Raw genomic sequence first — 56,938 nt, 5'->3', positions numbered from 1 at the left:
AGATGGATCAGCCAGGTGGCATCATTGATGGACTCAAGTGTGGCAGCGGTAGTGAAGTTGGCCCAGGATCGGACATTGTTTCGTTCTGCTGTGCATGGGGTCGCTATGAGTCGGTTCCGTCTCGATGGCACCTGACAGCAACAACAACAACAGTAAATAATTGATCCCACCAAATGACGTGAAGTTAAAAACATCAGTTTGCATAGATTACACTGCTAGTAACTAACGGTTATCATCTTGTTAACAGCACCTGTTACAATATGGAATCCTGGTGTGTCACCACAAGATAATACACCAGACGGCAAGATCACTTTGAACTGCAAGGTCAGTGGTTGAAACTGACCGTCCTTTCGGAAACCCTACACAGACAGGGTCGCTATGAGTCGGAACCAACTCGATGGCACTTAACAACAACAACAGGTTACAATATAACAATTATTTCCTAATGAATTAAAAGAAAATATCATTAAAATTAAGTTCAGTGAGCTAAATTATTTTATTGAATTTTATATTCTTATTTGAGCATTGCATCAATGTGGAGGCACGGTGTACTTCATAGATATGTGATAATGGTGCTCAGAATAGTGAGATTCACAAATGTGATTCTCTTTTTTATTTGTAGAAAAGGCAGCTTTTCTTTCAGAAGTATAATATTCCGATATAAGGTCATCAAGGCAAATAACATTTTCTCTAGTGTCCAGTTCCCTTGTTCCCCAAACACATTCATTTGTACTCCTAACCTGGGATATGGATCCAACTGAAGTTACATGAGATTACCCCCCACCTCTCCTCTGATTCAGATGAATCCTAGGTAATCTAAGTGAGCTCAGGACTTTATTGTCGAACTGTACAGAGAGGAAGATCCAAAATGCTCTCTAAGTAGAGCAAAATCCTGGGCGTTTTATTAGTCAAGACCAGCTAATTTAAACTCTCATCTGTTTCCTTTATTAGCCTTCCCTGATTTTTTTTTAAGCAGATTATACAGTTTAAATTCTATTCATCCATGGAAAATATAGTGTTGAGCGTGTTCAGAATATATACATCAGCTAATTGTTTTCAAACAAGAATGAGTAGAGCTCTGTATCACCATGACTCTGAGACCAGAAGAACTAGATGGTGCCCAGCTAACACTACCAACTGCTCTGAAAGGAATCACATTAGAAGAGTACAAAAAATATGGAACAAAACTCAAATTTATTTTTAAAAAAACAAACAAACCTGGGCTTACTAGTCAGAAAGAGTCTGGAAGAAACTGAGGCTATCGCCCTCAACAATCTTGCAGGGTCTGGACTGGAACTCATCATTGTGGCCCAGTTTTCAGCCAAGCAGTAGATAGGAATGTAGGGTGGACAATAACACTAGTAAGGTATGCTCACCATTGAATGGTCAATCATTCCAGAACAAAGCAGCAACAATTACCTAAGGACAAAGTTGAGAAGGGATGGGAAGGAGGGTAGAATGGAAATAGGAACCACAGGGAGGAAGTGGGATAAGTGTTGTTGCAGGGAGGGGATTGCAATCATTGAGATGAAACAAAGTGTATTGTTCATTGAATATAAAATTGTTGATAGTTTCTGTAAACTTCACTCAATTCAGAATAAAAAGCTTTAAAAAAAAAAAGATGGTTAAAATAGAAAAAATTTAGGTTATATGTATTTTACCACAATAATTTTTCTTTTAAAAAATAAAAAAGTTGACTACAGAAGTAATTAAAAAAAAAAAAAGGTATGTGTAAAGCCTCTTTAAGCTACCATATTTTAAAGTGTTTCTGGCTTATCACCCTCCAATAAGCAGTAACAAAAGCATAACACAGCGATTATTAGTTTACTGTTGCTGCTATAACAAATCACCACAGATTTAGTGGCTTAAAACAAATTATCTTACAGTTCTAAAGGTTAAAAGCTTGAAGTGAGTTTTACTGAGCTAACTAACACCAGAGTGTAAGCTGAAGCTCTAGAGGAAAATCTGTTTGTTTGCTTTTTCTAGTTTCTGTAGGAGTCCTGGTGTGGTGCTGTAGGGTAAGTAGTGGACTGCAATTTGAATCACAAGGTTAGCGGTTCAAACCACCAGCTGCTGTTCAGGAACCCTATGCAGGGTCGCTATGAGTCAGAATTGACTAGATGGCACTTAACAACAATAAAAACAAATAGTTGGCGTACCTTATTTTCCTTGGTTGATGGTCCCTTCCTTTATCCTCAATTCAGCAGCTTTGCATCTTCAAATCTCTCTGCTTTGGTTATCAGATCCCCTGCTGATTCTCTGAAACCTTGTAGCCCTCATCTAAGAGCCCCTGTGATTGCATCATGTCCACCCAGACAATTCAGGATAATCTCCCTATCACAAGATCCTTAACTTAATCATTAGCTATGGTGTTTCTTTTACCATACATGGTAAAATACACAGGTTCTGGGGATCAAGATGTGGCCACTTTAGGAAACCATTATTCAGCTTATCACAGGTAATTACTTCATTCTTTTCCTGGTACCCTCAGTCTTAGCTCTCTATGGATATCATAAATTCTGTATAATCTGCATTCTGCTTATGGGAAATTTCTAGTACCTATTAAAAGCTCATAGCTGGACAATTCTTCTGGACAATTGGGGTACTCCAGAATTTATTTTCAACAGGTACTAAGAATAAAAATGTTAAAGTGAAATAGATATGCACTGTGATAAATATAGCCAAGCTCTTGTAAAATGTTATTGTTAAGTGCCATTGTGTCCATTCTGACTCATAAGGACCCTATGTAGGGTTTCATAGCATCAGCTGTTGGATTTGAACTGGTGCCCTTGTGATTAGTCATTCAATGCCATACCAGGTTAGTGCAAAACATGACCCAGTTTCAACACCTAACTACGTGTCCTAAGGAAATATGACTTAAATTTCATAATCTCTTCCTCTTTGTGCCTGAAATAAGAGTTTCCCAAATTATCCCTCACTACTTCTCACCAGCCTCCTATTTGGAATATGAAAGAAGTTTAGGAGGAGTCTGGGAGGCTGGTTCCAGAAGCTTACTGATGTGATCTAGTCAATAAGGCCTCCATTCCAGCATTAAAAGTTTAGCATTTGGCATCTCTGTTGAGAGCAATGACTCCCATTTTTAAAGGTTTTAAGTGAAGATGGCAGATTAGGCACGGGCTATGTGGACCTTCAGTAGCAAAGATTAGAAAAGTGGACGAGACGTATACAGAGGAACATCTTGGAACTCTGAGCTTCAGATAAAAAGATAAATCAGTGGATTGAGTACTTGTCAGGAGAAAGATTTGGACAAATGAGGCAAGAAAGGATATGACATCTTATTTGGGGTGGCAAACTACACTGGCCACAGTCATTTTGAGTGGGTGAGAAGGGATTAAGAGATAAGAAAACATGCACATTGCAGAGGAATGCATGTGACAAAACAGACAACTGCAGCCATAAAGCCCAATCACAGCCATACACTTCTCAGCCCGACCAATTGGGCAAGTGTCAATACTAGCTTCCATACAACAGATCAAAGACAATAACCAATGTCAGCTAAAGTCATCCTGAATTGAACTATGCAAACAACAAACAGAGAATGGTATACAAGCTCATCTCTTGATCATACCCACAAGAAGGTAGTTGGTGAGTGCCTAAAAATATACCAACATCCATCAATTTAATACAAAAACAACACCACAATCTCAAAAGCAACAATTTGTGTTCACATGATAGATTAGCTTAAACAAATGACCAAGAGACAGAGCTAAAAAATGTTGTAGAGAAAAAAGAGGTATTGAAACTGCCTGGAAAACAGTTCTGGAGAATGATGTTTAGGTACTTCCATATTATTCACAGAAAGGTCAAGGAAAATCAGGAAGAATTCAAAAAGAACTACAGGAACATTCAAACCAAACAGATAAAGGATTGGAGACAATAAAAAACCTGCAAACAGAAATCCAGAAGATTAATACTAAGATATCAGAAATGGACAATACACAGAAATGGCAAAGGAGTAGATTTAAATCAAAGCAAGCCAGAATAAATGAGCTAGAAGAAAAATCTCTCAATACTAATAAGCTAGAAGAACAATAGAAAACAGAATGAAAAAATCTGAAGAAAGCTTAAGGTTCAAATGGGACAACATAAAGAGGAATAACCTACTGGTGATCAGAATTCCAGAACAGGAAGAAACAAAGAAAAGCATAGAAAAGATAGTCAAGATTTTCTGTAAGAAAGTTTCCCTCACATCATGAAATATGAGAAGATAAGTATTCAAGAAGCTGAACAAACACCATGCAGGATAGACCCCAACAGAAAATCAACAAGAAATATTGTAATCAAACTCTCCAAATTCAAAGACAAGGAAAGAATCCTGAAAGCTCAGGGAAAAAAATAAAACGTTACCTACAAAAGAAAACCAATAAGAATAAGCTCTGATTTCTCAGCAGAAACTATGCAGGCAAGAAGGCAGTTGGGAGACATATATAAAACACTGAAAGAAAAAAAAAAAACTGCCAACCAATAATTATATGTCCAGCAAAGCTGTCCCTCAAATATGACGGCAAAATTAGAACATTTCCGGATAAACAGAAACTAAAGAAATTTGTAAAAACCAAGCGAACTCAACAAAAAAAATATTCAAGGGAATTTATCAGGCTGAGAACCAAAACAACAGACAGCAACCAGAGACTGACATACACTGCAACACCACCTAGAATTCAGTCCAGATATGGAAGTGTCCAGAGTAGAACAAAAATACAGTACTGAAAATTGGAAATCAGAGATGTCAGTCTATCATCATCACAACAAAAAAGTGAAGGGAGGTAAAAAGATAGGTGACAAGAAAAAGCACCAGAAAAAAAAAAAACTCAACACAGGAAATGTGTGAAACAAGGAAACCAACAGCACCACAAAAAAGAAAAGAAAACACACACACACACACACACACACACACACACACACAGAAAAATGACTGCAATCAATTCATATTTATCTATAATTACACTGAATGTCAATGAATTCAATGCACCAGTCAAATGCTCCCAATGAAAGAGTCTCAAAGTACATAAATGCTAATAGAATTGGAGGGGAAAAAATATGATAACAGTGGGAGATTTTACTGTACCACTTTTGAAAAAGGACAGAACAACCAGAAAGAAACTCAACAAAAATACACAGAGGAATGAAACAACATAATCCATCAGCTTGACATCATAGATTTGTACAGAGCACTCAACAAAACGATACATATTCTTTTCCAGTGCACAGGGAACAGACCATGTGTTAGGCCACAAAGCATGTCACAATAAATTTTAAAAACATCAAAATACTACAAACTGTCTTCTCACATCACAATGCTATGAAATTACAAATCAACAATAAGAAGATTAAGGAAACAAAATCAAAACATGGAAACTGTATAACATACTGCTTAAGAGCTACTAGGTGATAGAACAAATAAAAAAAGAAATTTTTAAAAATCCTTGAAGCAAATGAATGAAAATACAACATGCCAAAACCTTTAGGACATAAAAAATGAAGTGCTGCAAGGACAATTCATAGCGTGAATGTACACATTCAAACAGAAGAAAGAACCAAAATCAACACATTAACACAACATCTACAACAATTAGAAAAAGACCAGAAAAGTAAGTCTAAACTCACCAGAAGAAAAGGAATAATAAGAGTAGAGCAGAAATACATGAATTATAAAATAGAAAGCAATAGCAACAATCAACAAACCATTGGTAATCTAACGAAATGAGGGAGAAGTTGCAAATAACACTCATAAGAAACAACATGGGTGACGTCACAACAGAACCAATGGAAATAAAAAGGATAATAATAGAATACTATGAAGGGTTGTGCTCCAACAAATTTGAAAATGTAGAAGAAATGGATTCATTTTTAGAAAATAGCCTAACTAAACTAACATAGAATGAAGTTTAAAACTTGAACAGACCTATAGCAAAAGAAGAAATTGAGCAGGTCATTTAAAAACTCCCAACAAAAAAGTATCCAGGTCCAGTTGCTGAATTTTAACAAACATTCAGAGAAAAGCTGACACCAAATTTACTAAAACTATTCCAGAATATATAAAAAAAGATGGAATACCTCCAAATACATCTTATGAAGTGAGCAAAACCCTCACACCAAAACCAGACAATGAGATCAATAAAAAGAAAAATTTAGACCAATACCCCTCATGAATATAGATGCAAAAATCCTCAACAAAATTCTAGCCAATAGAATTTAACAACACATCAAATAATAATAATAATAATGACTAAATGGAATTCATTTCAGGTATGTAATGGTGGTTCAATATTTGAAAGACATTCAGCATAATTCAGCATTTAAATTTTAGAAAAGGAAAAGAATCACATAATTATATAGAGTGATGCAGAAAAGGTATTGACAAAAAAATCAACTCTGGATTAAAAAAAATACTCATAAAAGCATGAATTGGAAGGAAATTGCTCAACATAATTAAGAGCATATATACAAATACAACAGCCAGAATTTCTCTCAGTGGAGAGAAACTGAAAGCATTCCCTTTGCAAACAGGAACTATCACCACTCCTATTAAATATTGTGTTGGAAATCTTAGCCAGAGCTATAAGGCAAGGTAGAGAAATTAAAGGCATGCAAATGGAAAAAGAAGTAAACCTCTCTCTATTTGCAGATGATATGATCCTATACATAGAAAACCTATAAAGACTCATCAAGAAAATTATTGGTACTCATTGAAAGATTCATCAGAGTGGCAGGGTATATGATCAATTTACACAAATCAGTTGGATTTCTCTATAAGAATAAAGACTGTTCTTGAAAAGGAAATTAAGAAAACAATTCTATTTAAAATAGCCACCCAAAAGATGAAATACTTAGGAAAAAAATTTAACTAGAGAAACAAAAGAACTATACAAAGAAACAATAAAACACTACTACAGAAAACATGAATTGGGCTGCTAATTTCATGGTCAGCAGTTAAAAACTACCAGCTGTTCTGCATGAGAAAGATGAGGCTTTCTGCTCCCATAAATATGTACAGCCTCAGAAACCCTATATAGGGTTGCTATGAGTCAGAACTGAATCCACAGCACAACAACAACAACAGAAACTCAAATGAGATTCACAAAAATGGAAGAATATACCATGCTCATGGATAAGAAGACTTAATAGAGTGAAAATGTCAATACTACCCAAAGCAATCTACAGATATAATGCAATCCCAATCCAGATTCCAGCATCATTCTTTATGAACTTTATCTGGAAAGAGATCTCAAATAAGCAAAGCAGTGTTTAAGAAAAACAAAATTAGAGGTCTCTCACTCCCTGATCTAAAAAATGACTACACAATCACTGCAGTCAAAACAGCCTGATACTGGTACAATGAAAGATACATGAATTAATAGAACCAGAATTGAGAATCTAGAAGTAAATCCATCCACATACAGTCAACTGATCTTTGACAAGGGCCAAAACACATTAAATGGGGGAAAAGACCAGTGTCTTCAACAAATGGTGCTGGCAAAACTGTAAATTGATTTGCAGAAGAATGAAACACGACCCATATTTCATACTATATACAAAACCAAACTCAGCATGGATTAAAGACTTAAATGTAAAACCTACAACTATAAAGATCATTGTTGAAAAACTAGGGACAAACTTAGGGGCTTTAGTACGATGGCAAACATTACAAAAAACACACAAGAAGTAAAAGACAAATAGATAACTTCCTAAAAATTGGATAAAATAAAATAAAAATTGGATTTCATTAAAAGAGTAAAAAGGGAGCCTACAGGGTTGCTATGGGTCAGAATCGACTTGATGGCACTTAATAACAACAGACTAAGAAAAAATTTTTGCAATGACATATCAGACAAGGGACTAGTATCTAAAATTTATAGAAAATTACAACACTTCTACAAGAAAAAGACAGATCCAATTAAAAAATGGGCACAGAACATGAACAGATACTTCACCAAGGAAGACATCTAAACAGAAAACAGATATATGAAGAACTCATGATCGTTAGCTATTGTTGTTGTTAAGTGCCGTTGAGTCTGTTCTGAACTATAGTGACCTGTATAGGGTTTCTGAGGAGCAATTAGTGAATTTGAACCACTGACCTTGCAGTTCAAACTGATCTTGTGGTCAAAGGCTTATCCTACAGTGCCATATGAGGATTCTAATAGATTCAAATCAAAACAATAATCAGATATCATCCCACATCAATATTAACAGCGAAATTCAAAAAACCAGAAAACACCAAATGCTGGGTAGAGTGTGGAGACACTTAGATCCTTCTACATTTCTGGAGGGGACTGTGAAGTGGTTCAACCCCTCTGGAGAACAGTGTTACAATTCCTTAGAAAGCTGGAAATAGAAATACCTTATGACCCAGCAATCCCTCTACTTGATATACATCCACAAGAACTACGATGGTGCCAGGAGTATGAGGGAAGGGAGAGTAGTTCACTGTCTAGAGGGAAGCCACTTGGTGATGGGAAGAGCAATATACAAGAAGGGGAAGAGCAATATACAAGAAGAGGAAGGTTGGCAGAAGAATGATGAATACAGGTGGAGACAAAGAGAGGTATACAAGTGCTAAAGGGAATAGAGGTAAATGGTGGTATGTATGTATATACAGTGTTTTGTTCTGTTGTGCATAGGGTTGCTATGACTCAGTATCAATGCGATGGCATCTAATAACAACAATATATATATATATACAACCTTAGAGCAATATTGTTCTGCAGGTAGATACATGAACAGAGATACATGCCAAATGGGTATGCAAGGAAAAGTGTAATATATATATGGATATATATCCCACAGATATACAGGTGTTTGAAAGAGGATATTGGCACAAAAATTTTTTACCTTTCCTGCAAACACAACTGTGAATATCGTGGAGTATGTAGCAGGCAAAATGATGAAAACTTCTTAGATATTATCAAACATTAAGGCAATGAGTAACTGAGCTAGAGGGCTCAGGACCACAGTCTCAGGGGATACCATAGTCAGTTGGCATAACATAGTCCATAAAGACAATGTTCTAGATCCTGCTTTTGTGAGTAGGATCTGTGATAGTAAAAGCTCATGAGTGGCCTTCTACAGATATTGGTCTCTCTATGTGCAGAAGAAAGAAGAGTGATTAAAACAGAAGATGCTTGTACTCGATTAGTTCAGCATACTAATGGAACATTTGAATATTACTCTCCATGACTCTGAGACCAGAAGAACTAGATGGTGTCCATTTACCACTACCAACTGCTCTGAAAAGGGTCACATTAGAAGGTTCCAGATAGAGTGCCAGAATATGTGGAACAAAACTCAAAATTATTTGAAAAAGAAAAAACAAACAAGATTGGGCTTACTGGTCAGAAAGAGACTGGAGGAAACTAAGACTATGGACCTTGACCACCCTTCAGATCTGGAAAGTAACTCACCCTGTGGCTCAACTTTCAGACAGGCAGTAGAGAGGTACATAGGTAAGGTCTGCTCACTATGAATGATGGGACGGTTAATGGTTCAAAATCAGAGGGACAACATGTACCTAAGAACAGTGATAGGAAAGAATAGTAATATGGGTAAAATAGAGATCGGAGCCACAGGAAGGAATCAGGATAACTATTGTTCCATGGAGGGGATTACAATCATTGAGATAAAACAAATTGTATTATTTGTTAATGTAAAGCTGATGATCTTGTCTGTCAACCTTTACTCAGTTCACAAGAAAATTTTTTTTTTTTTTTTTTTTTAATTCATGGTCTATCAGCCTCCTCTGATACTCACCACTGTTCAGTTTCCATAACAAGAATTCCATACGGAATATTGACACCGACTAATTCTACTATGGAGTCCCTTTGTTGTTGTTGCTGTTTACTGCCATAGAGTCGATTCCAACTCATAGCGACCCTGTGTTCAAACTGACCTTGCGGTCCAGTGTTTATCCTACAGCGCCACACCAGGAATCTATGGAGTCCCTAGGTGATGCAAAACGTCAGCAAGCTCAGCTGCTAACTGAAAGATTTGAGCGTCAAATCAAGCTCAGTGACACCTCAAAAGAAAGGCCCAGAGATCTACTTCCTAAAATCACCTCTTGAAAACCCTGTGGAGCTCACAGTGCTCTTCTTACACACATGAGGCCCCATGAGTCATTACTGTCTCATCAGTAACTGGTGGCCAGGTCCTGTAAGCATGTAAATTTGCAAAGATTTCTTGCAGAAATCTATTGCAGCAACATCACATATTTTATAACCATGTATCTGATAAAAAAAAACATTGCTTTTAATTTGCTTTTTAGGAAATAATCTAGCAAACTAACATTTTGTTACTTGTTAGTATAAAAAAATCAAAATATATTAATGGCTAATCTTTTCCTCTATGATGTTGCTGATTATTCTTTGAGATGCTTTGATGCTTCCTTGATTGTGTAGACTCTATCAAACCTTTTATTTTGAGGGAAAATCTTGTTTAGACTTATAACTGGTAAGTTTGAACCTCCAACCTTGCAGTTCAAACTGAGTCAAGTCTAGAGCCTCAAAAAGTTGGCAACATCAATTTACTCAGGAGGGTAGCTGAACTACTAAAATAAAAATTGTTCATGCCACAATTTCCATTTTTTAGGCATCAATTGATAGGTACCTTTAATTAACTTAATTCATCTAAGATGAAATTTGAAATTATATACTATTAAACATATAACCACTGAAACTAATAAAAGTTATTTTTATTATGCATCTACAGTTCTTGTCAAGAGTGGGGCTGTGATGTCTATGAAAACTTACATTTTGAAAAGTCCTCTATTTGAGAAAGGAAAGAGATCTAAGATGTCGTATGATGCACAGTACTGTTCATCGAGTCCAAATGTGAAACCTCACGGCCTGCAGTCTATAAACTGAAAAGTTATCTGAGTTGTCTGCAATAGAAACTGAGGACTTTGAAGACTGTTTTAAGGTTCAGCCAAAGTTGTTTTGTTTTGGGTTGCGTCTAAGCTCATGAGTTCGCTAACAATACAATTCCCTAAACAAGATAGTAGGATTTCTTAAATGTTTACTTCTAGTCCCACATTCTGAACTCCACATTCTAGTTTTTCCCTAGCTATAATTCTCAAGTATGGTTTCTTTCTTTCTTTCCTCACACCCATCTCTTTCAGCTTAGTGGTGACTATCTTGAGGTGCTTAACAACAACAATTTTAACGCTATCTGAAACAACAATTTAAGATAGCCAAGTTAAAACCGTTTAGTGTAATGATTGCCATAGCATTGTGCCACATTTAAAAATAATTGAAATTTTTGATAAAGGAAACGAGAGTAAATTGCTACAATTTGATGAATTTGACTTATATTCATGGAGGTAGTGACTGGCTTACAAAGTTTAAAGGGGGAGTTTAGTTTAAAAGTGGGGGAGTTGGAAGAAAGAGTCCCCATTGAATAGTTTTCATCTTGTCTAGATGGGTCTGGTTAAAAGAGATTGGGATAAGATTCTTATGATTCAATATGAGTAGCTGTTATCATGACTAATTGCGACTGTCACAATTGTAAAGATAGAAGTTTTACAACAAAAATGGAGAAGTAATCTTACAGTCCAGAAACAAAGGACCCTATGATCTTCATGGGAGAAGGGCACAAACAGAATGTGAGACCTTATCCAGAGAAGCAGTAACACCAGAGATGGAGGAAGATATGGAGACATGGAGAGAGGGTGCAGCTGAGGAAGCTAGATTCATGGGAAGACAGAGACTAAGAGCTGGTAGCCAGGAGGCAGACATGCAGAATGTGCCCTTTGGTGGCTGAAATTATTATATGTGCCTGAGTGTTTTGTTTTTTTTTTAAAAAAAGCTAAAGTGAATAGAAAGAAATACTATTAACTGATGGTACATGGAGGGGATTATAATAATTGTAATGAAACAACGTGTGTGATTTGTTGAATGTAAAACTGATGATTTGCTCTGTAAACTTTCACTCAATCCATAATAAAAACCTTAAAAAATAATAATAATAATAACTGAGCAGTTTTTAGTACCTCTGCCCCTCAAAACTTTTCAGTCTCTATTGCTTAGGTCCTAAGAACAGTCCTGGTGTGGCGCTGTAGGTTAAGCACTGGACTGCTAACCACATGATTGGTGGTTCAAACCTACCAAAAGTTCCTCAGAAACCTTATGAAGGATCACATTGAGTTTGAACTGCCTCAATGTCACTTAACAGAAAGAGGAACAGTCATCATTTTTAAGTCTATAAAGTCCGTGATGTCTGTAATTCCTTTCTTAGTACCCTTTTCTCTGCTAGAAAAGCCACTCTCATACGATCTTATCTCTTTCTTGTAATATCTTGCTAAAGGCAACCACCAATAGCCAACACACACTATAATTTGGCTTCCAACTAATTCCCTGAGTCTCTTAGATTCATGGTCTACCTTCCAAATTCTTTCTGAATTTTCCTACAGTTTTTACTAGCTATTTTAACAAAGCACTCTAAGTATCTCCCATTATCCAGTCGTAGAGTCTGCTTCCCTGATGTCTACCCTGACCACTGATTCTATATCACATACTTTAGTTTCTGTGTGAAGTACTTAGTTTCTCTTTCCAAGCATCAAGGTTTGTGTTTATGTGGTACTTGTTACAGCTGTTTGCCAAATATTCCCAGCTTCCTTCCTTCTTGGCACAGAGTACCTCCTTGTCCTTTTTAAAGAAACAAATGACCGTATTTAACTTGATTTGGTCTTTGAGATGTACATAGAAGTGATATATCACATGTGTATGAAAACTTAAAAGGCACTGTAAGATTTTTCCCATGGACCCTTCCACCTGTCATCATGACTATGAAAGCATATGTGAAGACAAAGATTTTATTTGCCTGGATCCCTGAATAGCCATGATGAGTATAATCTCACTGGCCTACCATGAACAAGAAATGTTTATTTGTTATACTTGGAAATTAAGACACTGGATTCATTTGTTATTATTGTTGTTGTTGTTGTCAGGTGCCATCGAATCGGAACTGACTCATAGCGACCCCACGCACAGCAGAACGAAACAATGTTCGATCCTGGGCCAACCTCACTACCACTGCCACACTTGAGTCCATCAATGATGCCACCTGGCTGATCCATCTCGTTGGGGGTCTTCCTCTTTTTCTCTGACCCTCCACCCTACCCAGCATGACATCCTTCTCCAACGATTGTTTCCTCCGGGCAATATGTCCAAAGTCCGGACAATATGTCCAAAGTTATTATAGTACAAGCATAAATTAAAAAGTATTGCTACTAGTTCATACATGCACCTGTTTATTCCAAATAAAGTGTATTTAATCACATATTTGGAGTCCTGGTGTGGTACTGTAGGATAAGCACTGGACTGCTAACCACATGTTTTTGGTTCAAACTCAGCAGCCACTTCTCAAAAAACCTACCTCGAGTTGCTGTGAATTGGAGCTGACCCTATGGCACCTAAGAGCAGCCACAATAATTATGACCTGGGATCAGTGAGTGGCTGCAGACAAGTTCTCTCAAAAATACTCTTGTCTACTTGTCTTCCTCTCATTGTTCTGGTTGTTGTTAAGTGCCGTGAGATCAACTTGAACTTATAGCAACCCTGTATAGGTTTGCCAAGGAGCAGCTGGTGGATTTGAAATGTCCATCTTGTGGGTTGCAGTCCAATGTTGACCCTACAGCGCCATTGTTTCCTTTTCTTAGTCTTTTTGTTGTTGTTGTTGTTGTTAGGTGCCATTGAGTTGGTTCAGACTCATAGTGACCATGTGTAGAGCTTCCAAGGTGAGGCAGGTGAATTTGAACCACTGACCTTGCCATTCAAACCGACCTTGTGGTCCATTGCTTTATCCTACAGTGCCACACCAGGACTCTTAATTTCATTGTTGTTGCTGTTGTTGCTAAGTGCTGTTGAGTCACTTCCAACCCATAGTGACCCTGCATAAGGTTTCTGAGAAGCGACTGGTGAGCTTGAACTGCCAACTTTGCAGTTCAAATGGCTTTGCAGTCTGGTGCATTTACAGTGCCACACCAGGACTCCCTAATTTCATTAGGGTGCCTGTATAAAAGGAACTGAAAAGTGTGTGAAGATCGGCTAGCTCAAAGAACTGATCCTTCCATCAGCCTTTTAAGAAACATCGAAGCTAAGGAAGATGATTTTTATGTAATGAATCATAACCAGGGACTAGTCTTGGGTTTACCAATATGATCCAAAGGTCAAGGTCCAGTCAAAACAAAGGCTTCCAAGGGGATTGGTTAGGCCAATTAAAATCAAAGGTAAGAGGTCAGCTCAGGAAGTTATGGATACTTCTTTTTGGGGATTCTGGAAGTGTAATCTTGATGGGTTTTCTTTCAAAGAACACAGACGATCATAGGGGCTTACTTTGAGGAAGTTTTAAGACAATTGAAAACTGCACTGCTAAGGAAAAGGCCAGGAAAGTTGTGCGGAGGAATTTTGTTCTCTAATGGCAGTGCAGCTGCTCATTCTTTCATGGTAGTAAGAGCTTCCTATGAGAATTCCCTGGGGAAACCTTACCCCTTCCACTCTAAAACCCTAATCCTGCTCTTTCAGACATCTTTTTATTACCCAACTCAATGAGAATTTCAGAGGAACGCAATTTGAGTCCCTCAAGGATGTCAAAATTACCTTTTTGATGTTGAAATTGAAAAGCACAGAATTCTTCAGGAAAGAGTTAGAGAGATGGAAACAATGCCTTCAGAAGTCTATAGGTGAAAGACCTGTTAAGAAACATTATTTTCACATTTTGATATTTTTGTTTAAAAAAGGTTTCTTCTATGACTTTTGCCCTGACAGGTACAGTCAAGGTATGGCAAATGTTACAATAAATAACCCAAAAACTTCAGTGATCTAACAGAAGAGAACTTCATTTCTCTTCTATTAGACAGCACAATTGGTATTTGGCAGGCAGTTTTTCATGTGATGTTTCAGGGATCCAGACTTCTTGCATCTTATTGTTCCACCATCTTGTTGTTGTTGTTGAGTGTTGTTGAGTTGGTTCAACTCATAGCAACCCTGTATGGGGTTTCTGAGGAGTGGCTGGTTGGTTTTAACTGCCAACCTGTGGTTCAAACTGATCTTGTGGTCCAGTGCTTATTCTACAGCAACACACTAGGCCATCTTGTAGGACTATGTAATTCTATTTTAAATCACTTGAATCTGGTTGATAGACAGGGAAAGAATGAAATCTTCTGTAGATTTTTACAGCAATTTCTTACTGAAAGGGAGGGTAGGAAATTTCCACACAAATTGTTCCATGACATTTGTGACGTTTATAAAGAGAATGTGGCAGCATTCTCTTTATATTCTGTTTGTTCCACTTCCAGTCCTTTAGTTTCTCTGTACCCTTATTTTCTTATCTTTGTTTTTGAGTAATTGTGGACCTTTACATCTCATACAGATGGCTTTAAAGTAGAGAATCAATCTTATGGGTAAGAAGCTTTAATTTGTGGGGAGAGGCAAGATTCCAAAAGAACGTGTGTACTGAAAGATATTATATTGTGACCATCTTTAGAAACACAATTGGCTATAGTGAAGTATAAGCAAAAAACAATTGTATGCTTTTACCAAAAAAGAAAATAGAATCAAACTAGTTACCATAGATTTGACTTGGACTTCTGGCAATCCCACTTTTGTCAGACTAGACCCATGCTCCTTTGATTTTTTGGAAGATGATCAGGTCTTTCTTCAGATGCCTTTGGATGGAGTTGAACCATCAGACTTCATTTACTAGCCACGCATTTAATATCTGTACCACCAAGGAACTCCTGTAGTTTTCCCTGGTGAACCTTTTCGAATGTCCAATGTATCACAAAATTTCAGTCAAATCCCACACGAGGGATTTGTATCAACCTGTATTTAGTGCCTATGTCTGCAAGAGGTGAACTCAAGTATAGTTATGTGACCTGAACAGTAGTGATATATGGCACTTCAATATGAATTCAAGGTTCATTATATAATTGTTATCCTTGGTTGTCATCCTTTCTGATTGACTGGTTTCTTCTGAGTTTTGGCTTCATCCTCTACATCCTCTTAAGTCCAGAAGGAAATAAAGTTGCTTCCTGATAATTCCATTAAGTGTTATTACCACTGATTGGCCTGTTGGAGGTTGAGTCCATCTTAAACCAGTTACTGGCACTTGAGCTTTTTCAACACCATAAATGGTTATGATGCACATACAAAGGAGCTCTGGTAGCCAAGTGGTTATGACTCAGACTGCTAACCTCAGGGTCTAGCTAGTTCGAAACTACCAGCTGTTTTGCAGGAGAAAGATGAGGCTTTCTGCTCCTATAAAGACTCACAGCCTCAAAAAACCCTGTGCAGGTCGCTATAAGTCAGAACAGACTCTATGGCACATAACCACCACCACCATACGCATACACATTTCCAGATGGAATAATAGGAATGAAACAGACTACATGTGAGGGAAGAGACGATGGAGATGCTCAATATCATCAGCCAAAATAAGATTACCGGCCATCTGCGAAACAGACCATCAATTGTTCATATGCAAGTTCAGGCTCAAGCTGAAGAAATTAAAACAAGTCCATGAGAGCCACGATATGACCTTGAGTATATAGGCTTTCTGCTCCCATAAAGATTTACAGCCTCAGAAACCCTGTACAGTATCACTTTGAGTCAGAACCATCTCCACGGCACATAACTACCACCACCACCACCATATCCCACCTAAACTTGGAGATAATCTAAAAAACAGATTTGATGCATTAGACATTAACAACTGAAAAACCAAAAGAGATGGTGATGATATTAAGAACATCATGCATGAAGAAAGCAAAAAGGTCATTTTAAGGACAGGAAAGAAAGAAACCAGAAGAAAATCTGAAACTTGCTTTTGAACACAGAGTAGCTACAGCCAATGGAAGAAAGGAGATGAACAGAAAATTTCAAAGGACAACTTGATAAGACGAAGTAAAGTATTAAGAAAAAATGTGCTAAGACTTGGAGTTAGAGATCCCAAAAGGAAGAACACATTTGGCATTTCTGAAGCTAAATGAACTTAAGAACAAATTAAGCCTTGGATTGCAATATTGAAAGATTCTATGGGCAAAAAAACTGAACGTTGCAGAAAGAAGATGAAGGAAAACTGCAAGGTAAATCACTGTGCCAAAAAGAATCGGTTCGTGTTCAACCATTTCAAGAGATAGCATATGATCATGAACCAATGGTATTGGAGGAAGAAGTTCAAGATGCACTAAAGACATTAGTGGAAACCAAGACATCAGGAATGTACAGAATACAGATTGAGATGTTTTAACAAACTGATGCAGCAATGAACACACTCACTAGTCTATGCCACAAAAGTTACGTGACCAATTGACTGGAAAAGATTCTTATTTGCTCCTATTCCAAAGAAAGGTGACACAACAAAATATGGAAATTATTGAACAATCATTGATATCACATTCAAGTAAAAATTTCCCGAAGAGAATTAAAAAATGGTTGTGGCAGTGCATCGATAGAGAGCTGCCAAAAATTCAAGCTGAATTCAGAAGAGGACGTGGAATGAGGGATATCAATGCAGAGGTCACATGGATATTGGCTGAAAGTAGAGAATACCAGAAAGATGTTTGCTTGTGCTTTATTGACTATGTAAAGGCATTTGACCATGGGTCATAACAAACTGTGGATAACATTGTGAAGAATGAATTGTCCAGAACACTATTGTCCTCATGAGGAATCAGTACATAGATCAAGAGGCAGTTGTTAGAACAGAACAAGGGGATATTGCAGAGGTTAAAATCAGGAAAGGTGTGTGTAAGGGTTGTATCCTTTCACCATACTTATTCAATCTGTATGCTGAGTAAATAAGCTAAGAAGCAGGATTATATGGAAAAAACAAACAAACATGGCATCCAGTTTGGTAGAAGGCTCATTAACAATCTGCAATATGCAGGTGAAGCAACCATGCTTGCTGAAAGTGAAGCGGACTTGAATCACTTGCTCATGAAGATCAAAGAATATAGCCTTTAGTAGGGATTGCAACTCAATGTAAAGAAAATGAAAATTCTCACAACTGGTTCAATAAACATCATGATAAAGGAGAAAAGATTGAAGCTGTCAAGAATCTCATTTTATTTGAATTGACAGTCAATGCTCATGGAAGCAGCCATTAAGAAATCAAATGAGGATGTTCTGCATTAGGCAAACCTGCGGCAAAGGACCTTTTCACAGTTTTAAAGAGCCAAGATGTCAATGAAGACTAAGGTGAGCTTGAACCAAACTGTAGTATTTCCAATCACATAATATGCATCCAATGAGGGCGCTCTGGTAGCTTAGTGGGTTAACCACTGGGCTGCTAACTGCAAGGTCAACAATTTGTATCTACCAGCCATTCTGAGGAATAAAGATGATACTTTTTGTTCCTATAAAGATTTACAACCTCAAGAAACCCTATACAAGGTCACTATAAGTCAGAACCAACTCCTCATCACATAACCATCACCACCATGTACATATGAAAGTTGGGCAACGACTATGGAAGACAAGAGAAGAAATAACACATTTGATTTGTAGTGTTGGTGAATATTTAAAATACCATGGATCGCCAAAAAATAAACCCAAACAAATTTCTGAAGAAGTACAGCCAGAATGCTCCTTAGTAGAAAGGATGGAGAGACTTTGTCTCATATACTTCGGCCATGTTAGCAGGAGGGACTAGTCCTTTTGAAAGGACATCAAACTTTGCAAAGTGGAGGGTCATTGAAAAAGAAGAAGACACTCAACAATATGGAATAACACAGTGGTTGCAAAAATGGGCTCAATCATAAAAAATAATTGTGATGATGGTGTTTCGTTCTGTTGTAAATAGGATCACTGTGAGTTGGAACCACGCCATTGCACCTAACAAGAACAACAAAGGCTACTATGGTATAGATAATTTCACCAAAACTAAAACTATATAAAAATAAAATTGAAGATATTTTTAGTCCTTTGGAACCAAAAAGCTGGCAATTCTAACCCACCCAGCAGCTCCACAGGAGAAAGACCTGGCGATCTGCTAATGGTTACAGCCTTCAAGAGTTTATGGGATAGTTCTACTGTCACATGGGATGCAGTGAGTTGAAAAGGACTTGATGGCCCCTAACAACAAAATCAAGTAATAATAAAATGATGTTTACAGAGGTAAGCTTATTTTACACATAATGACTAAAATAATTTTCCACTATGTAATAGAGTTGTGGTGTGGCACTGTAGGATAAGGACTGGACTGCTAAAAACAAGGTCAGTGGTTCAAAATCACCAGTGGCTCCTTGAAAACCCTACACAGGGTCGGAACCCCTTCCACAGCGCTTCACAACAACATATAATTTTTAAGGAGCCCTGGTGACGCTGTAGGAAAAGCACTGGACTACAAACTACAAGGTCCAAAATTCAAAACCACCTGCAGCTTCAGGAGATAGCTGAGACTTTCTGCTGAGCTAAAGATTTACAGCATCAAACTGCATACAGGGTCCTATGAATTGGAATTTACTGGATGGCAGTAGGTTTTTGTCTCATGTCATCTTTACATACAATAACCCTTGTGCATAAACAATATTTCCACTTAGAGAAGGCAGAATGTTTGGGGATAGTATAGGAGTCCTGGTGTGGCGCTGTGGGTTAAATGCGCTGAACTGCAAAGTCGGTTTGAACCGCAAGGTAGGTGGTTCAAACTCACCAGGCGCTCTTTGAAAACCCTATACAGGGCCACTTTGAGTCGAAACTGACTATGGCACTTCACAGCAACAACAGTGCCAGGGAAGGGCCCCTAGAACTGTACTTCAAATTCCTCTCTACCAAGTCAGTAATATTTTAACGCCTATTGTTACTGTTTCTTACCAGCGTTGAGATCTGAGAAAATAAAAATAGTAAGCGAAATTTTAATCGGGGAGAAAGTGGTAAGTCAGAGACGATGGGGAGGGAGAGGAATCTGAGAAGCTGAACGCAGGTCCCTAAAGAAAGCACACAGGGTAGCGGGTGACTATGCATTTAATGGTGTTAACAACACAACGTGTAGAAGAGCTCAGAACTGAAGTTGATCTACTTGACCACGTTATTTTTCATATCCCCGCAGAGTATTAGTTTCAAAAAATATTTCTGGATGATGACTGGGAGGAAGCATCAAGGTAAAGGTCGGGATACCCTGAGCAACCGAAGACGGTCACTGAGCCAAAAGAAATAGATTTCTCCACTGATGCACAGACCCAGAAGCTTTGCCCCCACTAAGGCAAGCCGGGACCAGTCAGAGCTACGCCCCTCCCAGCAACCTGCTTAGCGCCTTGCGTCACTTCCGGCTCAGTGCGATTCGCATCCGGGTGAGGATTAGCCTCTTGCTCTCCGAGCCTGTGACTGGTGGAGGTGCCGCGCTGTCTGTGTTATCTCCTCCTGACGAAACGGAACTGCAGTCTACCGGCAAGGAGCCACCACTGTCCCAGGCAGAGAAGGACCAGAAAGAGACCTGGTAGTGAGTGGCGGCTGGACTGGGCCACGCTGGTTCTGGCTGTAGACTCTGCTTCTCCGCCTGCTGCTGTTTCTGGGAACCGGGTGCCAGCGCTGAAGGGCCCCTAGGGGACAGTGATCCCCTTCCCCGGCTCCCCTACCCGCCCTGCCGGGGAGGGCGGAAGATGCCGGTGAAGAAGAAGAGAAAATCCCCCGGGGTGGCAGCGGCAGTAGCGGAAGACGGAGGCCTCAAGAAGTGTAAAATCTCCAGGTACCACCTCCCCCAACCACTCAAGCTTTCCTCCTTCCTCCTTCGCTGGAGAGCAGCAGAAGGAGGCGGGCCAGACCTTTGCGGCGCGGGCGTCAAGAAGTGAGGCCCCTCTGATCCACCTAGGTGGTAGGTGCAGAGCACTGCAAGGCTCCTCTCTCGACCTCGTGTTCGCGCATGTGTGCGCCCCGCCGCTCACGGGGGGGACTGGAAGAGTCGCCCCACTTTCGAGTCTGCAAGCCCGGGAGGGTGAGACATGGGGATGCGGACTTGAATTGTCATTTCTCCTAACCCCTACTCCTTCTTCCCTCCACATCTTCCCAGCTCTTCTAGGGTTTCTTTACATATCATGTAAGGAAAAGAGCACAGCTTGAGGAATCTTGACAACTGCCCTGTGCTATAATTGGCTTCTACATTTAGTATTTGGAGTAGTCCAATCCGGACGATTCCAACAAGAGCCTTTTACATTGTAAGTCCCAGTCTGTGAAGGTATCAGTGCCTTCACCTGTGCCAAGCCCCTCTGTATGGAGCTGGAAAGACGGCATATTCTTTGTTTTGTAGCATTCCGGATGCTGTTAGCTTTCAATATAAATATTAATAATCATCTGAAAGCTATTGTGCTCTGTATCCTCCTGGAGATAAAGAAAACAAAGCAACTGTATCCCGTTGCAGCATATCATTGAGGCTTCACAGCAACGTTGTATGCTGCGCAAAATAAAGTCATTGCAATTTAGGTGTGAGAAGTGATTTCTTTTATTAATTTCCTTAGCAGCTTTATCAGTGGTTGACACAATATGACAGCTTCAGATGTTGCCCTTAAATGAAAGAATTGTAAGGAGGAAAGAATGATAAAGCTCTCCTTAAAAGAGAGATCTATTAAGATGTAAGGTAGATGGTTTGTTTACTCAGCATCTTCCCTTTTGTAATTGGTTGAATTTTTTCTTTCATTACTGTTTTTGCAATGGAATTTAAGAGTATGTCTAGGACTATTAATGTGAAAGGTGATGCTTTTTTCTTATATTTCTTAACTGCGCATTGGGATTTGACATAATTTCTCTGTTAGTTCATACTTTTATGAAGCATACTCTTAACATTTGATTATCTTAAACGTATAATGTATTCAGATTATTTACAAATTTCATTTTCAAATACTGAAATTGGGGTAATTTTGCATAGTAACAAGATGCAACCAGTTGCAATTGTACATCGCTGATAGGATGAGATATTGGGCATTTATTTGACTGGAAAAAAGTGAATATATTAAAACATTTTAAATTAATGCATTAAAATAGCTGAACTGTCAAAGTATGTCCTAAAAATAAACAGACTGGAATTGAATAGCATTGACCCAATTATTTGAACTATTAACTTTAAAGAGTTTTTTTTACTTAAAAACAGTCTGTAAACACTAATTATATTCTTAGGTCCTAAATAATTTTTTGTTTAAAAAAATCTGTATACGTTTGGTAGATAATATCTATCTAAAGTTGAAATACTTATTTGTTAATTATCAAAATAGTCTTTGTAAGATTTTGTTTTCAAAATGTTTGGAGGTTATCTGTTGTATACCAAAATAATTTCCAGGCAAATCAGTTTCAGGAAATGTTTATACTTTCTCAACTGTCAGTCCTGCATTGAGACCATTTGTCTCTGAAATTTGATGAAGTAATGTCAGTTGATGGTTTGGGAATTTAATTGTGGGAAAAGTAGCATTTGGGTTTGTTAGCCAGAAACTTGTATGTTTATAGTCTGTTGTCTTTAATTGTAAACATCTTCAAATACACCTCCTTTTTGGTCTATAATGCTAGCTCTTTAAAAAAAACAAAAAACAAACTTTGTTTAGTTTGAACTGAGGTGGTTTTGGAGCCCTGGTTTGGTGCTGTGGGTTAATGCACTGGATTGCAAAGTCAGTTTGAAACTCAAGATGACAGTTCAAGTTCACTAGCCGCTCCTTGGAAACCCTGTATAGGGCCGCTATGGGTTGGGATGAGCTCGATGGCACTTAACAACAACATGCTGAATTTAGTTTTTCACTAAGAATTGAGGCCTAATAAAAATCTTAGACATTTGTGTGTTTTCTAAGTTATTGCAGATCCCAACCTCCTGCTAGACTAATAAGTGGAGAAGAACATTTTTCAAGCAAGAAGTGCCTGGCTTGGTTTTATGAGTATGCAGGTAATGAATTTAATGTGTAAAGATATCAGTCATATGCTTTTTAAAAGTTTTTTTTTTTAGTTCATTTAACAGTTTATTACAGGTCTGGTATGTATTAATGGTATGTGCTGAGTTTTCAGGGTCTAGACTGAGAGCTGTAGGTAGGCTAAGAATTTGATGTCTTTTCAAGCTGATATTTCATTAACTATATAATCAATATATACAAGGATAAGTCAAATAGTATTGCTACTAGGGTTCCAGTTCATACGTGCAGAAGTTTATTACAACCAAAATGTGTTTAAGTATGTTTCTGTTATCTATAGATATCTGCAGACAAGTTCTTTCAATAATACACTTGTATTAGTCTCATTAGAGTACCTTCGGAAACAGGTAAAATCAAAACAGTGGCTTCTGAAGGGATCTGCTGGTCTAGTTCAATTCAAGACCAAGGGGTCAGCTCAGAAGGTTATGGTGATGAATTTTTGGGATCCCAAAGAATCCGTTAGTAGATTTTTTTAAGGACATAGGATGATTACATGGGCTTATTAAGTTTTTAAGAAAATGGAAACTGAATTAGTGAGACAAAGGACAGGAGAGTTGTATAGAGGAATTTATTTATTTTTTTTTTTCCCATCATGACACCACCTGCTTATTCTTCAAGGTGGTAAGCCTGTCCTATGAGAATTTCATTAGGAAACCTTACCATATCCACCCTAAAGCCCTGATCTTGCCCCATCATACTTTTTTCTTTTTTTCATTTTTAAAGTTTTTATTGTGAACTGAGTGAAGTTTTACAGAGCAGATCATCAGTTTTACATTCAACAAATCATATCCTTCATCACAATGATTGCAGTCACCTCCTTGGAACATCAGTTATTGCTCTTCCTCCCTGTGATTTATATTTCCATTCCTCCTTTCCCAACTCTTCTTAGGTTAATGTGGTCCCGTCCCCCACCACCACCTTTTTTTAAGTTTTTATTGTGAATTATGTGTTAGTTTACATGGGTGAACGTTATTTTACATTTATCCTATCGTACTTTGTTTCACTGCGATGTTCACAGTTTTCTTCATACATCATCAAACAATCAAAGGCTATACTCCACATGGCTGCCCCCCGGCCACCAGCACATGACCCCTCTCCCTCCCTGAGTCCAGAGTCCCTAGCCACTCCTGTCCATGTCATCATCTCTGCCTCCATCCCTAGTGTCACTGCCTCTCCAGACACGGTCTTGCACTTCGCTTTTCTCCCTTCATGGTTCCAGGGATCTCCAATCCTGGACTGTAAAATCAGCTGCTCCACTCCTTTTGTTACCAGATATTTACATTTACATTTACCTTTCCAACACTCACTATCAGACCTGATAGCAATCATTCCCTATTGAACCAGAGGAGTCCTTTTCCCCTCACCTTTTATTAACCGCATCCAGACAGGTTGGAAACAATTCAGTGGAGGTTCTACCTTTCCCTGTATCCTCTGGAGCTAGGTTCCCTATTGAAAGCTTGTAAGCCAGTCACTTCTAGCCTTTGTAGTCCCCCCATTTTGGGTAGCCAACGTCTTAAGTTCTCCTCCCTGTCGACCCTGTTTCACACTTCTTTTTGTTCCATAGCTAAAAGAACAATTAAAAGGAGCATGATTTTGACTTCTTGAGGATGTCAAAACTGCCATTTTGATGTGTAAGTAACAAGAGTGCAGAATTCTTTAAGAAAAGGTTAGAGGGATGGGAACACTAACTTCATAATGTATCAACCTAGATGGAGGATATATCATGACACAGTAGCTTCATATTTTTATATTTTTGTTTGATAAAAATTTCTGTGTTTTTGTAGCAATAGTGTTTGACTTGAAGCAGAGGCGAAGCTCGATTACTATTAATAAAGTTGGGAAACAAAGAGGTTAACTGATTTGTTTATATCCAGTCACTAAAGTAGAGTCAGCGTTTTGGAAACCCAAATCCCTAAATGAAATCCATTACCATTGAGTCAATTTTGGTTTATAGTGACCCGATAAAGACAGAGTAGAAGTGCCCCTAGAGTTTCCAAGGGTATATAAATATATACCAAAGCAAGCAGATTGCCACATCTTTCTCCTGTGGGGCTATTGGTGAATTTGAACCACCCACCGTTCAATTGGCAGCTGAGTGCTTTAATCACTGTGCCACCAGGGCTCTTGGAAAACGCTAAGTTGGTAATTAAACATTTTCTACTTTATAGTTTTTACTTTTTTCTATTCAATGTTATGTTTTTTTTCTGAACTAGAAATTAACATTTTCTGAAACTTTTTGGGAGACAATTAGTAAAAGATTTAAAACTCAAATAAGTCATTGCACAAGATATTCACCTTTTTAATGTTGCCATTCAGCTCTACTCAAAATACATAAATAAGAAAGTAAACAACCTGACTTTAATACAGTGTGATAATTCTATTTTAGTAGGGAGATACAATATAAAAGTTCATGGAGGGAATATCTACCATAGCCTTGGAAGTGTCAGGGAATGCTTCCTGGTAGCACTAACTTGACTATAAGAGGTGGAAAAAGCTGTAGGTCCAAAGTAGTGGTACAGCTTAGCGGTAGAAATCAATACCAGGAATAAGGCTGAAGAGTTAAGCAAATATAATAAAAAGAATATTTGTTTCTCATTTGCTACCAACTTTTTCCACAAGCACATTTGACATTTTTTTGATCCCTTGGAATGGTTTTGGTCCTTACGGAGTTGATGCCTTTAAAGCCACCTCCATTCCTTTTCCTTGTTTCCTTTCTCTTATGTGCCTCCCTGATTATGTTTGCTTTGTTTTGATCACTATCGTTTTCAGAGTCTTCGTTGAAAAACAGTGTATGTCCTCATTGCCTTATACTTAGTGACGTATACACTGTACTTGAAGTCCACTTTAAGCTAAATCCATGGAGAGTAAGACTGTTTGGGGAAGACAGTGACTTTACTTTGGGTATCAGTCAAGTAATCTTAAAAATACAAACTAAAAATTATTAGTAAGAAAACAAATATTCTTTGTAGGGGAAAAATGCTATAGTGGCATCCCAAGGCCACCACTAACCCAATCTAAATTAAGATAATTTACTTTTTTATTGACCTCTATTTAAAGTGCTGACCCTGTTATTCAAAGTATAAGTTTCACTGGTGTGTGTGATATAGATTCAGAAGATCACGTATTTCAGTTCACTTTAGTTCACTTGTAGAGGTTACTAAGTACCATAAAAGTAATTAGTAAAATTTTTTGGTTTCAATCTACTTGTATTACCTTGCCTCAGACTTTTCTGGGTAGCATAAGGTTAGTTTCTAAAAGATTAGCAAGTAAAAATTATAAAATAATTTATTTCCTGCATTTTTTTTTTTTTAATAGCCAATATGATATTTGCTTCTGTTATTTCAGGAATTGTGCTAATTGTATCAGTTTTTCTTTTGGTCATTCTAGTAGGTAGATGGTGTTGTCCCCTTTTTATAGATGAGAAAACTGTACTTAAGGTCATGATTTGTTCAATAAATATTTATCAGGTACTTGTGTGTCTCTTTATGAGTCGCAGCTGACTCAGTGGCATTTAACAACACCTTATGTGTCTGACACTGTGTTCTAGGGATTTGCAGATCTTGTTGAAAAAGTAAAACAAGACCTCTACCCATGGGGAACTTGCCCTTTAGGATGGACAACAGTCAACAATAGTTAAATAGGCAAGATAATTATAGACTGTAGAGATTGGGTTCAGGGATGGAGAGTAATGGAATATTGGGGATGTGATGGACTTTCAGTAGAATGGCTAGTGAAAACTCCTTAGTGGAGATGACTTTTGGCAGGGACCTGATTGACAGAGAAGAATCACTTGTTTGCCACATAAGCAGTAACTATTCCAGCTTAAAATGGGAATGTCCCTTATTAAAATGGAAATAATAAATGTGCCATGTAAAACTCAGTACCTGGCATATTTGCTGCTGTTATTGTTAGGTGCTGTTGAGTGGGTTCTGATTCATAGTCACCCTACATACACCATTGCCTGGCATATAGTCAGAATTAAATAAATGTTAGCTATTATTTTTGAAAGAATAATAGCATTATAACGTCTGATTGACTAGTGTGTTTTTATAACACTGTTCCCCAAATTAACAACTGTTTTATGTAGCTTATGCTGAAGGGACTGTGTGACTGATGGAGCACCTGCCTTCCCTCCCCCAGCATCTGCTATAACTAACATGGATTTAGGCCTTGAAAATATAGCTAGGAACATTTCTTTATGGTTATAATTTAAAAAAATTAAATCAGGAAATTTAAAAGGACACTTTTAAGTTCTATAAGAAATTATACTTCGAATTACATAGTCCTACTTTGTTGTTAAGTGCTGTCAAGTCGATTCCTACTCATAGTGACCCTATACAGGGTTTACAAGGAGCAGCTAGCTGGTGAGCTTGAACCACCGACCTGGCAGTTCACATGACTTTGCAGTATGATGCGTTAGCCCACAGCGCCAAACCAGGACTCCTATAATACTTCTTTAAGTCCTGGCATGGTGCTGTGGGATAAACACTGGACTGCTAACTGCAAGGTTGGTGGTTCAAACTTACTAGCTGCTCCTTAGGAACCCTATTTATAGCATCACTGTTAGATAGAATCTACTTGGAACCTATGCGGTGTCACTTAATAACAACTATAGTATTTGGAGTCCTGGTGTGATGCTATAGGATTAGTACTGAACTATGAACTGCAACATTGGCAATTCAAACCCACCAACTAGACTTAACGATAACATATGTTCTATGTTTGTATATAATGTAATTTGACTTGATTCTAATAAAAGTTTGATTATTAAGTAAAATGGATTCTTCCCAGTTTCTAAGGGTGGGGACTAAATTTTATAATTGTTACTGATGTTTCTTGACATCGTTCTTCAGCTAACTAGTAACAAGTCTGCTTTCTCATTGCAATTTAGACAGACATTTAGAACATATTCCTATCTTGTGTTGAAGACAATTTTGTTTTCCTCTAATAAACTTTTTTATTTGATGTTTTTTTTTTCCCCATGCAAGCCACATTTCAAAATAGAGATAAATAACAAAAATACTTATTTTTTTGTAAGTTTTTATCATGCTCATAAAAAAAATCATCTGAATATATTAGGAAGTGTAAGTCTCTGGTAATTATCATCCTCTTCACCTTTTAGACGGTATTTTCAAAAGGCCAGAATGGTAAATACATGTCTGTCATTTCATATTGTTGTAAAGCTTGTTTTAGTATTACACAGCCACAGAACAGACTTGGCACTAATGTAATTATTGTATTTGGGGAGTCTGATAAAACTGTAAAAGTAACAGAATTGCTGTATTGAGTTAAATTTACAGGTACTATGGGAGTAACGGAGTCCTAGTGTGGCGTTGAAGAGTCAGCATTGAATTTTGTAACAAAAGGTTGGAAGTTCAAACCCACCATCGACTTCTCAGAAACCCTGTACAGGGTTGCTATGATTCAAAACTGACTCAACGGTACTTAACAACAATAAAAACAAGGGAGTAAAATAAGTTTGCTAATTTGGGGCAGATAACCAGCTGAGTTGTCGTAGGCTCTGTAAGATAAGCACTGGACTACTAACCTCAAGATCAGTTGTGCAAACCCACCAGCCCCTCCTGAAATCCTATACAGGGTCTCTATGAGTTGGAATTGACTTGACAGAACTTAACAACAGCAGCGTCCAGTTGAGAGATTAAACTTTTTTACCAAATAGTGGTAACTAAAATCTTAATGTCTAATATAAAACAATGATGGCAAGAAAAATAAATATCTCATTTTGTAAATGAAATGTAGTAATGTCCTTTTCATTGTTTTCTTTACTATGTATATCTTTTTCAGAATTAAATCATATTTGAGAATATTTCAAAATGATAATTACCTACTTTAATAAGTAAATATTCTCCCCCTGATTATCTTAATATTATGAAAGAATGAGAAGGTACAAACTTAAGTTTAGTTTCTACATTTCCAAGAACCTTATTCAAAGTTGTTCTTGTTGTTGTTGTTAAGTGCCTTCGAGTTGGTTCCGACCCATAGTGACCCTGCACAGGGTTTCCGAGGCTGTAAATCTTTACGGGAGCAGAACGCCTCATCTTTCTCCCACTGAGCGGCTGGTAGTTTCGAACTGCTGGCCTTAAGGTTCGCGACCTGGTTTGTAACCACTACGCTACCAGAGTAGACTCAGTAATTTTTTTTTTCTAATAGGCAGATACAAGTTATTATAAACTGGATATTGGTATTAATGGAATGTTTTACTCTTTTTTAAATTTGTATAATTTCATGTGGTACTGTGAATTTGTATTCCAAGAAAACTTCAAAATCTACAAGTTTTAAGTACTGAAGCAAATATTAATTTTTTCAAAGTTATTTCAAAAATTCAAATCCAGTTACCTACAGAAAGTTGTGGCGCTATAGGATAAACACTGAAATGTTAATCACAATGTCAGTGGTGCAAACCCACCAGCCATTCCTTGGAAACCATAGAAAGGGTTGCTATGCGTTAGAATTGATTTTATGGCACTTAACATAAATTGTTTGGTTTATTCACAGATGGCTTATGTTTTATGTTGATGCTAAATTATAACAATAAAATAAACTATTTTTGTCTTTGAAGGTCCTGATGAAGTTGTAGGGCCAGAAGGAATGGAAAAGTTTTGCGAAGACATTGGTGTTGAACCTGAAAATGTATGTTTTATTTCTTAAGTAGAATGGAGTACAGGTGGGGTAGAGCATATTTCTGTGTATTTCCAAAAATTGAGACACGTAAGTCTTGTATAAAGCATTTTTTTCCCCATGTTTTAATATTGTGACTATGCATTTTCGGGTATATTTTGATCATTTAAAGTTGGACTATTCTCTTTCTTGATAATGTCATATGTAATAGGATGAGAGAAATTCTACTTTTAGAAATTGTTCCAACTTTTTTACGTTTAAGAAATTGGTCCATTCTAATTTCTGTGTAGTTAATAATTCCAGAGGTGGTTATATTCTTTAATAAAGGATGGAAATAGTTATATAAAAATGCTCTCCATAGTAAATATAGACATGATTATCTCTGCTGACTTTTCCCCTACCCTTTATGTTCTGTTCTTTCCAGATTATTATGTTAGTTTTAGCGTGGAAATTGGAGGCTGAAAGCATGGGATTTTTTACCAAGGAAGAATGGTTAAAAGGGATGACTTCATTACAGTAAGAAATTTTTTTAAAAAGCAAATTTGATGGCCTATTTGAAGATCTTAATATTTTGTACTTCCTGATTTCTAGAAGGTTTTACCATTAAAATAATCAAATTTTGGTTTGAGCTGTAACAATCAATTTAGAAGATTAACAGAATAATACTGTCTAGCCTCATGAATAGTTACTCCGTATTTTCATATTCTCTAAGAAAGAATCTCAATTTAATCGTATTAAAATTCATTTCCTTCCTTGATGGATGAATTAGAGGTACATGGATCAAAGGATTATTTATTCAAAAGTTGTTTGAGTAATAAGATCTTTCCTTTTCTGAATATACAACCACTGTCTGAGAAGTTTGATCTTTCGGTGTACGAAGCTTTAGGGCTTTCTATCCCCTTTTTAATTTTATACTTGATTTTAAAAAAAGAAATTGGAAAACAGAATTACATGATACTTCATGATTTTTTTTTTTTTTTTTGCCAATGAATCTCATAAAGGACGAATGTGCTGCTTCCATTTTACAATTCTATATTTTCACTTTTGGACGCTACTTTTGAACATTTTTATAAATTATAGAATTCCTTTTTATAAAAATAATAATATGGCTTTCCAGAGTAAAGTCTCTCTAGTTTTAGAATCATTTAGTAATTATATTAATAATTTTATAGTAAGCCATATTCCTAATGTTCATGCAGGATTATTAATGTCAGCATTCTAAATAATTGGAGAAAAAGTATTAACATAGCAGTTTTGAAGCAAAAATCTGAGGGTAATTAGCCATGCTTTTTCTGTTGTGATCATGCTTTTATTAACATAATTAACTATCCTTTACTGCTTATTTGCCTATCTTAAATTTGAGAATATCTGATTTAAAATGAAAGAATAAAAGTTTATTGGCTCATATGGCACTTAAATTTTTATATTTGAATTTTCAATTTCTAAACCTTCACAATTTCCTTTTTAAATTAGCATTGACACATAAATATTATATATATTTTTATTCAGTAGAAAGTATTTGCTTTTACAAACCATTTCCATTATCTATTAGTGAAAGATTAAACAGTTATTTAGTGAAAGAACAAGGAAAGACCTAGAATCTGTTTTCTGATTACCAAACTAGCACACTCTACTTCTAATTATGCCATTATGTAGTATATTCGTTAATATTCTTTATAAAATAGAAGGCTAATGTTATGGATGGGACAGTTGGTTTGCATTCGACTACTAACCAGAAAAGTGGTAGTTTGAATTCACCCAGCATTGCTATGGGAGAAAGACCCTCCTTTCTACTTCTATAAAATCACAGCCATTAAAAACCCTGCAGAATGCAATTCTACTTAGACACACATTGGGTTGTTATGAGTTGGAATCAACTCCATAGCAGTGGGTTTGGTTGTCTTTTAAAATCATAACATTTGCAACCATGAATTATGTTTTCTTCTGGGTGTTGTAATATGCCCAATATAAATGTCGATTCTGAATATCTTTGTGTTATTTTCTACCCTTTAGTTCACTTTTCGGAGAAAGATTAAATAAAGTATGTAAGTTGTGCAAAGGATGGAAACTAGCTTTTCTACAGGTCAGATTGTAACATTGTAGCATGTCAGTTGTAACATGAGTTATTATAAGTTTTTTTCACTTGGTAATATAAGAGCTTTGTATTTTACTTGTATTTTAGTTAATATGAGAAGGCTTAAAATTTTTTATGAAAAATGGAATTAAAAGATAATACAGTCTGTATGTAAACTTTGAAGTCCCCTCATGCAGTCTGTATATTTTTAAATATAAGTTTCCTAATTATTGATGTTTTTACAAAACAAGATACAAAGAATCTTTTCTAGCGAAAATGTATAAGCATAAATCATTTCTAATATTTACTCACAAATAACTATCAGCATATGTCTCTTATTGGCTAGTCCTGGTGTGGCGCTATGTAATAATAAGCACTAGACTGCTAGCCACAACGTGGGTGGTTCAAACCCAGCAGCCACTCATTGGGAACCCTACACATAGTTGCTCTTAGTGGGAACTGACTTGATAACACTTAACAGCAACAGCATAAATATGGTTATTAGAACATCTCTCCTGTTGGAAGGTTGCAGGCTATAAAAAATAAAAGCTGTTTATAATCCCCTCCCTGCACATCTGTCTGTAACTCGCTCAATAGGATGTAATCCTGAAGCTGCTCAAATTAAGTAAATTCTCCTGCTCAGAAAATAGTGTATTTTCCATTATTGTAGGTTACTATGTAAAATGTATCTTCTCTCAGTTGATGAGATCTTATCGACCCCTGAATCTTGTGAATAACTTCCTAGGAATAAAATTGAAAATTGAATTTAGACAAAATAATCTATTTTTAAGTTTTAATTATTAAATCTTTTTTATTATGATAGTTTTGTATAATAGCATCATGAAATAGGAAGTTTTACTTTTCCAAATTGAAAAAAAATGTTTTTCATACTTTTAGGATTTCAGTTTCACATGAGCATATTATCTGATGGTCTTTAAAATCTTAGTATCATCAGTTGTTTCAAATTTATTTAGAAAACGTGAATACAGTTATGCTAAAGAATAGAAATAGTCTGTTAAGACATATACTGTGTTCAAAGATAGTGGAATATATATAATCTGTATTTGCATAACGTTTTACAGTTTTCAGAATACTTTTACACTCATTTATTTTAAGGCTAACTTTTTGTACCGACTTCCCTTAATTGAATTTCTTTCTTTTTTCTTAAATCTTTTATGGTGAATTATGTGATAGATTACATGGGAGAACATTAGTTTTACATTCATACTGTCGTATATCGTCTCATTGCCATGGTTACAGTCCCCTCCATGCATCATCAACTAACCAAAGGGTATACTCTGCAAGCCTGCCGCCCACACCCCCTGGGTCTTCAGCACATAGTCGTTCTCCCTCTCTGGATCTAAAGTCCCCAGCTGCTCCATCGCTCCACGTCGAATTACTTTCTTTTTATATGAAATAATTTATGGGTATGAATTTGTATATAATTGGACTAGACTGGCCATTTTGTATGTTTAAGGGGGTGAAATTGCTTTATCTTTTTAGGTATTTTGCTCCACATAGTTTTCATTTTAAGAGTCAAATTTAATATCTACAAGGGGATTTCAGAGTTCATTAAAAACATTTATTATGTTTTCGTTCCGTTTCCCCACAGACTGTTAAAGCCCCCTTATATTTAAATTGATCACTTAATTTATGTAAGGTACTATGCCACTTACTAGTGATAACAGTGAGACATAAGACACAACTCCTGCCCTTTAGTTAGATTCTGATAGTGCTAGATTTTCGTAGAATGTGACAAGTGTGAGAGTAAAAGTACAAAAATGCTATGGAAGTGTTAATTTCGGTTGAGTACATAGGGAAAGCTTTCTGAATGTGACATTTGAACTGGATCGTGAAGAATAATTAACGTTTTGATGGTTGAGGATATAGGAGTTTCAGAAAAGAAATTGTGAGTCAAACCAAGAGTGGGAAGGATGTATTTGAGGAAGTGGTAAGTAATTGGGTTTGTTAGAATTAAAAAGTACATAAAACCACCAGGATAGCTTCAGAAAAATGTTGGGGTTAATAGCTACATTGTAAAGAGCCTGGGTTAGCATGTTTGTTGTTGTTGTTAAGTGCCATTGAGTTGATTCCAACCCATAGCGACCCTGTATAGGGTTTCCAAGGAGCAGCTGGTGAGCTTGAACCACCGACCTTGCAGTTCAAGCGACTTTGCTATCTGACCCATTATCCTACAGCGCCACACCAGGACTCCAGGTTAACATGTTCAGAGAGCTTAAAATATATGTTGTAGATGATGAAAATCAGTTAGATTTTTGAGCATAAGAATCATCAAAGTTTTTTGGTTTTGTTCTCACGAATTTTCAGAAGAGCAGTTGTTCTAATGCTCGAAGTTCATAGACTCTTAAGAGTCTTATTAAGACTGTGTACTTAGTCTTCATAAGAATGTGCATGTGGTGCCACACAGAAATTTCACACATAGATAGGGAAAGCTCTTTCCCTATCTATGGATACAAGGTTCCAAGGATGTTTACAAAGTTTTGATCTGCTATGCCTTAATGGAATGGAGTTGTTTTCTCTTATCTGCTAACTGAAAGCTTGGAGTAGAAGTAAGGATGAAGTACCATACTGTTGGAGAATGCTAAGCCTTTGAAAAGGACTGTACTTGAGTGTAATGAATTAAGGTGCAAGGTGAAGAACCTTGTTTAGACAGTGGTGGCAACTTACCTGTTTGCCTTAAGTACAAGTTGTGTATCTTTAGAGCTCCAAATTAACCTTGAATTTTCTTATTCCGAAGATTAGATAACATGTTCTGGCATGATTCTCTTGAGGAGGGGAACATTTATACGATTTTTGATGAAGATGGAAGAGTGGGATAAATGGGATGTTATGTATAGTGGTGACATTTAGCTTTTAGGTCAAATATTGTCATTAGAATTCCTTTACTCTTCCCAGGGTCATCATCAGAAATCCAAAATGTCCCTTTCCCCACCCTTACACACATTTACAATACCCCTAGAGATGAAGTATGTTACCTTGGTTGATAAACTTGATTTAGAGGAAATCCTAAATTCAGAACTTTGTGCATAATATTTTTCCTGTTCCACATCAGTATGTCACAGCACACTTACTAGGACTTACTGTCTAGGAAGAACTTCAGTTAGATATAATACAGAAATGAGAATGCCTTATTTTAAAGATGTTTAATGAAGTAGATATTTGAAAGCTTCCCATAGTAATCTGATGTAAATTCTTTTCCTAGTCTTCATTGTTAAAATTTAAAACCATTTCTTCTCACTATCTACAGTGACCTTGGAGAATGGTATATTGTGTTGCTTTCAAGTCCATTCAGTCTTTTATGCCATTGGTAATAAGTGTGGATTTCTGTATTCTTATTTTCCCCCCTGTCTTACCTGCAAGGAAAACATTAATTGTAGTTACTCAGTTGGATTATTTCTCTGCTCAAGATTTGTAATATATCAGTAAGATTAGTATAAAAGAACTTGGACAGAACCACCAAGCTATTTTATATTACTTTTTTCTCTATTATGTGGTAAACTTTTTATTGTGAATTGAGTGAAGGTTTATAAAACAGATCATAAGTTTTAGATTCAACAATTTATGTCATCTCAGTTGCAGTCCCCTCAGCACGTATCCTCCTTTCTCCCTGTGTTTCTTGTTTCCATTCCTCCTTTCACAACTCATCTGAACTTTTGTCCTTGGGTAAATGCTGCCCTATTGGTCTAAAATGGTTGATCATTCTGTGATATGTGTACCTTACTGGCATTGTTCCTCATCTATACCTATCTTTGATTGACTGAAAATTGAGCCACGGGCGTGAGTTAAGTTCCAGACCTGAAGGGTGAACAAGGACTGTAGTTTCGGAGTTCCGCCAGTCTCTGTCAGATAAGTTAGCCTTGTCTTTTTTATGAATTTGAGTTTTGTTCCACATTTTCTTCCACTCTACCCTGAACCTTATTAATGTGATCTCTTTTAGAACAGTTGATCATGGTAGCCGGGGTCTCATGGTGGTGGAGACTGATACTCACTTTGTCCATTATTCCATTGAACTAATTGTTTCCAAGTGCCTTGAATTTTCATCACTCCTTCCCTCTGGACAGGGAGAGATCAATACTTGCACTTTAGGTGGCCACTCATGAGCTTTCAAGATCCCAGTCCCTACTTACCTAAGTAGGATGTATAGCATTGTCTTTGTGGACTATGTTGTACCAATTGACTACCATGTCCCATGGGACTGCTACTGAGCTTGTGTTGGTGACTTTAAGATGCTTGCTTGGAAAGGGACAAATTTGATGCTAAGAACTGCATTGAGTATGTACAATTTATATGTGTATTGTCACATAATCTATGGTTGGCCTTCGATGCTATTTTTACTATCATTTAAAGAAATAGAACACTGAAGCTAAAAGGTGAGGTTAAGTAGCTTGCTTAAGCATCATGGCTGGAAGTGGATAAGTTGGAATTTTAACTAAATTCTGTTTGACTTAATACTTACGATTTTTTACTCTACTATAGCCATAGTGGTTAAATTGCTCAGCTGTGAACCAGAAGGTCTGCAACTCAAATCCACCAGCTGCATCAAGGAAAAATATGAGGTAGCTAGCTTCCTTCAGGATTTACGGAAACCCATGGGCCAGTTCTGTTCTATCCTGTAAGGTTGCTTTGAGTCAGAATCTACAGCAGTGTGTGATATTTTTGTCTTAAGCTTATTTGGATCACTTCCTAAAATATTGTTGCTGGGGATACCACTAGAATATAAAATATTTGGAAAATATTTCCTAGGTTCTGGATTCCTTAGTGACTTACTGCTCACGACTTATATCATTAAGGATTTTGTCTAAAGTGCAGTTTCCTACTCTGATCTTTTTCTAGATAGAAAATTTAAATTTTTAACATGCTTACATAAATATACCACCTATATTTTAAAGGTTTGTTTTGATAAATTTTCAGAAAATATTTTTGGAGTGCTTCTATTGATGTTCTGTGTGGCAGTGGTTTTCAAACTCTGGTGGTTGGGAAAGGAAGAATATGTGGATGTAGGGGGCATCATTTTTCTTCTCTGTCTTTCTGAACCTTAAATAGCACTAGGATTCTGCATGATTTTGGGTGAAAAAGTGGGTCATATTGCTGAAAGAATTAATATAAAAAGTGAAAATATTAAGATACATAATGGCGGGAAAGGAAGTACATATAAATAGATATTTAATATTACTGCCCTGTTTGCACAGTTGTTAATCACTCAAATGCTAATCAGAGGATCTGTGGTTCAAACCCATCCTTCCTCCACTCTTTGGGAGAATAATGTAGCAGCTTGCGTCTGTAAAAGTTACATCCTTGGAAATCCTTTGGGGGCAGTTCTACTTTGTCCTACGCGGTAACTGTGAGGCAGAATCAACTTCCTAGCAGTGCATTTAATTTTTGATTTGGCACATTCTCCAGTGATAAGTCAGAAGATCATGTAGATTTCACCTCACATTTTCCAACAGCATTATAGTATGAGTCTGTCTCTTATAGAAATCAGCTGTTTTTCAGCTTTCTTTGAAGCTTTATTTTTTCATGTGATTTTGATTATTACTTATAATAATCAAAGCTGCTTACTGATGTAGTAATATGTAATAAGTACTAAGAATATACTTTTTGTTAATGCATGAATCATACAATGCACATACTTACATATAAGGAACCAGGCCACTGCCTACTTAACTTTTCCAAATTTTTATTTTTATTTCCGGAAGTATGGCAAACTGAGTGTCTATATTATTTTAAATGCCTGATAAAATAAGAAAACATCATTTAAAGAGTATACCTGAGCTAGCTAATTATAAATTAAGAAAAATAATTAGAGGCCATAAATGGTGAGAGGTGGTAACTCCATAGGGTTCTATGGAGCTAACATTTACCCTGACTGCATTTACCTATCCCTAGACAACCAGGGTTTTCCTTTTACTTTGCTCTGCATGTTGGTGACAAGAGACAAAGCAAAATCACGAGGCTACGAAGGATTGGAATTCAATTAGAAAACCCCCACATAAAGTCATTGATGCCAATCCAATGGGTGGAGATTTGGTTGCCTGTACATGGCTCTGCAAGGAGCTCTGGTAGCATAGTGGTTACGAGTCAGGCTGCTCACCTTAGGGTCAGCAGTGTGAAACTACCAGCCGTTTTGCTGGAGAAAGATGAAGCTTTCTGCTCCCATAAAGATTTACAAAGGAGCTCTGGTAGCGTAGTGGTTAGGAATCAGTCTGCTAACCTCAGGGTCAGCAGTTTGAAACTACCAGCTGTTCCGCAGGAGAAAGATGAGGCTTTCTGCTCCCGTAAAGATTTACAGCCTTGGAAACCCTGTACAGGGTTGCTGTGAGTCAGAACCAACTCCATGTCACATAATCACCACCACCTAAGATTACAGCCTGGAAACCCCATTCAGAGTCGCTGTGAGTTGGAACCGACTCAACAGCACATCACCACCACCACCACCACCACCACCACCACCAAAGAAAAGGAATAGATTCAGAGTACCAGATTTAGAACAATTATAGTTTTTTGAAAGTTAAGATTAGAAACTCAATGGATGAATTAGAAATGAGATAGATATAGCTGAAGTAGGACTCCATCACCTTTGCTATCAGAGAAAATTAGTGCAGAGAAGCAGTAAAAAAGTAAGAAGGGAAGGTTCTAAAACATAGAGGATAAGTTGAGCCAGTTCAGTAAAATCTGAAGTGAACTTTCAGAAGCATTGTTGTTAAGTGCCGCCGAGTAGGTTCTGACCCATAGCGACCCTGTATAGGGTTTCAGAAGCATAGTAAAGAGGTAATATTAGAAGAGAAAATAGCTGGAAAATCTCCAGAATGATTGAGATCTACTAATTCTCAGATTCAAACCCCAAGCATGATAAATAAAAAGAAATTCAGAACTTAGAGTGATATAGTAGAACACTGAAGTCAAAAAGAAAATGGAAACAGTAGAGAACTAGACAATAAAGAAATAGTGATTAGGTTGACATCTGAATTCACCACACAAATAGAAACACAAATCAGAAACCAAAAAGCAAAAAAATGATACAATAATATCTTCTAAATACTAAGGGAAAATTGCTCTAAATTTTGAATTGTGTATCTAGAGATTCAACTAAAAAGGAGGGAGTTAAAAATATTTTAGTATAGAAAGCCAAAATTTTCAGTAATCTCATTCAAAGAGTTTTTGTAGGTTGTACTTTGGAAGAAAGAACAGTAATGAGTAGCTTGAGGGGTTTGAAAAAACAATAAAACAAGTTGATCAGCATTAGCAGGTACAGAAGCCCTGTGGCAACGTGGGTTAGAAGCATTAGGTTGCTATCTGCAAGGACAGCGGTTCAAACCCATGAGGTGCTCCCAGAAGAAAGATAATACTGTCTGCTCCCACAGAGATTTAGTCTCAGAAATGCTATGTAGTGTCACTGTGTCATAGTCTTAATTGATACAGTGACAGTGGGAATAAGCGTGCAGTTGAGAAGTGAATGATTAAGGTAAAATCATTAAGAGTGTTTAATTTAGGTAGGGAGTTAATATATTAACTTTAAATTTCAGGTAAAATATTTAGGGAATCACTGAAAAGATGAAATAGAATCTAGGATTGATTTTGTTTTATTAAATGCCGTCATTTATATGTCTTATATAGTTATATAAATATAATATTTATATGTCATATGTATTACATAGTTGGTTCCAACTCATAGACACCCTGTATAGGGTTTTCAAGGAGTGACTGGTGGTTTTGAGCCAATTACTTTGTGGTTAGCAGTCTAGTACCAAACCACGACTCCCATTTCAGTAGGGGGTAGCTAGGAAAAAAGTACAGAAGTTCAAAAAGGAAAGTGTAAACAAGGGGGATGAGCTGAATAGGAAAAGTAACAGAAATTAATGTAAATATTATTTACTGAAAACCATAATCAGTATAGCCTTTTAGTCTTAGAGCAGTTGTGTGGGCCAGATCATTCTAAACTCATCTTTTTGTTTTTATGAAGTCTTAAGAGAACAAAGGAGCTCTGGTAGCGTAGTGGTTACGAATAGGGCTGCGAACCTTAAGGTTAGCCGTTCGAAACTACCAGCCACTCCGCGGGAGAAAGATGAGGCTTTCTACTCCCGTAAAGATTTACACCCTCGGAAACCCTGTACAGGGTCGCTATGGGTCGGAACCGACTCGACGGCACTTAACAACAACAACAAGAGAATACATAAATCACAAAGTAGACAACAATGAGCTGTACACTATGCAACGATTAGTACATCTAGAATTAAAGAGACCAACTGTATACAAAGCTTCCTAGGGAGCAACTGGAACTCTCATACATTGCTGCTGGTGGTGTGAAATGATAGAACTACTGCAGCCACTTTGGAAAACAACTTGGCAATTTCTTGAAAAGTTAGACATATATACCTCCATATAATGTAGCCATTCTGTTACTAGGTGTTGACCTAAGAAAAATGAAGGCCTATGTCCATACAAAGACTTACTTGTTCAACAGATGTTTATAGCAGCTTTATTTGTAGTAGCCAGAAACTGGAAACAGATCAAATGTCTATGAACAAATAAAAGAATAAGCTAATTGTTTTATACCCATTTTGTTTTTATTAAGTACCGACTCATAGTGACTCTGTATAGGGTTTCCGAGACTATAAATCTCTACAGGAGCAAAAGTCCTCATCTGTCTCCTGTTGAGCAGCTGATGGGCTCAGATCACCAGCCTTGTAGTTTACAGTCCAGTGCTTATCCTACAGAGCTGCCCATGCTCCCTGTGTATTGAAGTACTGGCCCCTGAAACCATAGATGTGATCTTTTTTAGAAATAAGGTTTTCTTTGTAATGTTATTTAGATCATACCCAAGGACTTGTTGATATTAAGTGCCATCACGTCAGTTCCGACCTTGTGATCTTGTATAGGTTTCTAAGGAGCGGCTGGTGAGTTTGAATTACCCACCTTGTGGTTCAAACCAACTTTGCAGTACAGCACATTAACCCACAGCGTCACACCAGAACTCCATACTCAAGGAGAGTGGATCCTAAATCTAACCACTTCCAAGTGATAAAGAGCAAAATGGACTGAAACAGGAACACATGGGGGAAGGACAACTTATGAAGACAGACACACAGAGATGCAGCTACAAGTCCTTGAATGCTGAGGATTGCTGACAGCTGGTGTGGTGCTTTGAGTTAATGCACTGGACTGCGAAGTTGGTTTGAACTGCAAGGTTGGTGGTTCAAGCTCACCAGCTGCTTGAAAGTCTATATAGGGTCATTGTGGGTCAGAACTGATTCGACAGCAACAATTAGTTGCTGAAACAACAACAATTAGTAACTGAAATAGGCAAAGAATGAACTCACTCTAAATACTTTTCCTGATAGCTCACCCCCCTTGTTTATACTTTCCTTTTTGTACTTCTGTACTTTTTTCCTAACTGCTCTACCCTGAACTGAATTTTGACTTCTAGTTTCATGAACTATGAGAAAATAATTTCTTAAAAACCAAAACGTAGGAAATGCCTACGGGAGTATTTCACAATCGTTCCTTATTTTTCTACATTGTCCACTTAAACTTTTGGTTAATAACGTCATATTCACTGAGAAAATATAACCAATTAGAAGATAACTTCCACATGTTGTCCCCACCACCTATTTTGATCTAGTATATTTATACCATGCCCTGAGCTGCCAAAAGAACAAACAGATCCGTGTTGGAAGACGTGCAGCCAGAGTGTTCCTTGGAGGCCAAGATGGCCAAACTTTGTCTCTCATACTTTGGACATATTGTTAGGAGGGACCAGTCACTGGAGAAGGATATCATGTTTGGTAAGGTGGAGGGTCAGAAAAAAAGAGGAAGACCCCCAACAAGATGGATTGGCCAGGTGGCAGCATCGATGGACTCAAGCGTGGCAACAATAGTGAGGTTGGCCCAGGATTGGGCAGTGTTTCATTCTGCTGTGCATAGGGTTGCTATAAGTAGGTACCGACTCGGCACCTAACAACAACAAATTTATTCCCATCTGCTCTTCTTTTCTACATGTTAACTGTGCACATGCGTCTAAGAGTAACTCCTCAGTGCAGAAAATTCCATCTTCTCACCTACTCAGGGATGTTGCTTCAACAATGTCTGCTTTCTTTCCTGCATTTTTGTATTTTCCTGTTTACTGGATCATGCTTGTTAGCATATACAAACCTACTGTAATTTCCTTTAAAAAAAAATTAACATATTTTGAATATAAGTACAGATAGCCATATGATTGTAAGAAATAGATCTTGTGTGCCCTTTACCCAGTTTCCCTTAATAGCATCTTTTAAAACCAGTATAGTATCACAACAAGAACATTGATGTTGATGTAATCAAGATATTGCATATTTCTCTCACTAGAGGATCTCTCACATATCCAACCCACTTCCCTCCCATATTCACCCACTCCTTAATTCCTGGAAAGCACTTGTCTCCATTGCTATAATTTTGTCTCATGGTGGTGAAGTGGTTAAGCACTTGGCTGCTAAACTGAAAGGTCAGTGGTTCAAACCAGCCAACCACTCTGCAGGAGATATGACAGTAGGCTTCCATAAAGATTTGTAGCCTTGGAAACCATGTTGGGCAGTTCTACTCACTCTTGAGGATCACTATGCTTCAGAATTGACTCACTGACAGTGAGTTTGGTTTGGGTCTTCATTGTCACTCAGCATAATTCTGTGATATCTAGGTTGTTGTATTAGAGTTCGTTCCTTTCTATTGCTGAGTAATATCCCATGGTATGGATGTGTACTATAGTGTATACTCAGCATTCATTTATTGAGGGACAACTAGTTGATTTCCAGTTCGGGACCATTATGAATAAAGCTGTTACAGACATTTGTGTTCAGGTATTTTTGTGTGAATATAACTTTTGATTCTCTAGGATAAATGTTCATGGGTACAATTGCAGGGTCATGTGGTACTTGAATGTTTAGTGTTTTTTTTTATTAACTACTAAACTTTTCTAGAGTGGCTATATTTTATATTTTCATCAGCACTGTATGTATGATCAAAATATCTGCATTCTTGCTTACATTTGATGTTGTCAGTATTTTTTATTTCAGTTGTTCTGGTTTTAATTTGCATTTGCCAGCAGCTAATGTCAAACACCTTTTTGTGTGCTTATTTGCCATCTGTATATCATCATCAGTGAATTGTCTCTAGTTGGATTAATCTTTTTAAATTATTATTGTTGCGTTCTAACGTCTTTTTATATGAATCCTTTGTGGAAAATATGGTGTGAAAATATTTCCTCCCACTCTCTGGCTTGTCTTTTCATCCTTTTAAGTCATTTACAAGCAAACATTTTAATTTTGATGAAATCCAATTTATTAGTTTTTCCTTGTACTATCAAGTCTAAGAATTTTTTACCTAGCCCTAGATTCCAAAGACTTTCTCTTATTTTTGGTAGAAGTTTTGTATTTATACATTTTATATTTAAGTCAGTGATCTTTTTCAAGTTACTGTCTATTTAAGGTGGATGATACAGGCCAAGGTTCATTTCTGTGCTTATGAATGTCCACTTGATCCAGCACCACTCATTGAAACAGCTCTCTTTTCACTGAATTGCTTTTGCACCTTTGTCAGAAATCATTTAGGTATATTTGTGTGGTTCTATTCTGAGATTCTCTGTTCTGTTCCATTGATTTCTTTGTCTCAGTCTTCTACTGATACCACAGTCTGAATTACTATAGTTGTGTAATGTGTCTGGAAATCACATGATTGCTTTTATAAAATTGTTTTAGCTATTCTTGTTCCCTTGCATTGTTACATAAATTTTAGAGAAATCATGTCTGTATCTACAAAAAAGAAAACAACTTGCCAAATTTTGGATTAAACTACACATGTATTTTGGGAAGAATTGACATCTCTGCCTTCCACTCCATAATATGCATCTCCATTAATCAGATTTTCTTTGATTTCTTAAATCAACTTTGTATAATTTCTTACATATACATCTTGAACATACTTTGTTAGAATTGCATCTAAATATTTATTACATTTTATTTTTTTAAGGAGCCCTGGTGGCTCAGTAGTTAAGAATACAGATGCTGATTGAAAGGTTGCTGGTTCTATGAGAGTAAGATGTGATAATCTGCTTTGTAAATAGGACAGCCTTGGAAACCCCATAGAGCAGTTCTACTCTGAAAAGTCAAAATTGGCATAGCAGAATCAGCACTGGACTGCAAACTACAAGGTTGGCAGTTCAAACCCACCAGCTGCTCCTTGGAAACCATATATAGGGTCTCTTTGAGTCAGAACTGACTCAGCGGCACATAACATCAGCATTCAGTAATGTCTTTATAATTAAAGCATCTAAATATTTTGTTACCTAGATACTTAGCATAATTAAACATTTTAAATTTTACTAAAAATGATAAATTATAAAATTTTAATCTGTTGAAATAAAATTGTCTAAGAATTATACTAATTATCAGAAAAGTACAAGTGATCAAAACTAGATAGAAAATCTTAATGGTTCTATAGCCATTAGAAATGTTGATTTTTGTATTTAACATTCCTTCCTTCCTTAAATGAAAAGGCAGGTGTTTTTACAACTAGGGTTGGAGAATTACTCATTCCAGTGTTATATAAAGATTTTCAGAAAAAGAGATAGTAATCCTGAATTCAGTTTTTGAAGTTAGTGGTATAAGTGTGTTACCAAAACTAGGAAGGGAGAGTTAGGAGAAGGGAAATTTACAAGCCAATGTCTCTCATAAACATACAAAAAAATCAAGCATAAAGCAACACAATCAAATTCGATTTATTCTAGGAATGCAAGGTTTACACAACATTAGAAATTTATCCATTATGTTTGCACATTATAACTTATTACATGCCATGGACCTTCACAATGCTAATTTAAAATAGTGAAAGTCTTCATTAAATCTGAGATTGCCATGAAGAATAGAAAATTCAATTGAGTGATATACTGGGGATCCCAGTAGATGGTGCAGCTAATTTGATTTGTGGGAAGTCTGAACGTCTCTCATAGGTGGCAAAATGTGAGTTAGGTCTTGATAGGTAATATTCTGTCAGAATAGTAGAGGTAACAACATTTCATATAGAGCATATGTTGTTGTTGTTGTTGTTGTTAAGTGCCATTGAGTCGGGTCCGACCCATAGCGACCCTGTACAGGGTTTCCGAGGGTGTAACTCTTTACGGGAGTAGAAAGCCTCATCTTTCTCCCGCGGAGTGACTGGTAGTTTCGAACCGCTGACCTTAAGGTTCGCAGCCCGAGCATATAGCATATGCTAAAACAGGAAAGTGATGCTATAAGATAAAGCACTGGATCACAAGGTTGATTTGAACCACAAGGTTATGAATCGAAAGTGACTCTATGGCACTTAACAACAATAGCATAAAATATACATAGTGTTTGGGGAATGATCCTATCACTTTACTTACAAGGAAGTAGTGTAGTTAGTCTATTGGGAAGTAGTAGGAGATGAGAGTGGAGATTTGAGTCGAAGTGTAAAAATCCTTTTCTGCCTTGCTTCTTGCAAACTAGTGGAATTTGTAGACCTGATGAGACTCAGAGAGCTAGTAAAAAAGTTTTTTTTTTGTTAATAGTCCATATATTTAGCTGCTTATATTTAATTCTTATCTTTAGATATAATTTTTAAAACTTACTGTTGTTTGCATAAGTGCTTCAACTAATTTACTTTGACTTTTGTTCACTCATAATGAGGAGTTTTGGATTTATGGCTCAACAATTAATATATGGACTCCTGGTGTGATGCTGCAGGATAATGCGGACCACAAGGTAAGTTTGAGCCTCAAGGTTGGTGGTTCCAGCTCACCCCCTACCTGAGGCTCAAACCGACCTTGCGGTCCAGCATGTTAACCCTACAGCGCTACACCAGCACTGTGTGTGTGTGTGTGTGTGTATGTGTGTGTGTGTGAGAGATTTTCTTTGTTAAATCTTACTTAAACTTTTAAAACCACCCATGGCAAATGGTAAATATCTTTCACCAAGCTGCTGCCTAAAGAATTTTTCAAAGAAATATGTGATAGACCCTCGATTGATTTCATTTGCTCTGATAATAGTTTTGTTTGAGTTACTTGAGACTTACTGAAGTCTTTCAGTTGAGTTGTAATTTTATCTTTTTCCCATTTTTTTAATGCATTAGATACAAGACATCAGTTTTGTGAATCAAAGTTTTCAACCTAAAATAACTTCATAATGCATCCACATTTTTTCTGTGCATTCCTTTTAGCCCTTAAAGAGATTTTTTATTTTCTTGATTGTATAATTTTTTGGTTTTTATTTAAGGTGTGACTGCACAGAAAAGTTACAGAACAAATTTGACTTTTTGCGCTCACAATTGAATGATATTTCGTCATTTAAGAATATCTACAGATATGCCTTTGATTTTGCAAGGGTAGGTACAATTTTCTTGTTTAGTAATTTTATTATCTTTTCATTATGATGCCTCACTTAGGAAAATTTTTTGATTTGCATTTTAGGATAAAGATCAGAGAAGCCTTGATATTGATACTGCTAAATCTATGTTAGCTCTTCTGCTTGGGAGGACATGGCCACTGTTTTCAGTATTTTACCAGTACCTGGAGGTATGTATGTTTGCTTTCATCATGGAAATATTTTCAAAATTTAATCTAATTGAAAATGCACCTTTGAGGAAAAACAGATCTTAATATCGCTAATTATTCCATCTGCTTGAGTAGTGTGAAAAGTCTGTCAACATCTAGTACTCTAGATATTTATAGTGTGCACGTATCTGCTTTTATTGTTTAAACGTTAAATTTGTGTCCTTAATAAATTTTGTCCACAAGATATTTTTATTCATCATCCCCATTATCAAAAATTGCACATTTTAGTGCACACATGTTTCATGTAAAATTCATATTTTCAAGGTTTTTCAAGATAGAATTGATACTACAACAGAAATCTTGTGTTCTTAAGTCAATTTATTTTTGTTGTATAGAGTTTAAACTGAAATCCAACTAAGAAAACGAATTGTGGTAATACAACTTTGCTTTTTTACTTAGGTTTAACCTAAAGAAATGTAATAAAACGTTGATAGTTTATGCCCACAAAAGGAGAACTGTCTGTAATAGTATACTTCAATGTACTGATTACTAAAATAAGGTGTGCTGATTTTAAGAAGAAGCTATTCTTAGAGTCATGTTGTGGGACTGTAATATAGAAACACTGGCTGCTAACTGCAAGGTCAGTGATTCCAACCTACCAGCCAGTCTTCAGAAACTCTGTGCAGGGTTACTATGGGTCAGAACAAACTTCATGGCACTTAGCAACAACATCATAGCACCTATCACAGACAACCTGGACACAGACTAGGAAGTAGTTGTTAGAAGAGAACAAAGTAATACTAAATGGTTTTGAGTCAGGAAAGGTGTGTGCCAAGGTTGTATCCTTTAACCATGCTCATTGTCTGTGTGCTGTTGTTGTTGTTATGTGCCATGGAGTCATTTCTGACTCAAAGCTACCCTTGTACAGGGTTTCCGAGGCTGTAAGTCTTTACGAGAGCAGAAAGCCTCATCTTTCTCCCGCGGAACAGCTGGTAGTTTCGAACTGCTGACCTTGTGGTTCGCAGCCCGATTTGTAACCACTATCAGAGTTCCTGTATGCTAAGCAAATAAAATTTATATGAGAGTTGGATTATATGAAGAAGAATTTGGCATCAGGATCAAAGGAAAACTCATTAACAGCCTGTGATATGCAGACGATACAACCTTGTTTGCTGGAAGCAAAGAGGACTTAAAATTCTTCAGTATGAAGATCAAGAACTACAACCTTCAGTATGGGTTGTGCCTCATTGAAAAGGGAAAAAAAAAGATGCTCACAACTGGACTGACCAATAAATGACATTATGATAAATGGAGAAAAGATTAAAGTCAAAGACTTTGTTTTGCTTGGATCCACAATCAACACTCATGGAAGCAGCATGACATATCAAATCAGGCAAAACTGAAACAAAAGACCTCTTTAAGTATTAAAGAGCCAGGCTATTAGTTTGAGGACTGAGGTGTACCTGGCCTAAGCCATGGTATTTTCAGTTGCCTTATAGGCATGTAAGAGATGGACAATGAATAAGGAAGACAGTAGAAGAATTGATGAATACAGTGGCAGCAACAGTGGGCTTAAACGTAGCAGCTAATGAGGATTGTATAGGTTTGGGCAGTGCATAAGGTCTCTATGAGTCAGAACTGACTGGACTACACCTAAGAACAAAAACAATTTTTTTATTTTTTTGCCTTTTTAGTTTTTTTGTGTGTATAATAGTTAATACCATTTTGTTAATGCAAATGTTTATTGCTTTGAAAATAATTTCTCATAAAGCTGATTGTTTATGATAGCAAGTTTCTCAGAGTATTTTTACACAGAGCTTGTGATGAGAAATAGTGGTGTTGAAAAGGAATTATAGAATGGGTTTTATGCACAGTTACGTTTTTAGTCCAATAAAGTAAATGTTTTTGGTGGGTATCATCTTTTCTCCTCCTATTAGTAGTTCTGAGCAGGAAAAAAATGTTTAACTAGTTGTGAGAATATTTACTTTGAAGAGCTGAGGGGAAATGAATTCAATGGTTTTTAAGTACTTGTGTGCAGGGTACTAAGGAGCTCTGGTAGCGTAGTGGTTACGAATCGGGCTGTGAGCTGCAAGGTCAGCAGTTCAAAACTACCAGCTGTTCTGTGTGAGAAAGATGAGGCTTTCTACTTCCGTAAAGATTTACAGCCTTGGAAACCCTGTATAGGGTCGCTACTAGTTGGAATCGACTCCACGGCACATAGCAACAACAACAACATGCAGAGTGTTTGACACTTTTTTTCCATTTTTATGGCACCATTTTGTGTTAAGTTTCATTCCCATTTAACAAATGAGCAAATGAATTCTCTTAGTTAAGTAATTTTTGGTAGGTCTCTCAACTAAGTATCAGAACTATTTCCTTAGCCTCCAAAGATACTGCATTCAAAGTGTGATTAAATTTCTCATAAAAAGAAATCATTTATTGGGAAGCATCACAAGGAACATTCTGGGTGTAGAAAATATTCTACATACTGGTTTTGTTGGAGACTACCCAATTTAAATACATGTGTAAAAATATATTGAGCTTTGCCCTTAAAATGAGTACACTTGACATATACTTTGTATTCCACAAAAATGAACAAAAAAGAATAAAATGAATTAGATGACACTGACATGTAAATTTCCCCAAGAATAGTGTTAGAAGCACATACAAATAATTATAAAGGAATAAATATTAAAGACCAAATGACCCACAAAGTTAAAAATAACTAGATTTACTGAAATCAGAGCCCAATATAATGTTTGCTCTATCAACCAAATATTTTATCATTTTTCATAGCAATCAAAGTATCGTGTTATGAACAAAGATCAGTGGTACAATGTATTAGAATTCAGCAGAACGGTCCACGCTGATCTTAGTAACTACGATGAAGATGGTGCTTGTAAGTATTACATAATTTTTTTTTTTTAGGAAAATAAAATTCCTAAAAATGTTAAATGGCAGTATGCATTTGTATAGCATTAGCATAAAGATTTTAAATTGCCTAACAGTAACTTATATTATTATAATAATGTGGAAGAAGGAAGGTAAAGCGAAAGCTTAGACTGAGTCATGTAAAATTTCCGGTGATAAATGAAATGTTTTTAATTTCTTGGCAACCAAGCATTGCTGCTAAGTTTAAATTATAATTTGTTTATCTAGACGCGAAAATCCTGCTGTACTCTTATCTTTTTTTGGTATTTTTCTATGGACGGAAACTACAGTCATGATTTTAGAAACATAAAAGTAAAATACAATAGAAGAAACTTTAGTTACTATCTTAGTACCCTTTTATACAAATAGCAGATGTTGTGAAAATAACTTTTCTCTGAAAATTATAAATTGTTTCTGAATAAACAGGTAGCAAATATTTTCAGTCCTTCAAATTAAAATTTCTGTTCATACACTTCATTAAAAAACTAGAGCGTCATAAAACATCTTTGAAGCAATGACGAAGTAGATCATGCCAGATTAGTTCTTCTCAAGTATGTAACGCTTTCAGTTCTCTGGTAGATGTGTTATTTTAACATTCAGTTGTGTAACTTGGAAGACATATTACTACAAATATAAGCAAGTTATGGACTTATTTCTATGATGAAGAAGTAAAATGCTGAAGAAGGAATAAAGAAATGCTACCTTGTAGCAGTGAACTGTCAGTCCAAGTGCCATATGTGGCCTGCAGATGTGTTGTTTGTGTGTATGTTGTAATTCACCATTTTAAATTGTAGGTTTTGTATAAAAATGCAACTTAGTTTGGGGGCGCGGGGTGGATGACAAAACTGTATCTATATTCTACATAGGAAGCAGGGGCGGGATTCAAGTAGTGGCTGCCCCTGACATTGCACTTGTTTTCTACGTTGCTGATCTGCAATGTGCTAACACCTAGGCTGTTTTCCATTTACCATTTATGATTGCTTGCTGTGCTGTTTTCTTACTCTAGAGAAACATGTTTGTCAGAAGCAAGAGAAAAAAAGACACTTCCAGAGTGTGTCAAGAAAAGTAGGGCAAGCATATTTTTTTCTGTGGCAATGAATTTTTTTTTTTTTTACATATTAACAGATAATAAGCTCATTTAAAGTACCTACCTGGCTTCTGTAGGTATAGAAAGGTCTTTTTTTAGAATGGTTCTTAGTTTACTATCAGCTATCCATTTTATACTTAACTTTTCAGTTTTTAGTAGGCCCAGGTACTGGAACAAAGTGAGTGTAATATAGTCAATCCTCCTAACAAGCTTACATACTTCTTGGGGAGGTTACAAAGAAATATGATCTTTAAACACTTTTAAGATTGTTTAATAATTGAATGGGAGAATACTGTGGACAGTTCGAAAAAAAGAGATGCCAGATGACTCAGTTATTGGAGGGTTCACTGGACATTTATACCTTGAGAAGGACATTCTTAACAAACATCATCATATGAAATCCTGTAAGTCTTTAAAGGCCAAAAAGAAAAGTCTAAGGAAAGCACTGTTACATAGAAGAAAGAGTGTGGCTGGAAGCCAGACATCTGAAGCTGGACAGGGTCAGCCTGTTGCCACTGAGCTCCTTGGGAATTTTGTTGTTGTTGTTTTAGCTTGGAGAAATGAGTTCATTAAGTTCTAACAAAAAATGTTTCTTTATTTCTAGGGCCTGTTCTTCTTGATGAATTTGTTGAGTGGCAAAAAGTCCGTCAAGCATCATAACAAGAACTATTGTGAAGAAAATGCAAACCTTTTGATTCCCATGTGTATACAAACTAATAAGATGAGGGGGAAAAATCCAAAGGGTGCATTTTCATTCAAATGAAAGACTCCTTATAGTACTTTCTTTCCTTTTTTTTAAAGGAAAATTTCTTGTTACATGTGATGGGCATTGAGCCACACACCTCTTCTGAGACTGAATATTGAAGTTTTGTTTTGAGTTATGTTTATAACATTTATTTCAGAACAATAAAGATTCAGATTTGTGACAAAGGCCTTAAAGTGAAGATGTCCCTTGAGTGTCAGAGTGGTATTTATTTTTGTAAATTTGAATGATTGAATTTTTGAGGTTCTAACTTCTCTGAATTTATGAAATTTTTAAGACTTAAAAAAAAGTCAACATTTGCCAGTGGAATTTGCTGGTGGCATGGCTCATTATATTCATCTCTGCATAGTTAGGAAGAACAATTATTGGCCTTGATTCATGGAATAAAGATTTACTGATGTAGCTAATTAAAATATTGGAAGTATTCCAACTTTTGGCTTGAAGTTTCTGTAAAAGCTGCTAAGGTCTTGTGCACCTCTAATTTTTTTATTTGAAATTGGAAAGACTATGTCCTATTATTTTTGTTTTCTAACCATTCAACAGTGTTGTCTGTAATCTTAAATCAGCATTGCAAATGTGTATTCTGAATGTGAATTTTAAGTTTTCTGATTTTCTCTTAGCTAAAAAGTTTTGTTTATATTTGAAGAACAAGGTTTATATATTAATGGTCTCAAAATCTCTCAGCCTGGTGAGAGAATAGAGCAAATACTGAACTTGAATTGACATTGTTATGAGTTATAGACTAATGATCTTTTTAACTGTCATTTTGTGATATAGGTCATTCTGTCATGAGCACTTTTTTTTTTTTTTTTCTTAAAGAGGTTATCTCTGATCTCATGGATTTCTTTAGTATATGTACAGGAAAAGAAAGGTAAAGAATTAGGAATTGTGGATATACTTGGCCATCACAAAAGAGTGCCATTTACTCTAGTAATCATCATCACAGTGTCTCTCTAATGGCAATAAGTATCTTTAGGAAAGGGCAGCTTTTCAAATTCCTGTTGTACTATCAGCAAGACTGTTTATATATTTCTTTTTAAACTGAACAGTTTCCCAGTGATATGAAAACTTGGTTCACATTCATAGACCAGTCACAACCTCAGTAATACGCCTAGTTTCAATGGATGAGTGCAGAAAAGTAAATAGATTATTTTTCCATAATGAAATATCTATCAGGATTTAGTGTAAGGATTAATTTTTGATGGTGAATTTGTTTAACAAGTGATTTTTGGTATTGATTTCATAAGGGAAATAGTATTTTAAAGTTTTTTGTTTTCTGGTTAATGAGCTGGGCAGAAATGATTGCCAGTGTTTTAATTGCCTTTGTACAGTTTTGTAAAACACTGATATAATAGTGAAAAATTTTTTTCCTAAAATGTGTTATATATAAAATTTTCCTGGAATGTTTCTTTTTTTAAGTAGTGTAATCACTGAATTCTTAGAACTGAACATACCAATAGTATTATGATTTACATCTTGAATGATGTTTTAGTATCAAATACGTTAAAAGAAAAAAATTAAATTTTTAGACATTTGAATTTTCTCTCCAAGGAAAAACTTCTAAACTTGTAGAATATTGTACTTTTTTTTTTTTTTTTTTAATTCCAAAACATAATAAGTGAAATCTTGCCAGGTGTCAATTTATAGCTTGACCATACTTGTAATGTCTTTGATCTTTATTATATGATTAAAATACAAATATATCAGTTGCCATTGAGTTGAATTTCTGACTCATGGTAGCCCATGTAAATTACTAGAACTGAACTCTGTAGAATTTTCAATGACTGAGTTTTCAGAAGTATATCCACCAGGCTTTTTTCTCCCAGGTGCTTTCTGGGTACACCCAGAGTTAAAGCTGAGTGCTAAATGCATTAACCCATGGCCTCCACTGAAAACTTCTAAATAGCCTTTATAAAAGTATAAAAATATTTACTGTGCTTATTTATCTTGAGATACCATTAAGACTTTAAAGCCTCTCTTCTTGCTGTACTCTTATTTCATCTATTTCTCTGACCTCCTCAGTTACAACTTTCATTTGCTTTTGAGGCAGATTTACTCCATCTCATTTATCAAGTGAATAGATGTAGAATGTGTCTCTTCTTCTATGTCTTAATTTATATTTGTGCAACAGTTAATTTATTGGGTAACTTGTGATTAAGAAGTTAAGTGTTATAGTATAAACAAAGATGACAGTATTAAAGAACCTGTAGTAAAAAATAAAAACAAAAACAAAAAACTCTCATAACTGCTGTGACTCCACTTGACTAGCCAGCTTTAAGTGCCTTCATAGGAGTCCTGTTCAAAAATTTTGGAATTCCCTTTGTACTGGATGAAATACTCAGTGGTGCTTGATAGCATTTAGGTAGATGTTTATTATAGAAAAGCATATAAGAAAGCTAGGAGGATGGAGGGGATTTCCCTCCGACCCCGGTCCCTTCATTTCCATGGCACAAAGCGTGGGATCTTTAAGAAATTACCCGAGATTCAGTTAACATGTTGTTATTGTTGATAAGTGCCGTCTAGTCAGTTCTTTCCGAGGAGCAGCTGGTGAGCTTGAACCACTGACCTTGCAGTTCAAACGGCTTTACAGTCTGGCACATTAACTCACAGTGCCACACCAGGACTCCCAGGATGATCAAATATGTTGTCCTGTTTTCTGATCTATATCTGAGTTAACCATGCTCAACTTTTATTAGCTAATGAGTTCTTGTTTTTTAAATACAGATAAAATTCTAGACATGTGTTTTTTTTTAAAGTATTGTTTTATGTATGAGGTTAAGTTAAACAGTATTGCTACAAAATTATAGAAACCTTTATTAAACAAAAATATCAATATGTGAACCTATTGTTTCTTGACATAATCCTCCATCTAGGCCTGTATGATGTTTGTTAAACTTCTGAAGGTGGTACCACGTTCTATCTTTCTAACCCTTCCCCAAAGAATTCTGTAGTCTTCAACTTCCGCTACACCAAAACAGCAGTTTTGGGCATCCTTGAGGTACTCAGATCATGTCCATTTAAATGTTCTTTGAGTTTAGGGAACAAAAGGAAGCAATGAGCAGGTATACTGTCATAATGGGGGGAAAAAGATCCCTTGGTGCAACTTTCTTGGCATTTTCCCCACCAGTGCAGTTTTCAATTGTCTGAAAACTTCATAATAAGCCCCAGTGATCAATTTTTGTTCTTTTAGAAAATCTGTCAAGAGTACCTTTTTGGGATTGCAAAAAATGTTGCCTAACTTTCTGAGCTGAACTCTGCTTTTTTTTTTTTTTTTTTTTTTAAGGTATCCTCATGAGACTAAGGCCAGTGTATTACTAAGAGAACTTGTCTGTATACACTGATTGCAGAGCCATGCTTAAACATGTGTTGTGAGAAATGAATCCTTTGAATCCTTGCATGCCTGAACTGGAACCCTAGTAGCAATACTTTTTTGACTTACCCTCATGAGCTTTGTTAAATTTTATCCTGTTTTTGAGTACTTTAATGTTTCATAAGCTGGAATTTAAGGACCTTCTATGAGGATGTTAGATTGACCCTGAGGATACACATGTTTTCATCTAGTGAACCAAAATTTGTGTTAACAGTATTTGCTACCATCACTTGGGAGTGGGGGTTGTTGTTATGTGCCATGGAGTCGGTTCCGACCCATAGTGACCCTGTACAGGGTTTTCGAGGCTGTAAATCTTTACGGGAGCAGAAAGCCTCATCTTTCTCCCACAGAACAGCTGGTAGTTTGAAACTGCTAACCTTGTGCTTCACAGCCCGATTCATAACCACTGCGCTACCAGAGCTCCTTGGGAGTGGGATTGTTGTTGTTGTTGTTAAGTGCCGTCGAGTCGGGTCCGACCCATAGCGACCCTGTACAGGGTTTCCGAGGGTGTAAATCTTTACGGGAGTAGAAAGCCTCATCTTTCTCCCGCGGAGCGACTGGTAGTTTCGAACCGATTAGGGGTTCATAAAATCAGAGATTTTAAGGAGTACAGAGTTGTGGAGTAGCTCAGAATCAGAACACATGAAGTATATGAGGGGCTTCAAAAAGCTTGTGGAAAAATTCTGTTATCTTTTCATTGCGTTTTTTTCCACAAACTTTTTAGGTCCCATCTAATTGTTAATGAAACATTTCAAAGCATGCCATTCTGCCTGATTGCTAATGTGAGGTTATAAAATGATTTATTAAAATATGTGCTCATTTTGAGAAGCAAGTATTAGGAATGTTGACTTAATTTGTTTTAATGCTTGAAAAAGAGTACTTTAAACTATTGTGATAATTCTTTAGTATGATAAAATTTTGTTTGGGCTTTCAAGACTCTAACCTAACCAAAGGTTTTGTTGTACATCTCTCACGTGTGTCCTAAATGTCTAAAGTGGGTGGGAAACCTTTTTTCTGCCTAAATTTATAACATCATTTGTGGGCCTTACAAAATTATCAACTTAACAATTAGCTTGCTATATTTGGTCAAACATTTAATTGATTCACCCCTAATGTGATGGCTAAGGAGCTCTGGTAGCATAGTGGTTACGAATCGGGCTGCGAATCGCAAGGTCAGCAGTTTGAAACTACCAGTTGTTCTGTAGGAGAAAGATGAGGCTTTCTGCTCCCGTAAAGATTTACAGCCTCAGAAACCCTGTACAGGGTCGTTATGGGTTGGAACCGACTCCACAGCACATAACCACTACAGTTCCCATGGCAGGGCCAGACCAAATGATTTTGTTGACTGTGTAAGGATGTTCCCCACGCTTGGTCTAAAGCGTCAAATCATTTGGAGAATTTCAAATACATAATTTAAATACATTTCATTGTTAAGAGAAAAGACAGAATTAAGAAAAGACAAAATTAAGAATTAATCTTAATTCTAAAGAATTCTCCCTTCTTGAGGAAGTATTGGAATTCATCACAAAGAAGCATTAAAAAAAAAAAAAATTACATTTCCTAATGTGAAAGCCTACTCTGAATTATTAAGTGTTTGGGATCATATAATTATATAATGAAAGTTTATTACTTTCATGGACATTTGGTAACATCCATACTAAGAGACTTATAGGTTGCTTTAATAAAGAATTGCGAACTTAGTCTTTTCTTGTTGGTAGACTAGCTACCTGAGAGTACCATGGAAGCCTAAAGTGCAGTCTAGCTTTTAAGATAAACTATATGACAGCACTTAACAACAACAACAACATATGTAGTGGGAAAATAAGTTTCTGCCCCAACACTTAGGTGAATTATCACTAATATTTAATTGTAGATATTTTATGAGTTTTACTTGAGCAAATCTTTAGATCTTTGAAAAGACAATTTATCTTTCCCAAACATAAATATTAATAAAACTGATTGTAAATCTGCTATGCCCATTTTAATATCTTTTGTATCTTGTAAATATAGTACTTTCTGTGGTCTTTTCCTAGGCCAGTGGTACAGCCATTTTCTTTGTAGAATGAGTGAGCTGTTTTGCTATTTGTATTGTATAAGGGGTCAGCATTAAAGAGAAAAGCCTTCAATGAGATGAATTGACAAAGTGGCTGTAATAATGATTCAAACATACCTTTTTTTTAAAACCTCTGTTCACATTGTTGTTTATTTATACACTTATAAAAAATATTCATATAAATATTCAAAGGGCACATTCTGCCAGCCTGCATGCAATCTTGTAGCTTTCTCAGTCCATGGGCCTAGAGCCTGTAACTCATAGCACCTGTTTTATGGATGGTGCAGAACCAGGCACTGTTTTGTTCTGCTATGCATAGGGTCACTGTCAGAACCAACTCAATAGCACCTATCAACAACATAAAGAGAACCACAGCTTATTGTTTTTCATGGGTTCTGACTTAACCATGTCCTAAGTATTGTAGCTTACTGGTTACGAATTGGGCTGTGAACCGCCAGGTCAACAGTTCGAAACTACCAGCTGTTCCACGGGAGAAAGATGAGGCTCTCTGCTCCTGTAAAGATTCACAGCTTTGGAAACCTGGTTCAGGGTCCGATGAGTTGGAACCGACTC

General features: G+C 36.5%; 1 protein-coding gene across 1 annotated transcript; it reads left to right on the top strand.

Moving 5' to 3' along the window:
• Window positions 1–20,346: 20,346 nt before the first annotated feature.
• Window positions 20,347–51,105, top strand: DCUN1D5 (DCN1, defective in cullin neddylation 1, domain containing 5). The gene is made up of 8 exons (XM_006833778.1): window positions 20,347–20,697; window positions 22,778–22,869; window positions 29,472–29,542; window positions 29,955–30,046; window positions 45,884–45,992; window positions 46,078–46,182; window positions 48,958–49,060; window positions 50,784–51,105. Exons 1-8 carry the CDS (start codon window positions 20,612–20,614, stop codon window positions 50,837–50,839), a joined length of 714 nt encoding a protein of 237 aa, XP_006833841.1. The 5' UTR covers window positions 20,347–20,611; the 3' UTR covers window positions 50,840–51,105.
• The last annotated feature ends 5,833 nt before the right edge of the window (window positions 51,106–56,938 follow it).

Source organism: Chrysochloris asiatica, unplaced genomic scaffold (genome assembly GCF_000296735.1).
Source record: "Chrysochloris asiatica unplaced genomic scaffold, ChrAsi1.0 scaffold00008, whole genome shotgun sequence".
NCBI classification, from domain to species: domain Eukaryota; kingdom Metazoa; phylum Chordata; class Mammalia; order Afrosoricida; family Chrysochloridae; genus Chrysochloris; species Chrysochloris asiatica.
The sequence above is the reverse complement of the archived record's forward strand: the minus strand, read 5'-3'. Positions and strand labels throughout refer to the sequence as shown.

What these genes read in the sequence shown, in the direction of transcription:
- DCUN1D5 (XM_006833778.1), top strand. Translation starts at nt 20,612, where the DNA reads ATGCCGGTGAAGAAGAAGAGAAAATCCCCCGGGGTGGCAGCGGCAGTA. An exon ending in AAGAAGTGTAAAATCTCCAG is followed by an intron (nt 20,698 to 22,777) that starts GTACCACCTCCC and finishes GTGTTTTCTAAG; the next exon opens with TTATTGCAGATCCCAACCTC. An exon ending in AAAGGGATGACTTCATTACA is followed by an intron (nt 30,047 to 45,883) that starts GTAAGAAATTTT and finishes TTTTTATTTAAG; the next exon opens with GTGTGACTGCACAGAAAAGT.